General features: G+C 37.9%; 1 protein-coding gene across 1 annotated transcript; it reads left to right on the forward strand.

Moving 5' to 3' along the window:
• Positions 1–10,239: 10,239 nt before the first annotated feature.
• Positions 10,240–34,865, forward strand: Gm21638 (predicted gene, 21638). The gene is made up of 7 exons (XM_017318719.1): positions 10,240–10,357; positions 15,692–15,758; positions 16,429–16,463; positions 31,362–31,479; positions 32,234–32,333; positions 34,378–34,476; positions 34,836–34,865. Exons 1-7 carry the CDS (start codon positions 10,240–10,242, stop codon positions 34,863–34,865), a joined length of 567 nt encoding a protein of 188 aa, XP_017174208.1.
• The last annotated feature ends 37,224 nt before the right edge of the window (positions 34,866–72,089 follow it).

Below are 72,089 nucleotides of genomic sequence, written 5' to 3' on the forward strand. Positions count from 1 at the left end.
TATAGTTAACAAAACACCCATGGAAGGAGTTACAGAGACAAAATTTGGAGCTGTGACGAAAAGATGGAGCATCTAGTGATTGCCATATCCAGGGATACATCCCATAATTAGCTTCCAAACGCTGACACCATTGCATACACTAGCAAGATTTTGCTGAAAGGATCCAGATATAGCTGTCTCTTGTGAGACTATGCCGAGGCCTAGCAAACACAGAAGTGGATGCTCACAGTTACCTATTGGAATGGGTCAAACGGCCCCCAATGCAGGAGCTAGAGAAAGTACCCAAGGGGCTAAAGGGAACTGCAACCCTATAGGTGGAACAACAATATGAAATAATCAGTACCCCAGAGCTCTTGTCTCTAGCTGCATATGTATCAAAAGATGGCCTAGTGAGCCATCACAGGAAAGAGAGGCCCTTTGGACTTGCAAACTTTATATGCTCCAGTACAGGGGGACGCCAGGGCCAAAAAGGGGGAGTGGGTGGGTAGGGGAGTGGGGGGATGGTATGGGCAACTTTTGGGATAGCATTGGAAATGTAAACGAGGAAAATACCTAATTAATAAAAAGAGAAATAAAAAAGACTTTATGGTTAATGAGAGTAAATTTTTGTTAAGATTTGTTCACATAGCCTGTCTTCTACTTAGCTCTATTTCCATAGCCAATGGAATGAAATTCTGCCAGGCCTTGTCTATCATCAATATGAGTGGATGTGCAACTACAATAGCCAAAACTAGAAGTTATCATGGAAGATCTCTTTTCTGAAGAAAAATTGAGGAAGAGTGGATTGGGGTAGCAGGAGTGGAGGAGAAGTCAGGGAGCAGAGAAGAGAAGGAATACTAGGTTTGGGATGTTGATTGATTAACTAATTTAAAAAATCAGCTCCAGGACAGATTATTTTCTGGTGTTAGAGAAAACTCATCTCAACAATTATTATTAAGGAGAATTTTATTATCTGAGATCCTACAGTGAATTCGTATTGGTGTTTGTGTCTGTGTCTGTGTGTCTTGGTGTGTGAACCTACTATGTTGCTTAAAGTAGCTAGCAAAATATAATTTGTCTTTCATGAACTCACAAGCCAGGATTCACTTCTCTGACTACACGGCCATCTTAAAAAGTATCCTCCTGACCAAGCAGTTGTTATTTCAACATAAACCTGGGATTCAATCTACCCTGCTTCTAATTGGGACCAAATGTATAAGCCACATGTGTTTCTCTGCCAGACTACTAGTGGATGAGACCCTCGAGTATCAGATGCATACCATGTTGGAGAGGGTACAGAAGCTCCCATGCACTGACCTTATCAATAAATTAATGCTCAAACTTTTCTATAGAGAAAACTGCTATACTCATTTAAAATTAAGAAATCACAAATTGTACATCCCTTTAGGCACAGGAGTGGTATGCAATCATTTAAAAATTCCAGTGTGTGTAATAAAAGCCAAAATAATCAAAGTCACTTTACTGCTCTCTTTTACTTCCACAGAGATGGATAACTAGTATGGACAGTGAGATCTGTAAGTGGACTTCAAATGCTTACAACTTTCTTAGGTTTGTGCTGGCTTTCAGGTCTTCTTGTGTTCCCCAAGCTTCCTTGAAAATAGACAATGTCAAGGGAGAAACTGAGGTGACAACTACCATGCTTACACTGAAGGAAGACACAGTCTTATCATCTTGTTCATAAATTTACCTGAATCTTTGTTTTGGTATTCTATGACGGTCAACATTATAGCCACTGAAACTATGCCATGAATATTAATTCTTTCTGACTTCAAGGGCCATAATAGCATTTTACATCTCTTCTGAGAAAAGTGAAGAATTAAATCATAGTCCATGGTACCTGAAACCAGAGGATAGTGTCTAAGAAAACATTGCTATGGACACAGATGTCTAACAAAAACATAGGTATGGATACAAATGTCAAACAAATACTCATTTCTTTTATTACTAATACAAAAAAAAATGTGTGATAACACAGATAATGAAAGACAGTGGGAAACAACGTAGAATTCTATTGTATCTTTTTTTATGATATGAAACATAACTCTCCCAAATTTTCTAGATTTTAAACCTTCTTTACATTCTGTCTCTGCAATATGCTATTTTTCCTTAGCTTGGCCATTCTGTCTGAGTTTTCTGACTAAGTACATTCTGGTGTCTGAGAAGCCTTGATCATCTGTTAAACATTTTCTCACACAGGTTACATGTATAGGGATGGTCAGCAATGTGGGTCAGCTGGTGCTTAATGAGGTGACATTTTTGAAGGAATGGTCTCCCACATTCAATACAGTTAAACAGGATTCTCTCCTGTATAAAATCATTCATGTTCAACTAAATTTGTATTATGATTAAAGGTTTTCTGGCAACAGGAACACAGATGTAGTTTTATTTCTTAGTGAGTCAGATAATGTATTTTAAAATCTGAACGGTGTTTTTCTGTGTGTGAGGGTGCATGTGTGTGTGTGTTTGTGTGTGATATGTATTCAGAATCCAAAGAGACCAGAAGACTTAGAGACACAAGTAGGTTTTTATTCTTGTTTTTTTTTTTGTTCTTTTGTTTTGTTTTGTTTTGTTTTGTTTTCTAGACAAAGTTTGTTTGTTTACCCCTGGCTTTCCAAAAACCCACTCTGTAGACCAAGGTGGCCTCAAACTCAGAAATTCGCCTGCCTATGCCCCCACCCCCCAAATGCTGGGATTGAAGACCTGTTCCCACACTGCCTGACATTAGACAGTTTTTTTGTTAAACTATATTTGGTGCTATAAACAGAACGGGAAGTTTAACATGTACTGTTTAAGAATTGAGCCATCTCTTTCTTCACAATGCAAAGAATAACAAGAATGAATAAAATAGAAAAATATTGTATAATAGATATGAGGGCTTATCTATAATTGTTTAAGAGTTAAATAATAACAACAAAAAGTCAATCAGCTCAGTCTGGACATATGTATAGAAATTGCCAAGTAACTTTTAACAAAACACACAAGCAATTCAATGAAGGAAGGCTATAAATGTCAATAAATGATGGGGAGCCAATTGGACAATGTGATGAGTGTTCTTGGGTTTGAACTTTACTGCATCAAGAATTAACTAAAATCCAACTGACTGGGCAAGACATTAATGGATTTTTTTCTTAATAATTTGAGATGGCAAGATCCATTTTGAATCTGAATCTTTCAAGTGGGAAAAGTCACTTTAAACCTGGCACACACTTATATAAATGTTCTGCAACCTATATGAAAGACATGGAAGAAGAAAGTTTGTTTTCTTTGCCTGTTTGCCCTCATTGGGAAGCCCATTTATTCACTGTCAATACAAGCCATTTTCAGTATTCCATAATACACTGGAGACTACCTGAGACAATCCACCTCATTAACTGAATAACTATGAGGTTCTTAGAATATCAGTTGGTAGACAGCTATTGTTGGATCACACCCTGTAATTCACTTTAAAGTATATTTAAACTACATTTAAAGTATATTATATAACAAAATATTATAAATGATAAAATATATTACATATAAAATAAATTATATATAATATATACACCATAGTTTTATAAAATTATGCATATATATAATTTGTGCTGTATGTTTTGTTTCACCCGAGAGCAGTGACACATAATAGGTAAAAGAGTCAGCCTCACACTCAATCTCAACTTCATACTGTATGTAAAATAATTCACAAGGGCAGGTAAGAACAAAAAAAATTTAGGAAAATTGGAGTATATGTATGATTAAGAGAGTTAAGAGTGCTAGATTTCATGGAAGAAATATTCATTCTAAGAGAAATAATTGATCCTCACTAAAATTAAGAACTTTCACGCTGAGCTGGATGGTGGTGGTGTGTGTTTTAAACCCAGAACTTGGGACAGAAAGGCAGGTGAGTTTGTGGTAAACCTGCTGTACAGATTGATCTTGAGGACAGCCAGGGTTATGCAGAGAACTTGTATGTTAAAAAAACAAAGAAAACAAACAACCCCAAAACAAAAAATAACATAGAAAATATTTTATTTTTCTGTAGCAGTTCCTGATTCAACAGTGAGGAAGCAATCTAAATCAATTATAATCCAAAAGGCAATATCTCCCAGAGTATATTTTTCACTGTTACAGTCCAGGTTACACAATGTATACACAAAGGAAAGGAGTTATAGTTAACCAGTTAAACTAGTCAGGTGGTTAGCTTGTAGATGGCCAGCATTACAACACTGTAGAGTGTCTTCTTCCATGGGTTAGCATAGCCCATTCTACCTCAGATAAATAAATTTGTATATCGTCAAATATTAACATTCCTGAAGAAGAGAAAGGACTTGAATTTAATACTGAGTCAGAAGCAGTTGTTGTACCTGTCTGTGAATCATGGCAGGCTGCATACTGAGGAAATTATCAGTAACGAATTTAGGTGGAGAAACTGGGATAACCAGAGGTAGGCAAGTGGACCAGATAATTGGTTGTAAAATATCCAGTTTCCACTCTGATCCTGACAAGTCTAGTCGCCTGGAGATAAGTAAGGTTGAATGTACCAGAGAACACTAGTGGTCTTAGCAGCAGGAAAAATCTAAAATGAGACTGCCTGAATTCAAAAGGGAAATGTTAAAATAAAATAAAACAATAACAAAAAGCAATCTGACTTTCTCCAGCCCCTCTATGGTCCAGTAGCCTCCATGGCTTTTTAACACCAACAAACCACTCGTAAACACTACTGTTGGGCAGATTTGTGTGTTGCTATAAAGCTGCCTTGATCATTTGCTTTCTTGGGTGTTATCCTTCATGAAGTTATTTCTCTCTTTTCCTTCTCTGTAAAATATATAAGACTAAACTTAAAAGCATTTTCTGAAGTGATACATGAGTCCCAACCTCTCTATATAAGATCTGTTTACCATGAGTCAGCCAAAATAAACTCTGCCTGACATTCTTAGGTTGGATTCTGAAAGAGGTGGTTTCTGTTGTCACTGGGGTGTCACTTATTTCCCCATTCACTAGCAGCACCTAGAACATGGCACTAGGGTACAAAGGCCAGTGGAAGTCCTCCTCTCTCAACTCATGGATGTATTTTCATAAAAAAGATATTAATCCCAGCATCTATTCCACCTCTAGAGAACATGAATGCCAGCCTAGGCTCCTATACCTAACAAAACTCTCAATCACCATAGACGGAGAAAACAATATATACAACGACAAAGCCAATTTTACACATAATCTTTCCTTAAATCCAGCCCTACAAAGAATAATAGGTGGAATACAACAACACAAGGAGTGAAACTACACCATAGAAGAAACAAGAAAGTAATCTTACAACAAATCCACAAAAACATGCTTCCACCTCTAAGAATAAAACTAATAGAAAGTAACAATCACTTTACCTTAATATCTATTAATATGAAAATTAATATTACCATCATAACCTAATTGAATGAAATTCAAAATATGAGGAATTAGAAATTGTCCGTTTTTCATTATGTTGTTCCTAATTTGGTAAATAGGATTAATAAGTCCAATATTGTATAATCCATATAGTCTTTCTTCTTGTTTATACATAACACTGTATTGCTGTGTGCCACATAATGGTCTTGAAAACATGGTTCCCCTATCTCAGCCTCTGTATTAGTAGGATTGTTTATTTGATATTTTTACACTATACTATGGTTTTCAGAACAGCTTAAATTTTTCAAAACTCTTTATAAACCAAAATAAATGTAGACAATTAATTTGGGAGGTGGCTTATAAGAGAACAGCAAAGAGTGAGACTAAAGGCTTTGCTTGATATTTATTATTATTGTATAAATTCTGAAGAGGACTTTATAAGTTACTATTATTCTAAGGTGAATGCTTTTGAAAAAACATCACATCCAATAAAACTGAATTCTATCATCAACTAACTTCTGTGACACTCTCCAAGCAGAACAATTCTTCATTGAAACAGTTGATCAATGACTTCATGGATAGACCATCTTAATAAACACCCATTCCATAAGTGAATGTACCCTGTTACATGTGGCCTGAGAATGACAACAATCACTCAAATCAAATAGCTTTGAACATAGCAGGAAATTAGTATCCAAAAATCATGCCTACAGTTCATTCCTTGCCACAGCAGATATGTCAACTCTACCCTTAGTACTATGGAGGTAAAATACTTTGGTGATGTGAGGGACATTCAAGTACAGCCTTATTACAATGAAATCCAGTGTCCATAAATTGTTCTTCTTTTTTTCTTTTCTTTTTTTTTTTGTATCACAGTAAGCCAAGATTTTTTTTTAATTTTACAATTATTATATACTTTCTTTGTTTACATTCCAAAAGTCCCCTCCCGCCTCCCCACTTACCTCTCCTTGATCCCCAACATACCTACTCCCACCTACATTCCCTAGCAGTACCCTGAGCTGAGGCATATAACCTTCACAAAACCATAGGCCTCTCCCCCCACAAATGGCCTACCAGGCCATCTCCTGCTACACATTCAACTAGAGACATGAGCTCTGGAGGTACTGGTTAGTTAATATTGTTGTTCTTATTTAGGGTTTCAAACCATCTCAGTTCCTTGGGTACTTTCTCTAGCTCCTCCATTGGGAGTCCTGTGTTCCATCCAATAGATGATTGTGAGCATCCACTTCTGTATTTGCCAGTCACTGGACTATCCTCACACAAGACAACTTCAGGGTCCTGTTAGCATAATCTGTAAGTCAAGAATTTTAAGATCTCCTAAAAACACAACAAACAAACAAACAAACAAACAACAAACAAACCAAAAGACTATTTATGTTCACCAAAAAAACTAATAGTGATATATTATTTTAATATATCATACAGTTAATATATTTGGAGTTATTTAAAATTTATGAGAAAATAGTATTTTCAGTATTGCTGCAGACAAATATATAAATTGATTGTTGTTTCTATCAAACAACATTTTTAATATTCATTTTTATTGTTACAATATTTTATAAATATTAAGGAATATGATAAAAAATGGAAGGTTTGATAGGTTTTGAGTGGGCATCAGCTGGAGGAGTTGGGGTACAAAATAAAAAGAAGAATGTGATGTAAGTCTGTTTACTCAAAATATGTTTTTAGATGTTAACAAATTCAGATAAATTGAAATTATATATATTTTCTTATCATAATGCAATAAAAATTAAATCAAAATATATTTCTAGAACTGGTGGGATTGCTCAGCAGTTATGAGAACGGGCTATTATGTTACAGTTCCTGAGTTCAATTCCCAGCAACAACATGGTGGCTTACTGCCATATATAAAGTGATCTGATGACCCCTTCTTTCATGAAGGTGAACCCATAAAAAGAGGACTCATACATTTTAAAAATGATAGACTTAAACACATTAAAATGTTTCTATTATTATTATTATTATTATTATTATTATTATTATTATTATTATTAAAGTGTCTAACTACTTCCTTTCATTTCTTTCCACCAAACCAGCCTTGGAAATCTAATGCACAAGTAGGAAAACATGCAAGTTAATGGGCGGAATGCTCTTGGGTACATGAAATACACACTAGACTAGTTGAAAAAATGGAAAAACTAGCTGTTAAGGGCAACTTTTGGTTAGGCAGTGGTGGTTCATGCCTTCAATCACAGCACTTGGGAGGCAGAGGACAAGGATTTTTGAGTTCAAAATCAGCCTGGTGTAAGTTCCAGGACAGACAGTGCTACACTGAAAAACCCTGTCTTGAAATTTAATAATAATAATAATAATAATAATAATAATAATAATAATAATAATAATAATAATAATAAAAGCACCTATTCTATGCAGAGGACCAGGCACAAAGCACCCACATTGTGGCTCATAACATATGCACAATCACAGTTTCAGAGAAACAGTGCTCTCTTGCAGCGTCTGTAGGCAACAGAGGCATAAGTGAGAGAGAGGGGCTGCTCAGCCTAGCACATAAGTGAGAGAGGGGACCTGTGCAGCCAAGCATATAAGTGAGAGAGAGGCCCTGCCCAGCCTAGCACATAAGTGAAAAAGAGGGCCTGCAAGGACTAACATCTAAGTGAGAGAGAGGTCCTGGGAAGCCTAGCACATAAGAGAGAGAAGGGCCCTGGGCAGTCTAGCACATAAGAGAGAGAGAGGACATGTGAAGCCTAGCACCTAAGAGAGAGAGAGAGAGAGAGAGAGAGAGAGAGAGAGAGAGAGAGAGAGAGAGAGAGAGAGAGAGAGAGGACCTGCCCAGCCTAACTCCTAAGTGAGAGAGTGGGCCTGAGTGGCCAAGCACATAAGTGAGAGAGAGAGGGCCTGCACTGCATAGCACACTCTTCTATCAAGCTGAGGACTAGGAAAGTAGAGAAAGGAGAGTACCAGGGGTTGTAGGAAATCTGCATGTTCCCTTCTGAACTCTTAGGGCAGCATAGACTCTTCTGGTGTGCGTGTGTACATGCAGAAGTCCACATTATTAAATGTTTATGCACATAAATAAATAAAAAACCAAAAATGCTTACAAGAGCCTCTACAGCTGAAATTAAGTAGAGCCATTTGCTGTATTTCATATGTTACATATTTGTTCTGGATTTTCAAGTTTGTAAGCACTTGTCAACCAACAAACTGGAAATCATTTGTCTTAAAGCCAGTAGATTACTCCCACCTTCTAAAAACTCCCTTCAAAGTACTTGGTATTCCGTGAACGCATGCGCAGGGTGTATTCAGCCAATCAGCACAGTCCTTTGGTGAGACCTATTTGCTCCAGCTGGCATCACAAAGGATCCTCTGAGGCTTCTGTCTGGGAGTGGCCCCTGACAACGGTTTTTTTTTTTTTTTTTTTTTTTTTTTTTTTTTTTTTTTTTTGCCATTGAGGAGCTAAGCACAGAAGGGTGCGGTTTGGAAGGTGTTCTCCTCTTAGATGAGCTGTAAGTGATAGTCTGCCCTGATCAGGGTTGTTGGACAGTTAATCGAGGTGTGACAGGGTGGGGAATCTCAGGCCCAGGAGGCCACTATGTGAGGAAAAGCCTCCTGATCGCCATTTCCTGTGGAATCTGAGGGTGAATGGAAGGTGGAGGACCGTATTCATGGAAGAGGATCGAACAGGTCAGGGCCATAGAGAATTGGGAACCCTTGGAAGAGAAAAGCTTGGGGCCTGGGGATAGGATCAGAGAACCAGCTGCAGGACTGTGGGTCAGGGAACAGGGAGCCATTGGTGAGATGCCTTGGCGATTGTCCTGTGTGATATTCAGGATCCCTTAGAAACACACTGAGGATTCCTCCCTCCTCATTGTCTTCTCTATGGTGTGTTCCTTTGGTATAGACTGTATGAACATTGCAGACAGTAGAATGGCATAGGAAGATGAATGAAAAGAAGAAGAGGAGATAATTGTAAGAGATTCATAAGTCATTGGGGATGGATTCTGACCACAGATCTTTCTGTCTCAGTCTCCCATGTATTGGGATTAAAGACTTGCACCACCAAGTTCAGCTTTTTCTCTCAGTTTAGTTTCTGTAGGATGGGATCTATCTTTGTAGTTTCAGCTGGCCCGGCTTGGCCTGGCCTTGAACTTACAATCTTCAGATGTTTGAAATCCTCGGCTTCCCCAAATCCCTAATTTCTCCAATATAAGGACTTTCTGTGTGGGTGGTGGTGGTAGTTCATGTTTTTTTGTAGACTTAGTGGTGGATCTTTTTGATATGAATATACAGTTACCATGTTCTTTATCTTTCTGGATAGAACTGTGAGTTTACGTTAGACTGAGATAAACTGGTAAACAGAATTGCTGATGTTTTGTTTAAAAATATTCTGTGGGAGATAGGACCAAAATTCAGATACCTCAAAGGTTAAAGGATGTTGCTCATCGTTTTTTGGGAGGAGGGGAGGACTCATAGGTTGAAGGTTGGCCAGTTTTTGTCTCTTTTTAAACTGAGAAATTGCAGACTAATAATTTAGGTTCTAAAGGAGGTTTTTAAAGAAGTGAGTTAAAGAAGTTTTTAAAACAAGTTGTGAGGGAGAGGGACATGATAAATGGGATACACGGAGGAAATGGTACGGGTAAGTGTATATATATATGCATCACCATATTGAATATGTACACAGAACTCTCTGATAAAGGCAATTGATTAAAAATATACATGTTAAGTAAAAAAAGAAATGATCTTTCATTGAGCTAAAATTATTATTTGATTTTTTGTTATTTTTAATTTTTTAAATGATAATTTTTAATCAGGTAACTAAGTTCTTTTTTTCCTTTTTATTTTTATTGTTTTTTTTTAAACTAAGAAGACTACTGTGTTCTTATGAGAAGAATGGCTCTTAAGAAATTGAAGGTGATACCAAAGGAAGGTTACTTATTACTTTTGGACTTTGATGATGAGGACGATGACATAAAAGTTTCAGAGGAGGCTCTTTCGGAAGGTATCGCATTTCCAGTATTAATTGTGTCCTGCAGTTCATTAGACTTTACCTAGTCACCTGAAATGGAAGAAGTCTTTGTTAAGAGTTTACATATACTTCATTTCTAATTTTACCTATATCTCTCTATTCCTATATACAAGGTTTTGCAGCACATAAACCTACTCTTGGAACTATATCAGCATATGTTGAGAGAGAAGAACTTTCTTGATTTCGCCTCAAGAAAAGACATGAACATTGTTCGTATAATATGTTTGCCAAACATGAATTTATTTCATAAAACTTGCAAATAAATTATTTCCTTTCTTTTTCTATTATAACTTTTCCTTATTTACATTTCAAATATTATCCCCGTTTCTAGTTTCCACTCCAAAAAATCTCCTGTCCTCTCCCCTCTCCCCCATCTCCCCAACACATCATCTACCAATTCCTAACCCAGGTATTCCCCCATACTGGGGCATAGGATCTTTACAGGAACAAGTGTCTCTCCTCCCATTGATGCCTGACTAGTCCATCCTCTGCTACATAAGAAGCTGGAATCATATATCCCATTATTTGTTTTCATTGATTGGTGGTTTAATCCCATGGAAGTGTGGGGTACTTGTTAGTTCATGTTGTTTTTTCTTCTATGGGCCTGCAAACTCCTTAAGCTCCTTAGGTATTTTCTCCAGCTCCATAATTGGGGACCCTGTGCTAAGTCCAAAGGATGTCTGTGAACATCCACTTTTTTATTTGTCAGGCATTAGCAGATCCTCTCAGGAGACAACTATATCATTCTCCTGCACCCAATCCCTTGTTGGCATCTTCAGTAGATTTGGTGGTTGTATATGGGATGGATCCCCAAGTGAGGCAGTCTCTGTATTCTTTTATTCTCAGCTCCAATCTTTGTCTCTGTAACTCCCTCCATGATAATTTGGTTCCCCATTCTAAGAAGGAACGGCATATCCACACTTTGGTCTTCCTTCTTCAGTTTCATGGGTTTTGCACATTTTACCTTGGTTATTCTGAGCTTCAGGGATAATATCCACTCATAAATGTGTGAATATCATGTGTGTTTTTTGTGATTGGGTTAACTCTCTTAGGAAGATATCATCCAGATCCATCCATTTGTATAAAAATTTCATGAATTCAATGTTTTTAATAGCTGTGTAGTAATTCATTAAGTAAATGTGCCATATTTTCTATATACATTCCTCTAAAGAGAGTCATCTGGGTTCATTTCAGCTTCTTGTTATTATACAAAAGGCTGCTATGGACAAAGTGAAGCATGTTTCCTTATTACAAGTTTGAACTTCTGGGTATAACCTTATCAGTTTATGAGGTCCCATTTGTCCATTTTTAATCTTATAGCACAAGACATTGGTAGTATTTTTTTTCAAGAATATCCCCCCTTTGCCCATGTATTCCAGGCTATTCCCCACTTTCTCCTCTATAAGTTTCAGTGTCTCTGGTTTTATGTGCAGTCCCTTGATCGACTTAGACTTGAGCATTGCACAGGGGATGAGAATAGATCAATTTACATTCTCCTACATGCGAACTGCCAATTGAACCAACACCATTTGTTGAAAATGCTGTCTCCTTTCCACTAGATGGTTTTAGCTCCTTTGTCAAAGATCAAGTGACTAAAGGTTTATTTCTCTGACTTCAGTTCTATTTCATTTATCTACCTGTCTACCACTATACCTGTACCATGTAGTGTTTATCACAATTGCTTTGTAGTGCACTTTGAGGTCAGGCATGGTGATTCCACAAGAGGTTCTTTTATTGTTGGGAATAGTTTTTCCTATACCAGGTTTTTGTTTGTTGTTGTTGTTGTTGTTGTTGGTTTTTTGTTGTTGTTGTTGTTGTTGCTTGTTTGTTTTTTTCAAATTCCAGGAGAATTTGTAAATTGCCCTTTCTAACTCAGTAAAGAATTGAGTTGGAATTTTGATGGGGATTATATTGAATCTATAAACTACTTTTGGCAGAACAGCCATTTTTACTATATTAATCCTTCCAATCCATGAGCATGGGAGTTCTTTCCATGTTCTGAGATCTTGTTTCATTTCTTTCTTCAGAGACATGAAGTTTTTATCATATATATCTTTCACTTTCTAAGTTAGAGTCACACCAAGCTATTTTATATTATTTGTGAGTATTGTGAAGGGTGAGTTTTCCCAAATTTCTTTCTCATCCTCTTTTTCCTTTGAGTAGAGAAAGGCCACTGATATGTTTGAGTTAATTTTATATTCACCTACTGCACTGAAGTCATATATATGGTTACGATTTCTCTGGTGCATTTTTGGGTCACTGATACATGCTATCATATATTCTGGAAATAGTGATATTTTGACTTCTTCCTTTCCAATTTGTATTCATTTGTTTTCCTTTTGTTGTCTAATTGCTCTGGTTAGGACTTCAACTACTATATTCAATAGGTATGAAGAAAGTGGGCAGCCTTGTCTAGTCCCTGATTTTAATGAGATTGTTTCATTTAGTTTAATGTTTCCTACTCGTTTGCTGTCTATTGTATTTTTTTTTTATGTTTAGATATGGGCCTTGAATTCCTGACCTTTCCTGGACTTTTATTATGAATGGGTGTTGTGTTTTGTCAAATGCTTTCTCAGCATCTAATGAGGTGATCATGTTGGTTTTGTCTTTGAGTTTGTTTCTATAGTGGATTAAGTTGACAAATTTCCATATATTAAACCATCCCTGCATTACAGGGATGAAGTCTACTTGACCATGATGGATGATCGTTTTGATGTATTCTTTTATTTGGTTTGCAGTGATTTTATTGAGTATTTTTGCTTCGAAATTCATAAGGGAAAATGGTCTGAAGTTTCCTTTCTTCATTGTGTTTTTGTATGGTTTGAATATAATTGTAATCTGGCTTCATAGAACAAATTCAATAGTGTTCCTTCTCTTTTGATTTTGCATAATAGTTTGAAGAGTTTTGGTATTAGGTCTCCATGTGTAAGACCCCGAAGATGGACCTCCTCTCAAGTCCAGTAAAGTCCCGGGATGAGCTGGCCAGCACCCCAATGACTTGAGAGAAATCCACACCTGATGCAAACTGCAAGAGTTTTTATTATCAGCTAGCTAAGGACAAACTCCTTCCACTGTGCAGGGCAGGGGCGTATGACTCTGAGATGTGACAGAAGAAGGTTTTTATTAGCTAGCTGAGGAATTGGGATGAGTTGGGAGGAGAGTTTGGAGGAGTTGGGAAGAGATGGGAGGAGTGTTCTTCTCTGCCCAGATGTCCTTGTCAAAACTCCAATTTTTAATCTCTAGCTGTAAGGCTCAGAAACCAAAAGGATTTTTGGTGGCTGTAGAGAACATAGAGTCTCTTTCTGGCTGTATTTTTATAAATCAGGGAAAACAATCTTGGAGAATGTCCAGGTGCTTTACCTTCCAGGGAGAAACGCTCTAAGTTGTGGTCTCACATTTCCCACTCCTTCTAGTACATAGTTCTGATCTTATAAGTTAGAAAATTAAACCTCTGGCCCAGCTGCCAAACAAAGCCAACATGAGGTCACAGCTTTAGGATATGTAAGATTGAGAACCTCAGAAGCCCATTGAATGAGACAAAAGAGCCTCTTGCCATTGGGAGGAGGGAGGGAGGGAGGTTCCTGTGCAGTGCCCACTGTGTGTGAGCAGTGCCAGGCCAGTGGGCCATGGCAGGCTGGATGCCAGAACTGGGCACATGCTGGAGGTGTGGCAGCAGGGCTTGTGAGAATCATCAGGGAAAGTCCTTTTGATCTGAGTTCAAGTTTGCCAGAATGGTGGCACCAGACCAGGACAGGTACTCCTGTTTGAAATTTATGTGGCACCAAGATGGTTTCTGGTTCGTATGTTTTTTGTTTTTTTTTGTTTTTGTTTAAGTTTTTTATTGTGTTTCAACATTTCCAAGGCATCTTTTCTGACCAGTTGTAGGTCCTTCAAGTGAGCTAGTGGGAGTTCTGAAAAAGAAACATGAGGGTCAAACATTCCACCTGCTTCTGTTAAAGGGGGGGGGGTCCCCAGTTGAGGAGTTCGAATGGTGTAAGTTTAAATTTCCCTGTGGTGTTCCATACTCAGAACAAGGTGAAGGGAAAAAGAGCTGCATAATCTTTTCTGCAGGTCTCTAAAACCAATTTAGTCAAGGTTTCTTTTAATGCTCTATTCATGTGTGTTTTTGAGCTTTACTAAAGTTTCTTTTATGAGTGTGGATGACATTGCATTTGGCGTATAAATGTTCAGAATTGGGAATTCATTTTGGCAAATTTTAACATTGATGAATATGAAGTGTCCCTCCTCTTTTTTTTTTTTTTTGATAACTTTGGGTTGAAAGTCGAATTTATTTGATATTAGAATGGCTACTCCAACTTGTTTCTTTGTAACATTTCCTTGGATAATTGTTTTCCAGCCTTTTACTCTAAGGTAATATCTGTATTTGTCCCTGAGATTTGTTTCTAGTATGCTTGGTCTTGCTTACACATCCTGTCTGTTATTCTATGTCTTTTTATTGGTGAATTGTGTCCGCTGATATTATGAGATATTAAGGAAAAGTAGTTGTTGCTTCCTGTTATTTTTGTTGTTAGAGTTGGAATGTGATTCATGTAGCTTTCTTCTTTTAGGTTTGCTTCAAGATCAATTTCTTGGTTTTTCTAGAGTGTAATTTCCCTCCTTATATTGGAGTTTTCCCATTATTATCCACTTGATGGGCTGGATTTGTTCGAGCATATTGTGTAGATATCGTTTTTTTTCACAGAATACCTTGTTTTCTCAATCTATTGTAAAATTTTTTGATGCGTCTAGTAGCCTTGTCTGGCATTTCTTTTCCCTTAGGGTCTGTATGACATCTGCCCTGGATATTATGGCTTTCATAATCTCTGGGGATAAGTTAGGTATAGTTTTGATAGGATTTCCTTTATAAGTCACTTGACCATTTTCCCTTAGTGCTTTTAATATTCTTCTTTTTCTTTTCTTTTTTTTTTATTATGCATTTGGAGTTTTGATTTCTATATGATGGAAGAAATTTCTCTTGTGGTCCAAACTATTTGGAGTTTTGTAGGCTACTTGTATATTCATAGGCAACTCTTTCTTTAGGTTAGGGAAGTTTTCTTCTATAATTTTGTTGAATATATTCACTGTCCCTAAATTTGAAAAACTTACTTGTCATTGATACCTATTATCCTTAAGTTTTGTCATCTCCTTGTGTCCTGGATTTTCTCGGTGTAAATATTTCCTTTCTAAAATCTCTTCCAAAAATTTACATGGAGAGTTTTTCCAGATAAATTCAAATCGATAGTACTTTATTAATTATTACTTATATAGAATCCTTTCAAATGTTTCTGTTTTCTATTGTTAATACAGTAAAGAGCCCAGCATTTGATAAAAATGAGAATATATCGCCTCAAGCAGAAGCAGATGAAGATATGGGGTAACATTTTCAATATTTTTTGCCAGCTCAATAGATTACTTCATAAGTAGTGTTTGTATTACCTTCACTGGAGAAGTAGATTCAGGAAGATAGCAATACAAATCAGACACTGCTATATGTTGAGTTCAAGCCCAGCTTGAGGTCCTTCAGACCTTGTGATAACAAACACATAGCAACTAGTATAATATGACCACCTGCCTGAGATCTTCCAAGATATACACACAAAGAAAAGGAGAAAAATCATGAAAATAAGAGGGGGACCATCTGGCAAGAAGAAGGGTCTCAGCAAGAGTGGGAGAGTAATGAATAAACTACTGTGGGTGTAAATGTATGAATTGGTAAAAGTAAAGGATACAAGATCACTTTGATACTCCACCATGTAATATATACATATATATATATATATACATACACATATATATATATACATACATATACATATGTATATATATATACATACATATATATATATACATACATATACATATATATATATGTATATATATATGTATATATATATATATATATGACATTTGTTCTTAACCAAACATTATATATTTATTATAAATAATTAAAAGAAAGTTCTTTTTAAAGTTTTGTGTGGGTAAGAAAAATGCCTACCAGTCCACTATATTTCTTGCATTAATTTTTTATTTTCCTTTCTTCACAGAGATGAAGTAGACAGTATGTTGGATAAATCTGAAGGTATGTGTTTTTGGAGGTATTTGCCTGTTTTTTAAAGAGGTCAGAAGAGGGCATCAGATTTCTAGACTGTATAGCAAAAGGGGATAATTTTGGGTTCACAGTAATTGTAGTTTCCTTTAAAACACATATGAGATAACTTCTCAGCAAACATTCAGAATGCAAGATTAGCTGAAGATGTAGCTCAGTGGTAAATCACCATTTAAAAGTGATGAGTTTCATCTTCAGTGGCAAAAATAAACAAACAAAAACAAACAAAGAAACAAAACAAAACAATAACAATAAAAACCCCAAACAAACCAACAAATGCACCAAATTAACAAAAATCCTACCAAACAAGCAAAACACAGTTATAAGTCTTGCAAATGAAATTTTAGGTTGTCCAGTTTGCCAAATTAACTGCAAATTGTAAAATGAGCAAGAAACCCAGTTTGCTCTTGTAAGGAAACAAGCAAAACCAGCAATAAGCATTTTAGGAGCCTAAACTTAGGCATGCTTAGAGAAGAAAAAAAAAATATACAGTGGCTACCACAAGAGAACAAACCTCTCAGAGGGGCTAGAGAGATGGCTGTTTTGGTAACGTGCTTTATTTGAAAGTATATAAATTAAGGAGGGGGTCTTAAATCGGCTTTAAAAATGCAGGCTGCAACCCAGTGAAAAGTAGTTGGAGACAGCTTGCTGGCTAGCCAGGCTAGTGGCATTGGTGAGCTGCAGATTCAGAGAGAATCTGTCTCATGTTTTAAATTTGGGTAGTCAGAGGTGGTTCATGCCATAATCCCAGCAGTTGGTAACCAGGGTGAGGTCCAGGACTACAACCCTGCCTTGAAAAAAAAAAAAAAAAAAAAAAAAAAAAAAGGAAGTTGGAATGTGATTGAGAATGCAGCAAATGTCTATTTGTCGCCCTCTTATGCATACTTATACTGGAATGTATATGCATCAGTTTTTTACAATACTCTTTATCTGATTTACACAATCCATTAAAATGATGGTTTTTGTCTTTTTGTTTTTTCTCTATGAGCAAATTGTCAATATTAAGAAAGTGTTATAATTTTGTAATCTCCACTGTATAGTACAAATAAACATCTTTCAAGAAAAATGATCAGCACACCTTAAAAGACACAAAGTCAGGGATGGAAAGATGGCTTAGAAATTAAGAGCACTTGTTGTTCTTGGACAGAACCAAGTTTTAGTTCCTAGGACCCACACAATGGCTCAAAACCATTTTTAATTCTATATCCATGGGTTTTGGAATTCTCTTCTAGTTTCTATGTGCACCACACATGCATGTTTATAAACACAAACATGCAAAAACAAATTACTTAAATAAATAAAACAATTGAAAATTACAAACAACAGCACCTTCATCTGAAACAAAGTAGGAGAGTCTTGTTTGGGATCCGTTTTATTTTAGCTTTCAAGTTAGTATTGTAAACTTGGAAAATGGAAAGCCTCTGGGTAGTAGTGGCAGCTAAAATACTACCTCCTTTTTGCTCTTCAATGACAGACGACTGATTGAGCCTTTCTCACCCTTAGTACACATGTGCAAACACTGCCAATCAGCAAGGGCCTTGGCTGAGATTGTTTTCCCGCTATCCAAACCCTGTTACCCAGTATGCTTTGTGGTAGTCATCAAGCCGAGTTCTTGTGGAAGCAAGGTTCTTGAGGAAGCATGGTAGGGAGAAGTCTCAGTAGAGGTAGTCAATTGTCTGTTGAAAGATGATTAATACTGTTTGAGCTGGGGGCCTGTGTGGGGAAGAAGGTGGAGGGGTGGAGGTGTTACTTTAGGAGTAAGGAGAGGAGGTGACCCTCACTGGACTCAGGAAGGTACTGCTTCCAGGCTCACAATCAACTTTTCCCACTTAGTTCTCTGCTGAGAAAAACAGAGAACTTCGCTAAGGGCAGGGGTTTGAACAGAATTATCTTCTAACAGAAAGCAGGAAGGCCAGGGAATTGGAGACCCTGGAAGTCTTCTTGGGGCTTGGGGAGGTGAGGAGTGAGTAAATTGGAAGTCAGTTAGTGGAGCCAACAGACTAAAACCTTCTTTTAGCTGCTGCTGCCTGCCAGGAATTCATTAAAAACGAACTGAAAACCAGTCTTCATTTACCTCTACCTGTTGTTAAAATGGCAGATTCCCGAAATTTCTATGTATAGGCTCCAATTGCCTCAAAATACAGAGGCTCCTCTCAGCCTCAGAAGTGCTGGGACTTCAGACATAATTCAGGCCAGGTTGTTGTTATTTATTTGTTGTTTTGGTTTAGGACAGTAAGCTCTAACTCTATATCTCAGGATTGTCTGAAACCTCACCTGCAGCTTTGACTGGCCTTGAAACTGAAGTCCCCAGCCTTACAAATGTACCTGGGCCTGAGGAAATATGTGTTCTTTATTTTTTATATTTAAATTTTTGTTTGTTTGTTTGTTTGTTTGTTTTTTATTCCTTTTTTCCTTGTTGAAGATTGAAACCAGAGCTTCTTGCTGTAGCAGTAAAATATTTTTCCAGCCAGAAAAACTTTATATTTTAGATCTGCTTTAGATTTGTATTATGATGAAAAAAATTGAGGAGCTTGGCTATGATAAAAGCAACCATGATTTCATTTGGAGATTGAGATGCAAACACATTTACTCTAATTTATCAAAACCCTAGCAACAATGGGACCAAAATTTAGATCATCCTGTGATTGCATGTAAACCCACTTGAAGTCACAGTTAAAGCCATCATATTAGGTGTGTGTGTGTGTGTGTGTGTGTGTGTGTGTGTGTGTGTGTGTGTGTGTTTATTTACATTTCAAATATTAGTCATTTCCTGGTTTCACCCCAGAAATTCCCTTTACCATTCTACCCTCCCTCTGCTTCTATGAGCATGTTCCCCCACCCACCAACACCCATGTCCCTGCTCTGGTATTTGCCTACACTGGGACACCAAACTTCACATGACCAAGGACCTCTCCTCTCACTGATGTTTGACAAGGACATCCTCTGCTATGTATTTAGCTGGAGCCATGGTCCCCCTCTTTGTTTGCTGGCTTCGTCCCTGAGTGCTCTGGGGGGAGGGGGGCGGTCTGCTTGGTTCATATTATTGTTCTTCCTGTAAGATTACAAACCCCTTCAGCTCCTTCAGTCCTTCCTCTAACTCCTCCACTGTGGACCCCATAATCAGTCTGATTGTTGGCTGTGAGCATGAGCCTCTGTTTTTGCCAACCTCTGGCAGAGCCCCTAAGGACACAGCATTATTAGGCTCCTTTCAGCAATCATTTGTTGGTATCCACAATAGTGACAGGGTCTGGTGTTTATATACGGGATGGATCCACAGGTGGGGCAGATTCTGAATGGTAGTTCCTTCAGTCTCTGCCCTGCACTTTGTCTCCATATTTCCTCCCAGTAGTATTTTGTTCCCCATTCTGAGAAGGACGGAAACATGCACACTTTTTTCTTCCTTCTTAAGGTTTATGTGGTCTGTGAATTACATTTTGGGTATTCTGAACTTTTAGGATAATATCCACTTATCAGTGAGTGCATACCATATTTTTTCTTTTGGGATTGTGTTACCTCATACAGGATGATATACTTTAGACATATCCGTTTGCGTGTGAACTTCCTGAAGTCATTTTTTCTTTATGGTCACTATACATTTTTATCACTATTTCTCTATAATACAGCTTGAGGTCAGGGATGATTCCCCCTGAAGTTCTTTTATTGTTGTGAATAGTTTTACAATATCCTGGATTTTCGTTATTCCAAATGATTTTGCATATTGCTCTTTCTATCTTTATAAAGAATTAAGTTTGAATATTGATGGAGAGGGCATGGAATCAGAGCTTACTTATGGCAAGATAGACATTTTTACTAAATTATTTGGGACACCAATCTATGGCCATGGGAGATCTTTCCATCTTCTGAGAATTTCAATTCTATCTTCAGAGACATGAAGTTCTTGTCCTACAGAACTTTGACTTGCTTTTTTCGTGTCACACCAAGGTATTAAAATATGAGACTATTGTGAAGAGTGTTGCTTCCATAACTTCCTTTTCAGCCTGTTTATCCTTTGAGTAGAGGAAGGCTACTGATCTATTTGAGTTAATTGTATATCCAATCACTTTGCTAAAGTTGTTTCTCAGGCTTAAGGGTTCTTTAGAGGATTTTTTGGGGTCACTAAATATACTATCTTATTACCTATTAATAGTGATATTTTCATTTGTTCTTTTCCAATTTTTAACTTTTTGACCTCTTTTTGTTGTCTATTTAATCTGTCTAGAACTTCTAGTACTATAGTGAATAGGTAGGGAGAGAGTGGGAAGCCTTGTCATATATTAGTGGGATTGCATCGAGTTTCTCTCCATTTATTTTGATGTTGGATCCTGGTTTGCTACTATGTTTAGTTATGGGCCTTGCTTTCTGAATCTATCCAAGACTTCATCATGAAGGTGTGTTGATTTTTTTTAAATGATTCCTCAGCGTCTAATGAGATAATACTGTGTTTTTTTCCTTGAGATTCTTTACATATTGGATTACATTGATGGATTCCCATATATTGAACCATTCCTGTATCCCTGGGATGAAGCCGCTTGATCATGAAGGATGATCATTTTGATGTGTTCTTGGATTGTGTTTAACAGGATGTTATTGAGTATTTTTGCATCAATATTTATTTAGTTAAATTGGTCTAAAGTATCCTGTCTTCATTGGGTTTTTGTATGGTTTGGGTATAAGAGTAAATGTGGCTTCATAGAACAAATTAAGTAGTGTTCATTTTATTTTGTTTTTGCATAATAGATTGAAGATTGTTGGTATTGGTGTTTCATTGAAAGCCTGATAGAAATCTGTACTAAACCCATCAGATACGGGGCTTTTTTTTTTTTTTGAGGGGGGAGCTCTTAATGACTGCTTCTATTTCTTTGGGGATTATGGGAGAGTTTACAGGGTTTATCTCAACCTGATTGAAATTTAGTACCTGACATCTGTCTAGATAATTGTCCAATTCATCCAGATTTTCCACTTTTGCTAAGTTACAGGCTTATATAGTAGGATCTGATGATTTTTTTGGATTTACTAAGTATCTGTTGTTATGTCTCCCTTTTCATTACTGGTTTTGTTAATGTTGATATTTTCCCTGTGCCCTGTAATTAGTCTGGCTTATGTTTTATCTATCTTGTTGACTTTCTCAAAGGTCCAGCTCCTAGTTTGTTTGATTTTATGTTATAGTTCCTTTGTTTCCACTTGTTTGATTTCAGCCCTGAGTGTGATTAGTTCCTGCCTTCAACTCCTCTTGGGTGAATTTCCTTCCTGTTATTCAAGGGGTTTTAGGTGTGCTGTCAACCTACTACTGTATCTTCTCTCCAGTTTCTATTTAGAGGCATTCAGAGCTATGAGATTCCCTTTAACACTGCTTTAGTTGTGTTCCACAACTTTCAGTATGTAGTAACTTCATTTTTTTTTAAACTCTAAAAAGTCTTACATTTATTTTTTTTTTTATTTCTTCCCTACCTGATTTATCACTGACTGGATTTTTGTTCACCTTCTACGTGTACATGGGTTTTCAATTATTTATATTATTATTTCAGATCAGCCTTAGTCCTTGGTGATTAGATAGGATGTATGAGATTATTTGGATATTTTTATATCTGTTGAGGCATGTTTTGTGACTGATTATATTGTTAATTTTGGAGAAGGCGTCATGAGGTGCTGAGCAGAATGGACAATTTTTGTTCTAGAATAAAATGTTCTATAGATATCAACTAATGTATTTGTTTCATAACTTCTGTTAGTTTAACTGTGTCTTTTTTTAAATTTTTCTTTCCAGGATCTTTCCATTGATGAGGAGGGTTGTTGAAGTCTTCTGCTATTATTGTGTGTGGTGCAATGTGCATTTTGAGCTGTACTAAAGTTTCTTATATGAATATGGATGCCATTGCATTTGGACTATAAATGTTTAGAATTGAAAATTCATCTTGGTAAATTTTAACTTTGATGAATATGAAGTGTCACTCCTTGTCTTTTTTGATAACATTGGGTTGAAAGTCAAATTTATTTGATATTAGAATGGCTACTCCAAATTTGTTTCTTTGGAACATTTGCTTAGAAAATTGTTTTCCAGCCTTTTACTGTGAGGAAATGTCTGTCTTTGTCCCTGAGGTTTGTTTCTGGTATGCTGGGTCTTGCTTACACATCCAGTCTGTTTGTCTATTTCTTTCTAATTGGTGAATAGAATATGGTGATATTAAGAGATACTAAGACAAAGTCTTTGTTTCTTCCTGTTATTTTTGTTGGAATTTTGTTCATGTAGCTATCTTCTTTTAGGTTTACTTCAAGATTAATATCTTGCTTTTGCTAGCATGTGATTTCCCTCCTTATATTGGAGTTTTCCCTTTATTATCCCTTGAAGGGTTTGGTTTGTTCAAAGGTATTGTGTAAATATTGTTTTTTCACGGAATACCTTGTTTTCTCAATCTATGGTAAAATAGTTTTACTGCATATTATAGCTTTGGCTCTTATTTCTGCTCTCTTAGTGTCTGTATGATATCTACCGTGGATCTTATGGCTTTCATAGTCTCTGGGGAGAAGTTAGGTGTAATTCTGATAGGAATTCCTGTATATGTTACTTGACCATTTTACCTTACTGCTTTTAATATTCTTTCTTTGTTTTGTTCATTTGGTGCTTTGATTAATATATGATGGCAGGGATTTTTGTTTTTGTTGTTGTTTTTCTGGTCCAAACTATTTGGAGTTCTGCATGCTTCTTGTATGTTCATGGACATCTCTTTCATTAGGTTAGGAAAGGTTTCTTTTATAGTTTTGTTGAAGATATTCACTGGCCCTATAATTTGGAAATCTTACTTCTCATCTACACCTGTTATCCTTATGTTTTTTCTTCTCCTTGTGTCCTAGATTTCCTGGATGTACTTAATTTTACTTAATTTTTAAAATCTGTTTCAAAAACTCAAAATGGGCAGTTTTTCCAAAGAAATTCAAATTGATAGTACTTTATTAACTATTACTAATATTGCATACTTTCAAATGTTTACATTTTCTATTGTCAATACAGTAAATAATCCAGCAATTGGTAAAGATGAAAATATATCGCCTCAAGTAAAAGGAGATGAAGACATGGGGTAATATTTTCAATTCTTTTTCTTTTTTTCTCTTTTTTTTTTCTTTCTTTTTTTTTTTTTTGCCAGTTCAATAGAGTACTTCAAAAGTAGTGTTTGTGTTACCTTCACTGGAAAACTAGATTCAGGAAGATCAGCATTTCAATGTCAGATGCTGATATATGTTAAGTTCAAGCCCAGCTTGGGATCCTTTAGACTTTGTGATCACAAACACATAGGAACTCATACAATAGGACCACCTGCATGTGATCTTTGACACACTCAAAGAAAAGGAGAAACATCATAAAAATAAGTAGGGGACTATCTGGGGGAAAAAAGGGTCTTGGCAATTGTGGGAGAGTTATGAATAAACTCCTTGTGGGGTGTAAACGTATGAATTGTTAAAAGTAAATAATCCAAGTTCAAGTTGGTAGTCCACCTTATATTTTATATGCATATGACATTTGTTCCAAACCAAACATTATATATTTATTATAAAAAATTAAAGAAGGTTCTGTGTAAAGTTTTGTGTGTGGTAAAAAAAATGGCCTACCAGTCTACTATATTTCTTGCTTTAATTTTTTATTGTTCTGTCTTCACAGACATGAAGTAGGCAGTATGTTGGATAAATCTGGAGGTATGTGTTTTAGAAATATTTCCCTGTTTCTTGAAGAGGCCAAACGAGGGAAACAGATCTCTATAGAACCTATAGCATAGGGGGATAATTGTAGGCTTCACAGAAATTATAGTTTTCGTTAAAAAATACACACAGATAACTTCTCATCCAACATTCAAAACTAAAGATTAACTAAAGATGTAGCTCAGTGGTAAAGCACCATTAAAAGTTATAAATTTCATCTTCAGTGGTGAAAACAAAAACAAAAACAAAAAACCAGCAAAAAAAAACAAACCCAGCAATTTAAAAAAAAAAAAAAAAAAAAAAAAAAAAAAAAGCACCAGAGAAACAAAACACAGCAATAAGACTAGTAAATGAAATGTCAGTTCGTCCAGTGTGCCAAATTAGCTGCAAATTGTAAAGTGAGCAAGAAAACCAATTTGCTGTTGTAAGGAAACAAGCAAAACCACCACTAAGCATTTTTGGAGCCTAAACTTAGGCATGATTAGAGAAATAGAAAAAGAAACCAAACAAACAAAAAACAAACAAACAAAAAATTGCAGTGTCTATAGCAACAGAACAAACCTTGAAGAGTGGCTAGAGAGATGGCTGTTTTAGTAAAATGTTTTTCTTGAAAATAAAAGTGGGGGCCTAGAATCCACTTCTAAAATGCAGGCTGCCAACCAGTGCTGAGTAGGTGGAGACAGCTTGCTGGCTAGCCGAGGTAGTGGCATTGGTTAGCTGCATATTCAGAGAGAACCTATCTCAAGTTTTAAGTTGGGTCAGTCAGTGGTGGCACATGCCTTAATCCCAGACGTTGGGAGGCAGAGGCAGGGAGATTTTTGATTTTGATGCCACCCTGGTATACAGGGTGAGTTCCTGGTTAACCAGAGCTATACAGATAAACCCTGACTTGAAAAAAAAAAAACTGAAAATGAAAAAGAAATTTGGAATATAATTGAGAATAAAACAGATGTCTATATCTGGCCTCCTTATGCACCCATATACTGAAATGTATACACTCCATTTTTATCCTGAAACTATTTATGATTTACACAATCCATTAAAATTATGTTTTTTTGTTGCTGTTTTGTTTGTTTGTTTGTTTGTTTTTCTGTTTCTGGAAATAGACAACATTAACAAAGTCATTTTTTATACTCTCCATTATATAGTAAAATTAAACATCTATCGTGAGAAATGGTCCAGCACACCTTAAAACACACACAGGATAGGAATGGAAAGATGGCTTAGAAATTAAGAACACTTGTTGCTTTTGTACAGAACCAAGGTTTAGTTCCTAGAACCCACATAATTCTCAAAATCATTTTTAATTCTAGATCCAGGGATTTTGGCATCCTATTCTAGTTTCTAGGGGAACTAGTCATACATGTTATATAAATACAAACATGCAAAAACACTTTAGTTTAAAAAAAAAAACCAAAAAAAAAAGAAACAAAAAAACAAAACAAACAAACAAACCAAAAAACAATGTAGAGTTACATAGAACAGTCCCTTCATCTGAAACAAAGTAGGAGAGTCGTCTTTGGAGTTCATTTTATTTTAACTTTCAAGTTAGTATTGCAAACTTAGAAAATGGAAAGCCTCTGGGTAGTAGTGGAAGTTAAAATACTACCCGCTTTTTGAAGCTTTAATCACAGATGACTGAAAGAGCCTCTCTTACCCTTAGTACTCATGTGCAAACACAGCCAATCAGCAATGGGCTTGGCTGAGATTATTTTCCTGCTGTTCAAACCCTGTTACCCAGTATGGTGGCTACAAAGAGTTCTTGAGGAAGCAAAATTCTTGAGGAATCATGGTAGGATGAAGTCTCAGTGGAGGTAGTCAATTGTCTGTTGGTTAATCCTGGTTCAGCTAGGGGTCTGGGTGGGGATGAAGGTGGAGTTTTGGAGGTGTTTCTTCAGGAGTAATGAGATTAGGTGACCCTCACTGGACTCAGGAAGTTGCTACTTCCAGGTTCACAATCGACCTTTCCCACTTAGGCCTCTGCTGAGAAAAACTGAGAACTTCACTGTAAGTGCAAGAGTTTGAACAGACTAGCTCCTAGCAGAAATCAGGAAGGCCAAGGAAATGGAGACCCTGAAAGTATTCTTGGGGACTGGGGATGTGAGGTGTGAGTAAACTGGACTTCACTTAGTGTATGAAACAGACAAAACCCTCTTCTGTGCAACTGCTTCCCACCAGGAATTTATTAAAAAGAAACTGAAGACCAGTCTACATTTTAACGTGTTGTGAAAATGCCACATTGCCGAAATTTCTATATATAGGTTCCAAACTGCCTCAAATACTAGAGGCTTCTCTCAGCCTCAGAAGTGCTGGGAATTCAGACATAATTCAGACCAGGCTGTCTTTATTTATTTGTTGTTTTGGTTTAGGAAAGTAACCTCTAGCTCTATATCTCAGGATTGTCTGAAACCTCAATTGCAGCCTGGACTGGCCTTGTACCTGAAGTCCTCAGCCTCAGAAATGTAATGGGGCCTGAGGAATCATGCCTTCTTTATTTTTTATATCTAAATTTTGGGGGTTTTTATTTTTCATTCCTGAAGATTGAAACCAGAGCTTCTTGCTGTAGCAGTAAAATATTTGTCCAGCCAGGAAGAATTTTATATTTAAGATTTGTCTTAGATTTGTATTGTGATGAAAAAGGTTGAGGAGCTTGGTTGTGATAAGAGCAACTATGATTTTATTTGGAGATTGAGATGCAGACACATTTACTCTAATTTATCAAAAAACTAGCAGGAATGGGAAAAATTTAGATCATCCTGTGATTAGATGTAAACCCACCTGAAGACACAGTTAAAGCCATCTGTGTGTGTGTGTGTGTGTGTGTGTGTGTGTGTGTGTGTGTGTGTGTGTGTGAGTGTGTATGTATTTATTTACATTTCAAATATCAGCCATTTCCTGGTTTAATCCCAGGAAATCCCTATTCCATTTGACACTTGCTTTGTTTCTATGAGCCTGTTCCCTCACCCACATACTCCACCTCCCTACCCTGGCATTTGCCTACACTGGGGCATGGAGCTTTCACAGGACCAAGGACCTCTCCTCCCACTGATGTCTGACAATACCATCCTCTGCTCTATATGCCGCTAGAGTCATGGGTGCCCCTCTTTGTTTGGTGGCTTAGTCCCTGAGTGCTCTGGTCTGTCTGCTCGGTTCATATTGTTGTTCTTCCTGTAAGGTTGCAAACCCCTTCAGCTCCTTCAGTTCTTCCTCTAACTGCTCCCCTGGGGACCCCATGATCAGTCTGATTGTTGGCTGTGAGCATCAGCCTCTGTTCTTGCCAAGCCCTGGCAGAGCCTCTCAGGAGACAGTCATATTATGCTCCTATCAGCAAGCACTTGTTGGTATCCACAATAGAGACTGTGCCTGGTTTCTGTATATGGGATGGATCCAAAGGTTGGACAGAATCTGGATGGTCATTCCTTAAGTCTCTGCCCTGATCTCCACATTTCCTATCAGGAATATTATGTTCCCCATTCTAAGAAGGACTGAAACACCTACACTTTTGTCTTCCTTCTTCTTCAGCTTCATGTGGTCTGTGAATTACATTTTGGGTATTCTGAGCTTTTAGGGTAATATCCACTTATCAGTGAGTGCATACCATGTTTTTTTTTCCTTTGAGATCACACAGGATGATATATTTTAGATCTCTCCATTTCATGAAGGCATTGTCTCTGTACCATTACCATACATTTTTGTATCACTATTTCTGCATAATACAGCTTAAGGTCAGGGATGATTCCCCCTGAAGTTCTTTTATTGTTGAGAATAGTTTTGGGATATTCTGGAGTTTTGATATTCCGAATGGTTTTGCATATTGCTCTTTCTGTCTCTACGAAGAATTGAGTTTCAATTTTGATGGAGAGTGCATGGAATCTGTAGATTGCTTTTGGGAAGACAGCCATTTTTACTAACTTAATCTATGACCATGGGAGACCTTTCCATCTTCTGAGATTTTTCAGTTTCTTTCTTCAGAGACTTGAAGTTCTTGTCATAGAAATCTTTCACCTGCTTGGTTTGAGTCACATCAAGGAACTATAATTTGTGACTTTTGAAAGGTGTTGTTTCCATAATTGCCTTTCAGCCTGTTTATCTTTTGAGTAGAAGAAAGGTACTGTTTTGTTTGAGTTAATTGTATATCTAGCCACTTTGCTGAAGTTGTTTTTCAGGTTTATGGGTTCTCTGATGGAATTTTTGTGGTCACTTAAGTATACTATTTTATTATCTGCTAATAGTGATATTTTGATTTATTCCTTTCCAATTTTTATTCCTTTGACCAATTTTTGTTTTCTAGTTGCTCTGTCTAGAACTTGTAGTACTATAGTGAATTGGTAGGGAAAAAGTAAGAAGCCTTGTCTAGTCCTGTCTTGTCTTATTTTAGTGGAATTGCATCAAGTTTCTTTCCATTTAATTTGATGTTGGCTTCTGGTTTGCTTCTATATTTAGGTATGTGCTTAAAATTCTTAATCTATCCAAGACTATTATCATGAAGGTTTGTTGATTTTTTTTCAAATAATTTCTCTTCATCTAGTGAGAACTGTGTGTGAATTTGCTTCAATATATGTGTGCATGTTTGGATGTGTGTGTCTGTGTGTGTGTGACAGATACATATATATGTATCTGATGAATCCGATTGTTTCATAACTTCTCATTAGTTTCACAGTGTCTCTTTTTCATTTCTTTTTTTTCCAGGACCTCTGCGTTGCTCAGAGTGGGGTGTTGAAGTTTCTCACTATTATTATATGGGGTACAATATGTACTTTGAGTTCTAGTAAAATTTCTTTATGAATTTGGTTGCCCTTGTATTTGGAGCATAGATATTCAGAATTGTGAGTTCATCTTTGATGAATTATCCTTTGATAAGCATGAAGTAACATTACTTACCTTAAAAAACAAAAAAAAGTACTTTGTGAACCTCCTCTTTTCACAGTAGGCCCTCTTGACTACTGAGGCTTTTTTTGTAACAGCTTTGAAGGAATTTTAAAAGGAAAAAAAATAGATGTAAACAATTTCACAGTTCCATGTACTCATAGCTAAGTGATATGTATACAAAATTCTGTACATGAAACATATTTTCATTGATCCAGTGCTAATTTTATATTAAGTCAGTTTCTTTTCTAGGAGTCTTCTGTGCTTCCTTCTTTATATGGCACAGTGCAAAACTGAATTCTTTAATGTAACCCTTATAACTTATTTTTAAATTTTATGTTATGGTTATTGTTTTTTTTTTTTCTTTCACGTGTGTATGTGCACAACTAGTGTGTCTTGTACCTGAGGAAGCCAGATGAAGGCCTTGAATCCCCTGAAACTGAAGTTATAGGTAGTGAGCCACCTTGTGGGTTTTGGTACTCCAATCTCAGAAAGCTGGAAGGGAACCAGTGCTCTTAACTGCTGAATCATCTCTCCAATCCCTTCATTGTTTTTTTTTTTCTTTTTATGAAATGAATTATGTAACTGTAAGTGGAAGACAACTTACTAAACAATGAGAGAATGATACTCAGATTCTAAAGTATCTGTTTTAAATTATATGTAACTGAATGCTAAGTGAGCTTTCTCAGAAGACAGTAACTTGTCTTTGAGATATGGTGTCATTATGTAGTTCAGGCTGGCCTGCATTTTCCTATTTAACCTATGCAGTCTTTACACTGGAAATCTCCTGCTTAAGCTTCCAATACTAGGATCATACACACACAAAAAAAAACATCTTTACATGGCTTACTAAACAATGCTCCTAATACCTATTTTTGGACTTATTTATGTGTATTAGTGTTTTGCTTACAGTTATATATGTGCACCACATGTGTACCTGTTGTTCAGATATCAGTTGATTATTTCAGATACCTGGAACTGGAGTCAGATAGTTGTGAGCCACCATATGAGTGCTAGACACCAAACCTATGTCCTTTGCAAAGAACAGAAAGTACTCTTAACTGCTGAGCCATATCTCTACCCCCATGAAACAATATTATATTTTTAAAAAATAATATTTTGCTTCTTTCAAGTTACCCATTTTACCAAATTATTTTTTTTTCAACTGAAGGATTTGCTCTATTTAGAGGAGGCAGAATAATCATTTAATAATCTGATTTTGTCTAGTACTATGTATGGTGAGAATATTAAACATGTACACCGAAATATAGCTTCATCCTAGTTACTGAAAGCTAACTGTGCATGCTAGAAAGGTACTAAACATTTTCTGAAGCATTACAATTTTCATGAACTGCAGCAGTTACTGATCAAAAGTTCCTACCATAATTTTCTTCAAGTGTTTTTTTAAAGGATATGTTCTGAAATATAATTACCAATTCACTTTAGAAATAATTTTATTTTGATTAAAAAAAAACTTGGAGATCATTGTTTTAAACATAGATTTTAACATTTTTATCTATTTTTATTTATATAGGTATTTTGCCTATAAGTATGTCTGTGAGTCATATACATATGTACCTGGTGCATGCAGAATTTAGAACAGGGCATCACATCCCCTGGAACTGGAGTTGGAGATATTTGTGCACATTATGTAGGTGCTAGGAATCAAACGCAGGTTTGATTCTGACAGGGTCTCATTTGTAGCTCTGACTGTCCTGGAACTCAGTATGTTGACCAGGTTAACCTGGAACACACAAATATCTCTCTGCCTTTTCCTCCAGAATACTAGGATTAACATGGGAACCAATATGACCGGTTGCCCTCTTATTTTAATTGAATATTTTAAACAATGGGTCTAACAGTTCTACAGTCAAGTTTGTTCTTTCAGTTGCATCATCTTTTTTAGATTTGGAAAAGAATTAGCCTTTATTAAAAGTGTTTCCCTATGAAGAATTAAGTATACTTTTGATCCTTTTTTTTTGTGCATTTGTTCTTTTGAAAACTGTTCTTGAAGCTCAAAATTATTTTCCTTACAGAAATTAAAATTCAGATAAGATTAGATATTTCTTATCCAAAATACATGGACTGTTTTTTTCTATGTTGTGGAACATTTCTGTAGACTTTACAGGTTGAACATCCTTCATCTGAACATACCAAACCCTAAGTATTCTAAAGTATGAAGCATGTTTGTGATATCTATCATTTAATTTTAAGTTTCCATAGCATTATTGAATGAAATTTATCTATATCTATTTTTACTTGAATACATGGAATCATCTAATTTTTCTTCAAAATGACTCTTTATTTTTAATATAGATGACATTTATAAGACGCTTCACATAAAGAGAAAATGGATGGAAACTTATGTCAAAGAATCTTTCAAATGCAGCAACCAGAAATTAGAAAGATTTTGCAAAACGAACGAACGAGAGAGGTAGAGTTGTTATATTTGTAGGGTCAAATGTGTATCATTTTAAAAATTATATGTGGCTGCAGTTTAAAAAAAATTATATCATGTCTGATTCTTTAGTAAAAATGTGTGGCTTTGATTTTGTCTAAACAGTTAACCCTATAACAACATGCCTTCAAGCAAACTAAATCTAATTCATAGAAATCTATGAAAATTTTATTTTCTGCTTTAAGTCAATGTTAATGAGATTTAAATTTTAATTTACATTCATTGTGGAAATACAGAAGTCTTGCACATAGTCTTAGGAATGTAATTTATGGATTATTATGTTTAACAATATTCAAAAGGAACAACTACAATTACATATGCAGACAATTTGTATATTTTATTTGACATGTTTTGCACTGTCTTTACTAAGGCAATGTATGAAAAATAAATTAGAACTTATATTTGGTAGAAAATAATGAAAAAAAACCACATTGAAATATAATTAAATTTTGTACATGTATATATATATATATATATGTGTGTGTGTGTGTGTGTGTGTGTGTTACGTGTGTGTTGTGTGTGTTTATATTTCTTTAATTTTGAAAAGCTAAAACGTAAATGAAAACCTCTCTGATAATATGTTAGGGGAAAAATCTATAATGATTTCCCATTAGATATTTTATACTGCTATTTTTCTTTTTATAGTATGAAATGTTCAATTGAATTTGTTCTGAGTGTTCTTTTTCATATTGGTATGAAATGTGCCTGCTTTTGTTACTGTGCTTTACAGGAAGAACATCAACAACAAATTTTGTGAGCAGTATATAACTACATTTCAGAAGTCTGATATGGATGTACAGAAATTCAATGAAGAAAAAGAAAAATCAGTGGTTGGTACCATAAAAAAAACTTAATATTTAACCTAGTATTACTAAGTAGGAATGGAACAACTAGCCTTGAGTTGAGCATATGAAACTAAATTAAGTTCCATTATCTATCTATCCTTGCTTCTGTTCTAGTCTTACTGAGATATAAACTATTGATTGCATACTATATCAATGAAAACGACTAGGCATTTTATGGTATACCAGATCATAAGTTTTCAAGAGGCAGACATTTGCAGAAAGATCAAGAGATGATTACCAGTGACTACAAAAAAAAAAAATAAATAAAACAAAAAAAAAAAACAAAAAAAACCACAATATATCAGAGTTCAAAGAAGAGAGAAAGCTTATTTATTGGTTTCACCTGGACTCTGTTGTTTATATTAAAAAACCAACTCAATTTGGTAAATCAGTTCTTACAGTCCTAAATTTAGTAAAGATTTAGTAATAACAGAGGATGGAAACAAACAATCTCAACAGCCCTGGAAGAATTTTCCTGTGGAAGAATATCAGCAAACAATTTTAGATCACGTCTCCATTACTCTACCTGTAGAGTCATCACCTGGTTTCCAAGTAAGATCTGAGACAACGATAATCATATTAACCATTTTATTTTATTTACTGGTTAATAGTTTGGAAAGTATTCAATTTGAAAGGAACAGCAAATTCATTCTTGCCTCAGAAGGCATTGAGGAACCTGCCATTATGAGTCAGTTCTGGAAAGAGATAGGAACTAAAGATAAATAATATATACTCCAATTGAAGACAGTTTTTAAACATTGGACTCTGGATGACATTTCAAGGGAAAGTGATCATCCCTGTAAATAAGGAGTCTAAAGACAGAACAGCAGGGTACTTCAAGATTTGTAATTCTGCATATGGCAGCTGGTGAGAGGGAGCCAGTAAAGGAAGAGAACCACTGGTAGAAAGAAAACTACCATGAGTGAAGGAAAGTTTTAAAGAAGAAAAGATCCCTAAATGTGTCATATGCTGCATGTGGGCCCAATAAGATTGATTTACAGGGCTGGAAGATGGTTTAATTGGTAATCTTTCTCCCGTGTAGGCATGGAGACCCCAGCTTATATTCCCTGCATTGGGATGAATGCCCACACCACCACCAACAACAACAAAATAAACAACAACAAACTAGCAACACTAAAAACAAACCACCACCACAACAACAAAAAAAAGTTGGTGTGGTTGTGAGCATTTTAAAACAACCAATCTCAGATTTAGTTCAGAGAAAAGAAGATCTCCAGATCTTTGTAGCCACCAGGTGTAGCATAAATGATGAGCTCTAGGTTTAGTGAGATTCTGTCTCTGAAACAGTACTGTGAAATCAAAGATGACACCCAATATTAACCCTTTGTCTCCAAATGTATGCAGGTGCACTTTTTTTAAAGATAAGCATTGCAAATTAGAGGTAATTTTACTTAATTATGATGATTTGAGTGCAAATGTGAGGTAAAAAATTGATCACAGTGAATAAAGGGCAAAACAGGATTGTAGTAGCCCAAGGTGAAAAGGTGTAAAGGGCTTGTCTTAATTTTTTTTTAAATGCAAATTATCATGGTTGTGCGCAACCCTAAAGAATACAATGAGAACTTTATGTTACTACTTCTATGTGTTGCTTGAGATTGGAATCTACAGAAAACCAATCTAAGCTTCCAAGACTAGGATTTTACCGAGTTCATGTATACATGGTGCATGCCTATAAACATAAGAACTTGGGAGGCTAAGGCCAGTCTGTGCATTATGAAAAACTCTTTCACATTAAAAAAAAATTCCTACCCCACAATTGGTAGCATAATGTTATTTCATATTATTGTAAATATATATATATATTTAGTCAAAATAGTTGTTAAAATTTTAAATCAGTTGGAAAACTATTCCTTTTAACTTTCATATAGAATTATTTTTGCTCACATAAATGTTTTAGTATTAGATATGCATTTAGTGTTTTATTGTTAGACTAACATGCATGTTGCATGGCAGTAACAACAAAAATAAACAGAATTGTTATACTAAGGTTTTCCTTTTACATTTGTAGAATAGTTGTCAAAAAGAACAACAAGCATTGAAACTGTCCAAATGTAGTCAGAACCAGACCCTGGAAGCAGTTAAAGAAATGCATGAGAAGTCCATGGAGGTATGTTGCACATGGTCCATAAAATGACCTTAGGAATCTAAATATGTTTTAATAATCATAAAGTTTTAACTACTTATTATTTTGAATTATTTCTTACTGAAATGACTGCTATTATCCATAAAATCCTAATGGCTTTGTATGAATTATTAAAGTTATGAAATGATAAAATGGGAATTTGACCTCAGATGTACCTCATACTTTAATAACACTATAATTATCCTGCTTTATTAAACATAACCCTAACACTAACCCTAATCCTAATCCTGACCTTAACCTTTACCCTATACATCATCTGCACAGAATCTTTCATATTTGTATCCTTGGGAATTTATTTAATAAGAGGTACTTTTCTGTTTTAGGTTTTGATGAACTTGGGGACCAAGTACTAAGATATGCTTTTTGGTGTAGATGGTGAACTGAGAAAAAAAAATGTCTATGTTTGAAAGAGCCATCATGGAGAATAATCTGAAGTTCTCTTCTACTTTCCCATCTTCAGAAAAATGAAGCATGAAAAATTTTCACTTGCTGGTATATATATAAAACAAATAAAAAAATCTCTAACTTTTTTGTTTCCTATGAAACAGAGTTTTAAAGTTTCTTTAATCCTTGTTATTCTGATGATTCTGAGAAGGAAGTTAATCCCAGTGATGTGATTACAAAGTTAACTAGCAGTTATACCTTTAGAGTTAAAATAGAACTTCTTTATTTTTAAATATCTTTAATCATTTTCTTGTTTAAGTATAAGTGCATCTTTATATTAACTTCCAAAGGAAATCTAAATGAATATGTGAATGGTATATAGTCCCGTGGACTGAAATTCCACACACTAATATAGTTGAATTATTTAAAATTTATTCTTATACTTTTTTTAAAGTCGAGATTTTATTCTTCTCCTAGTTCCCCCTCTTACTGTTCCACACCCCATATCTCCTGCCTATATGCCCCCATGCTCCCAGGGCCCCAAGCCCACAATCCCCATCTCCAAGAGTATGACACCACCATCCTGTCCCCTCTCCACCAGACCTCCCTGCTCCCTGGGGCCTGAAGTCCCTTGAGGATTAGATGGACCTCATCTGACTGAGTCCAGACCTGGCAGTCCTTTTCTGTATATGTGTTGGTGGCTTTATATCATCTGGTGTATGAAGCCTGGTTGCTGGCTCAGTGTCTGAGACATCCTGGGAGGTCCAGGTTATTTGAGATTGTTGGTCCTCCTACCGGGTAGACCTCTTCCTCAGCTTCTTCCAGCTTTTCCCCAATTCATCCACAGGGGTTCCCAGCTTCTGTCTATTTGTTGCATATAAATTTGAGCATCTGACTCTTTCACCTGCTGGTTTGGTCTTTCAGAGAGCAGTCATGATAAGCCCATTTTTTGTGAGCACAGAATAGCATCAGTAATAGTGTCAGGCCTTGATGCCTCTCCTTGAGCTTTATCACAATTTGGTCTTGTCACTGAATCTCCTTTTCTTTAGGCTTTTCTCCATGTTTTTTCCTTGCAGTTCTTTCAGACAGGAACAATTCTGGGTTAGAGCTTTTTACTGTGGGATGGTAACTCAATCTTTCCACTTGATGTCCTGTCCCTCCACTGGAGGAGGACTCTACAAGTTCCCTCTCCCCACTGTAGGGCATTTCTTCTAAGGTCCCTCCCTTTGAGTCCTTAGGGTCTCTCACCTCCCAGGTCTCTGATATAACCGAGGGTTTTCTCACCTCCTACCTCAAAAAGTTGCCTGTTTCCATTCTTTTTGCTTTTCCTCAGCACTTCAGTTATGTTCCCCACACACATAATACCTGATCATGTTCACCTTCTTGTCCCATTTCCCACCCAGGCTCTTTCCTCCCCATCACTGTAGTGATTTTTTTAACCTTCTTAACATTTAAAATTGTTTTCATTCATACAGATAATTGAAATTTATTTATTTTTTGATTCATTATCTAATTAGTTTCCAAAGGTAAGAGATACAAATAAAGAAGGTACATTGGGTTGATTTTATTTCACTTCATTTCATTTTTGAAATAGGCACATAGTATGTTGTGTATTGTCCAAGAAGTTCTAGAATGTTTAGGTTCCAGGTGATCTCAGCATTCCATGTAGGTATTATTACAGGTATGTGACAACATACCTGGCTTATATTGTTCTTAAGAAAGTAGTCCCACAAAAATTTCCTATAAACACTTTAAAATTAACATTGCTCTCAGAGATGAAAATATTTCCTGTTAACTTACAAAATTCATAGAAAGTATATTTCTTTCTTGAAAGAAACTAAACTGCTAACTTCAAGGCAGGATAAAAGGACTGATTAGCCCCCTCTCTCTGTTCTAGGCCCAACCTCTCTGTTCCCATTGTTCTTGTTTCTATAGCTCTGTCTCTCTCTTTGTTTTCAGCTACCCCTCTATCTGTTCTTTACCCCACATTTTTTCTGACCTAATGGTTTTGTTTCTGCCTCTATGCCTCTATACCTCCCCCATTTCCTCACTCCTCTACCCTCTCCCAATCATTCCCTTTATACCAGGTCTGTTCCGTGGTGTAATTTCTGAAGTTCACAACATGCATGGGTCCAGCAAATGTATTCCCTTGCCATGTAATATTTCATAACACTAACACATTAAAAGCAACTGACAAAATCTATAAATATTAGTTTGAGACATTGATTTTTGTATTCCCAAAAAGGAATCAAAACAACATTTCATTTGGCTTGGCCTTCAGATAAATTCAGATAACCTAACCTTACCTAATCACTAAGAATGCTAAATTATGCACTTGTTTTTCTCCTTGCAACAATGTATGTCCATCAGTGCCCTTTGACACAAATAAATCCACAAACTTGCTCCATTGACAAGAGCATTGCTCATTTAATCCTGTGATAACAAAAGCAGGTGCAGCAGGAGCAGCATCTGCCCTAGGTCCTCTCAGGAGCTCTTTCTTTTATTCACTCTCAAGAATCACTAGAATTTCAAACAAAAACTATCTGCAGCTGGGGACAGACATGAGATTAAAACAAAACAAAATAAAAAAAAACTACACATATAACATTGCTGGGTTTTTATAGGAAGCAAAATTCTCATACATTTTTTCCTATAAGGAGGATGGAGGATCCTACAACTCAGAAGCAAATAAAACTTCCAAGTTTTAGGAAGCTCAGAAAGTGCTAGGTTTACTGAGGCCCTCCCAAAGGCAAGAAAAGAGGAACACAATTGCTGGGGTGATGTTTCGCCTACCTCTTCCTGGTAAAGAGAATTCAACACAGTTGAATTCTTTTCAACAGCTTAAGAGCAGGAATGCCTCAATGCTACAGGAACCCCAGGAACCCAGGGAGGACTGCTTAAATACACCCCAGCACTGGGGAGGGCTATGCGTCCTGCTAGGGTTGGTCAGTCTGCAGACATGTTAATTTGCATGCACCCACTCAGGAGGGGTTGGTGCCAGATTTGGTCTAGCACCTGCTCAGTGGTGTTGTTTACTGCGATGGTGTACTGGAGACCAGCACCATCTTTTAGGTGCTGGCTGCCTACAGCATGAACAGATTTTTTTTTTAACTACTTGCTTGGACTGATCTTCCCCTGCTTTGTGGGCCCAGCCTGCTAATTCTGTTATCTACTGTATTTGTCTGACTCATTTGGGATAAGGATTTACTTGGACCCAGCTTCATTTGTCACATCCACTTTTCAAGTATAAAAAAAATCACATACTCCATCTACCAACATGGGAGACATTATTTTTTGATATGCAGTTTTCCCCAACAGTGGAATGACAAGACGACCAGAGCCATCCCTTAGGACAGGGACAAATGATCCAAAAGTTACTATTCTCTAACCTAGGACAACCAGTGTCAATAATTTTATATGTCTCTGCAAACCTAGATTATGGCTGATCAACTTCATTGAGTCAGTGGTAGCACTCAGAGTGGGCATACAGGCTAAATGATAACTATATATGTGAACATCCTTCAACTCTGGCCAGATGTACCACTAAAGCCCATTTTTACATTTCCTACTGGAAGCACATCTTATGAACAACCTGGCACTACAAGTGCAAAAATGGTGCTCCTTCAAAAGGAGCCTTCTGCATCAGACTGTCAACTAGGGACCTGGAAACATTCTAATTTCAATATCACTAACTTAAGAAACCCCTGACAGAATACTGGCTGGCAGATTGGAAAGGGCACGATCACAGGGTCTGTGTTAAATGTCAAGAGAGTTTCTATCATGCATTAAGTGACATCCAGATCTTCCATTCTTTTCATGAGGAAATAAAAATTAGCCCATTTCTCATTGCTCCCATAGCAAGAAATCTGTTTTTGGTCCTGTTGCCACAGACCCTCTGGGTCCCTCTTTCTGCATGGAAAGAGTCACTAGTCCGAGATGGGCAAAGAGTCTGCGAATGACAGAAAGATGAACACGTGAGATTGTGTACTATCTGAATGTCATTTGTCAAATTGAGCATCAAACTTTTTATACACAAGAAAATAGGGAAGTTAGGTGACACATTGGCAAAGTACAAATGAGGTTACTGGGTGCTTAATGGCTCTTACACAAAACAGAGGAATGTAAACACAAAGACAGGCAGGAACTGGTCAATAAAACAACTGAGACAAAGTCAGCCCTATCTAAGGTCACCTAAAGTCTTAGAAGCCAGGTGTGAGGTCTTACACTCCTAGGGCAATGGCTTTCACACCCAAGTCATATTTCTAATTAGGGAGTTTGGCTCTAGCTAACCATCTCATTACCCTAAAACCACAGCCAGATCTACTGCCTAAACCATTGTAAATTCCTGTATGTGGGAGTGATTTGGCTTTTATTCTAAGTGATAGTTTAATACCAAAGGCAATTCTGAATGTCACTGAATAGGCAACATTGAATTCCAAACCCATGGTCAGCTCAAGGACTTTCTAGGACATTGGAACACTGGCAAAGGCTTAGCTATGTCAGAAATCAATCTTAAAAGGCACTTATAATAAGATATTACTAAAAGAGAGCACATGGATCTGTACACCAGACTAACAAGGGGATAGGGTATGAATATGTGGGTTATGAGAATGCCAAAGCTCCAGGAGTTGAGTTCATTTTGAAACTCTTTGACTCATGAGTGCTTCCAGGGCTCTTGGACTGCCAAGCAGACTTCACTACAGTGTGCATGTGCGGCATCCTGGTAGACACTAGAGTCCAGTAGCTAAGGGTGTATTTTGGCCATGCGTGTGAAAAAACTAACATGGAAGAACTATGGCCTGGATAGATAAAAAAAAAAAAAAAAAAGAACTGGATTCCTGTAATCCTTTGTATGAGACAAGGTTCCCCGGTCCTGCTACAAATCTTGACTCACTAAAACTTCAATTATTGGGACTAGGAGTGGTAATAGCACATGTGTTTAAACCTAAGCACTCCAGAGTCAGAATCCTCTGTGATTTTGAGGCTAGCCTGGTTTACACAGTGTGTTCCAGATTACTCTGACCTACATAATGAGATCCTGGACAAAACCAAAACCAAAATTGAACTAATACTTAAGTTGTTGGGGAAAACTGACTTACCTAATGGAAGGGTGATTTAAACTTCAGCTGGAAGCCCCACATGCCTGGGCCAAACATTCTTTAGCAGTCACTTGGGAAATTCAATGGTGTGGATTCCCAAACCACTTTGAACAAAACATCTATTCCTTGTCTAGTTTCTCTAATCTCTGACAGGACCGAAAAAAAATGTCAATGCAGGTATCAGGTACCATGCCCTTTGTGGGCTATACTGGATATGTTGGGTACACAGCCTCGATTATACTTTTTCTCACCTAATCAGGATTGTGTGTTTTGGGGACTAGCTGTACAATTTTCTTCCTGTTCCAACTTACCAGAGGGGACCATTTAGAAATCTAAAGTACTAGCCAGGTGGTGGTGGCACTCGACTTTAATCCCAGCACTTTGGAGGCAGAGGCAGGCAGATTTTTGAGTTCGAGGCCAGGCTGCTGTGCAAAGTGTGTTTCAGGACAGCTGGGGGTATACACAGAAACCCTGTCATGAAAATAAAAAAAAAAATCTAAAGTACTGGTAGTCGCAAAGTAAATGGTGTGCCCTTGAAATTGGCAACTAAAAATAAAATGAATGGCAATCTGAGTGTAAAATTGATTAACATGATCCAGCTACCTGGACAGAGTCCTGAGGCTACCAAACTCCCATGTATATGTGAAACCATATTAGCAGTATAAGACACAGTTTAAATAATTATTAGTATAATATTATTTTGTGACATAAAATTATTAACTGTACAATACAAGAAACATTGAATTTATTACTACTATAACTCCAAAAGCCCTTAATATACATTTGTATAATAGTATCCTCAGAGGATTGAAACCTTCCACCCTACAGGAAGCTCCTTAAGCAGAGAGATAAACAACTCAAAAGAAATCCAGGAAGCTCTTTAAGCAGGAAGGCAAACACCTTCAAAGAGCTTCAAGGAGTCCCTCAAACTGACAAAAGTCAGTAGGCTTCTCCCTGCCAGAGAAAGGAATAAAAGCTGAGAGTCCCTCTCATATGCAGAAAGATGAGGTACAAAAGAGAAATATGAGGCCAAGGCTTAGAGCATTTCTCCCTGGAAGGTAAAACCCTGGACAATCCCCAACCTTGTTTTCCCTAATCTCTAAAATACATTCAGAAAGAAGCTCTTTGTTCTCTATAGCCAGCAAAAAGCCTTTTTGTTTCTGTGCCTTACAGCCAGAGATGTGATAATTGTAGGAAGACCTATAGGGATATGGAGATAGAGAGGATATGCAGACTACTCCCCACCCATAGCCAAGTTTACTCCCAACTCCTCCCAACTCTCCCCATCTCCTCCGAACTCTCCTCCCAACTCCTCCCAATTCTTCATCTAGCTGTTAAAACCCCCTGTTCTTACTGCTCAGGGTCAAACTCCCCTGCCCTGCAAGGCAGAAGGAGTTTGTCCTCTGCCACAGGCCCTCTGGTCTCTTGTGCCTGCGTAAGAAAGGGTCTCTAGAGTAGATGGGCAGAGATAAGATGTAGTGACAGACAGTCGAACACGGAGAATGGTGTTGGATCTGAATGTATTGTACTGGTTGAGCTTTAGACTTATATAACAACGAATTATCAGAGGATACAAATTACAAAAAGACAAGATACACTGAAATTCACCAGTTACAGCAGAAAGGAATTTACAGGGACTAATTAAATGTTTATATTAGGGATAACAAGCCCTGTCTAGGATCAGCCTAATGTCAGGCAAGAATTTCACACTTTAAGGTTAAAAGCATCAGGGGGTTGTTAACTCTTGACAGGCCTTAAGAGTAATGTGCTATCACAGAGCTCTAAATTCTTAGGTCTAATAAAATTTATCTTGTCTGGAGAGTTTCTCCTTATCAGGGTAGTATATCAACTTATACTTGACATGGAATGAAGCCTGTAGTAAAAGATTTCTATCTCAGTGAGACTTTTAGTCTCTATCTGTAAACAGCTGAGTAAAATGGCAAGTGCTTAATTGTTTACTGAATGGGTTAAGTTCCTTGCTGCTATCTGGAATCTAAGAACACTGGGAAAAGGCTTTAGCTATGTTAGAATACAATCTTAAAAGGCATTTACTATAAGGTGATGCTTAATAGAGTGCACGTGAATCTATACACTAGATTAATGTGGTGGAAATTTGAATATAATGGGTTAGGGAAAGAGATGCCATAACTCTGGGAGGAAAATTTCCCTGGACTCTTATCCTCGTGAAACAGCTTCCAGGCTTTTTGCCTGACAAACCGATCCAAACTGGAGAGTTGGCTTTCGCCAGAATATCCAGCAGGAGAGTCCTAGAAATTCATTTCTCATGAGCAGCTTTTTGGCATTTCTGCCTCACAAGCTGACTCCACCAGAGTATCCTGACAGTCCTCAGCTAGATTTAGTAAAAACTCTTGAATTTGGCATCAGGGGGGGTTTTCTCTTGAGTCTTTGGGGTGCTGGCCAGCTCATCCTAGGACTTGAGTGGAGGCCCAGCTTTTGGTGGTCTTACATGTGGGTGCTCATTTGCTGAGATTTGTGGCCTACCCCAGTTCTCAGAAATCCCCGCTGAGAGGTAAGATCCTGCCTTTGTCTATGTCTTTGTCTATGTCTTTGTCTGCAGGCTTTTTTTGAATTTTGTATTCTTAGTTTACAGTAGCCTGTGCACATGAGAGCAACAAATTCCCTGTCTGGGATGGAGGGGAGTGTTACTGACAGACGTGTCAGGAGTAACTGCCTGCCAACCTGGAAGACATCCCAGAAGGTCTGAGGGAGCTCCAGGGATGCCTGGGTATTTCCCATCGGGGAGCCAATTGAGACTGTGCTCACTCACCCGTCTGTTTCTGTTACTAGGTGCTAATTGAGTGGTGCTCACTCAACCATCTGTTTCTGTTACTGTGTGCCAATTGAAAGGTGCTCACTCAGCAATCCATTTCTGTTACTGGGTGCCAAGTGAGAGTGTGCTCACTCAGTCATCTGTTTCTGTTACTGGGTGCAAAGTTAAGAGTGTGCTTACTCGGCTGTCTGATTGGGTACTGGTTGCAGTTATCGTAAATTATTGTGTGTATATCTTGTTTGTCTCCCTGAATGTGACTCTGACAATGAGACAGACTCTTAGCACTCCCCTCGTATGAGTCTTGTGATTTGGACTGAAATTAAGACTAGGATTCACAACCCGTCTGTAGATGTCAGAAAGAGATTTTGAAGAACTTTCTGCTCTAGGGAATGGCACGCTTTTGGTGTTGGTTTAACACCAGAGGACACTCTTGATTTGATTGTGATTTCTGCCCTTAAAAATGTTGTTTAGGCAGAGGGGACCAGGGTCTCAACCAAATCAAGTGCCATAGAATCTCATCTAAAAAAATTTAGCCAAGGATCCCCCCCATCCTTGTTGAAACCTTGAGTTCAGTGGAAAAAGCCAGACTCCTGAGACCTAACTCTCTGCCACTCAGAGAAAAAAAAAAAACTGAGATAAAAATAGTGGAGTCTGAACTGCAACCCTGGCTCCCACAAAGATATATCCAGAGTTAGAAGAACCTCCACAATGGCATAACACCCTACCACGATATCCCCAACTCGTCCCCTCCCAGACCTCTCAATATGTCTGAGGTGCCGCTGGAGATGTGGGGGTGGGACCAGCAGCTGGAACCTGAGGCTGTTGAGCTCGGAACCTAGAGGAAACAGACTGCACAGTGCTGCCTTTATATACTTACGGCCCTCCTCCATCAGAACCCAGACAACTGCAGTCCCTTTAGTACTGGCCATTTTCCTCTATTGATCCTATAATTTGAAGGCATATCATGCCCCCTTTTCTGGAAATCCCTCTAGCCATACTCATCTAATGTAATCTCTCATGTTCTCTCATCAGCCCACTAGGGATAACTGTCAACAGAATTTGAGCATTCTTTTCACCACAGAGGAGAAAAAAAAAGATACTGCTGGAGGCAAGAAAGAACATGCTAGGGGTCAATGAATGGCTGTCACATCTTCTGAATGAAATAGATGCAGGCTTGCCTCTGACAAGTCCTGACTGGGACCCTGAAAGTCCTCACAGTAGGGGGCAGTTGACAGTTTTCCTCTGGGCTCTAGTAACAGGGCTGAAAGGAGCTGGCAGGTGCCCCACTAATTTGGCCAAGGTAAGAGGGATCCTACAAGAGGAAAAGTAGCACCCAGCAGTGTTTTTTTTTGAGCACCTCTTAGAACCATACAGGCCTTACACTCACTTTGACCCTACATCAGAGGGCCAGCAGGCAGCGATGACCATGGCTTTCATTGGCCAGTCTGCTTCTGACATTAAAAGGTTACAGTGTCTATAGAGTCTGCAAATATTATCTTTGAAAGATCTGGTTAAGGAGACAGAGAATGTGTACTATAAGAGAGAGACTGGAGAAGAAAAAAGAGAAAGAGTAAAGAGAGAGTCTGAAAAAAGATAAATTATACGAGATAGAAGGCTGTAAGAAATTTAACTAGGGTTTAGACATAATTCCAGGTGATAAGGAATATTATAGAAAGGGAGGAGGATGTAGGCATACAGTGTACCTGGGTAACACAGCACCAAGAAGATGTCAAAACTCCAGAGGACCTTCGCAACCACCTCTAGATAAGGACCAATAAAAAAAAATGGACACTGGGCAAAAGACTGCCCCCCCCCAAAAAAAATAGATATAAGTCCTCCCAAGGTCCTTAACCCAGATGACAATGCCTAGGGCAGATGGGCCTCAGGCCCCCCTCCCCGAGCCTAGGGTAATCCTAACTGTGGAGGCGACCACAACATATTTCCTTGTTGATACCAGAGCAGAATTTTTAGTCCTGAAAGAGCCACTGGGGAAATTGAAGAACAAGAAAACTGTAGTAATAGTGGCTACTTGTCAGAATCCATACTCTTGGACCACTGATAATAAAGTTGATTTAAGAAGAAGCCAAGTAACTCATTACTTTCTCATCATTCCTGAATGCTCCACCCCATTGTTGGGGAGAGACTTACTATCAAAATAAAAGCCCACATAAGTTTCTTTTCAGAAGGAACTTCAGTCTCTTGGATTCCACCATCTCTATAATTTTAGCTTGAAAATCAGAAAACTAATATAGATAAAGTGAGCCTCAAACCTGTTAGAGAAAAGTTCTAGAAGGGAACTGGTTAGAGAGATATCCTCAAGCCTGGCCAGAGACTGCAGGTATAAAAATGACAAAAAGGGTGCCCCCATCGTTGTGATGCTCAAAGCTGGTGCGACTCCTATTGGGGTATGATAATACCCCATGAACAAAGAGGCCTTCAAGGGCATCAGACCTCACCTCAAAAGGCTCTTAGAACTGGTTGTTTTATTCCCTTGTCAGTCTTCCGGGAATACTCTGTTGCTAACAGTTAAAATTCAGGCTTCGCCCCGGGAAAGCAGCTAAGAGGTGACCCGCTAGGGGCATACTGGGCAATAAATTTTACTGACGTTAATCCAGCCAAGTACAGTAATAAATATTTATTAGTTTTTTTTTAGAACCTTTTTCAGGGTGAATGGAAGCCTTCCACACTAAGAAGGAGACCACCAATGTCATGGTAAAGAAGATATTAGAGGAAATTTTCCCAATATTTGACATCCCTAAGGTAATTTCATCAGACAACATCCCCTCCTTCGTTGCTCAGATAAGACAATTGCTTATAGACCCCAGATTTCAGGACAGGTAGAGCAGATAAAGAGAACATTAAAGTAAACCTTAACTAGATTGGCTTTAGAGACCAGCAGAAAAGATTGGACAACACTCCTAACCTTCGCCTTGTTCCCAGGGAAATTTATACTTACACCCTTTGAACTCCTCCATGGGAGACCTAATGAAGCAGGGAGAATGTTTGACCTGGTGTTCCTTTTTCCCAACCCCTGCCAGCTCACTTGAAGGCCCTATAACTGATCAAAAATGATTCCTGGGAATTGCTGAAAAAAAATCAAACAAAGACACACATACACACAGACACACACACACAAACAAACAAACAAACAATACATAGGTACCAGGAACCACAATGGGACCACATCAATTTCAAATAGAGCATCCTATCCTGGCCTGACACCACCTTTCTAACAACCATAAACCCAGACGAAAAGGACCCTAACTGGTGCTTGTGACAAGCTCTGCTGCTGCTCCTCCAGCCTGTGTCTGGCTCCTCCTATTGGCCCACCGAGGCCCACTGACCCAGCCCTGCTTGCACTAACTGGCCTTGGCTCAGGAACTGAACCTCCTCCCTCCATCCCACCTCTGGTGAGAAACTCTTTAGTCTCATTAAAGCGCTTCTGGGGCTCTCAATGTAACAAATTCTGAAGATGTGACCTCATGTTGGCTTTATTTGACAGCTGGGCCAGAGGTTTAATTTTCCTAGTTCTAATATTAGAACTATTTACTAGAAGGAGTAGGGTATGTGAGACCCTGTCTTATAGCATTTATCCCTGGAAGGAAGAGCCCCTGGACATTTCCCAACCTTTTTTTTTCCCTTGATCTCTAAATAAACATCAGAAAGAAGCTCTTTGTATTCTATTGCCAGCAAAAGGCTTTTTTGTTTCTGTGCCTTACAGCCAGAGATGTGATAATTGTAGGAAGACCTACAAAGATATGGATATAGAGAGGAGGTGCAGACTACTCCCCCACTATACCCCCACCTATAGCCAACTCTCCTTCCAACTTCTTCCAATTCCTCAGCTAGCTGTTAAAGTCCTGTAATGTTACTGCTCAGGGTCAAACTCCCCTGCCCTGCATGGCAGAAGGAGTTCCTCCTCAGCTACCTGATAATAAAACCTCTTGCAGTTTGCATTAGGTGTGGTTTTCTCTTGAGTCTTTGGGGTGCTGGGCAGCTCATCCTGGGACTTGAGTGGAGGCCCAGCTTTGGGGGTCTTACAGAGTCTTGGTGAAGTTGAGACTAGTTGTCTGAAAGAAGCAGAAACAAGAGGGAGCTGGAGCTACCTTGCCTGGAAGAGGTTTAGATCCACTGAGCTACATTGAAAGGATTCTCCCCAACCTGTTGAGCTGTCTGCTCTATTCTCCAGGTTCCCGTTTTTGTGGACCATAGTGGGGTGGGCTTTGGTGGTACAGCTGTCCCTGAGTCATTTCTGCTCCTGTAAGTAACCCCTCACACTTATTCCTGTAAGGAATCCCAGTAAAACTCATTCATCAACCAATTTGGAATTCAGCAACATTTATAGCATAACCAGTTCTAATTCCACCACAGTTAATGCAATAGCCAACATTTGGCCTTAATTATTACAGATTGATTATTTTTGCTTGTTTATTGTGTATAAGAATAACTCAGTGAAATTCTACCTTTCTCCCATATGGATTCAGTCCTTGAAATCCAGATGCCAGGGAGCAAAAAAAGAAATTTGACTTGCTGAGCCTTCTTGCCAGCTCTGATTTTGCCAACTTTAATGCTTATAGCAGAAACATGGCCTAAAGTCAAAATATTTGTATTTATTTATTCAAATTCATTTGTTTATTTAATATATTCGTGTGTGCCTATTCTCATGCCACAGTACACAGGGTTTTTGGGCATTGCAGTTTTTAGTGTCTTTTTTGGGGTTCTATTTTTTTTAAGGTTATTTTAGAGTTTTAGGTTTTTTTTTTTCATTAGTTTGTTTTATATTTTGTTTCTTTGTTTCATTTGTTTTTTTAGTAAGACTTCTTGAGTTCTCTTTAGAATTTTAGATTTTTTCTTTAGGGTTTGTAAAGTTTTAATTATGTCTTTTAGGATTTTTTTTAAGGTTCTTTCATATAAAAAATAATTTTAGGGTTTCCTTAGTGTTTCAGGCAACTTTTTAAAGACATGTTGTTGTTGTTGTTGTTGTTGTTTGTTTTGTTCTTCTGTTTTGTTTTTTGTTTTTTTTTTTTGTTTTTTTTTTGCTTTTACAATTTTTAAGGTCTTTTTAGGGTTCTTGAGATTTTGGGGAATTTTAGGGCATTTTAAAGTGTTTTTAGAATTTTTAATGGTCTTTTTAGAGTTCCTGTTTTTTTTTTTGTTTGTTTGTTTTGTTTTGTTTTGTTTTGTATTTTTGTTTTATTTTTTGTTTTGTTTGTTTGTTTAAGTATTTTCGGGTCTCCTTTCTGTGATGTCCAATGGCTTTAATCCCAGCATATGGCAGGCAGAGGCAGGCAGATTTCTGATTTCAAGGCCAGCCTTGTCTAAAAAGTGATTTCCAGGACAGGCAGAATTACACAGAGAAACACTGTCTTGAAAAACCGTAAAAAGTATATAGATAGATAGATAGGTAGGTAGGTAGATAGGTAGATAGATAGATAGATAGATAGATAGATAGATAGATAGATAGATAGATAGATAGATAGATAGATAGATAGACAGATAGATACATATAGATAGATAAGATAAGATACATAGATAAGATAGGTAGGTAGGTAGGTAGTTAGGTAGGTAGGTAGGTAGATGATAGGTAGAAAGGTAGATAGGTAGATAGATAAATATAAAGTATTTTAGGTTATTTTAAAAGCTTTTTAGGTCTCTTTTAGTGTTTGGTTAAAGATTCTAAAGTGTTTTAGGGTTTTCTTTTTTAAGATTTTAGGAGTCTTTTAGGGAGTTTTAAGTATTTTAGAGTTTTTAGGATGGGGGGCTTGAATGACAGGGATTTTATGTAGGGTTTTAGTTTTTTATGATTTAAAAATATTTCTGGATTTTTTGGGATTTTAGGGTTTTCTTGAGGTCTATATTTGGAGAGGGATGGATGTTTCTTGATTTCCTTTGAATTTTAAAGTATTTTAGGGTATTAGGGTCTTTTAGGGCTTTTAAAGGATTTTAGGATTTTTTTTTAATTTCTATTTTTTTAAGGCTTTTGTTTTGTTTGTTTGTAATTGTTTATTTTATTTTATTTTTTAGAAATTTGGTATATTTTGTTAGGGCTTTAGGGTCATATATATATATATATATATATATATATATATATATATATATATGTATATATATATTTTCTTTTTTGGTTTTCTTGATTTTTTTAAACTTTCAGTGTTTTTTGGGTCTTTTGCAATTTTTATATTTGCCTCTCACCATTTGTTTATCTCAGATTTTTACTGGCCTTATTGTTTCTGACTGGATCCTGTTCCTCCAACGAGCTGATTATGAACTGGTTGTGGTGGAGCTTCCGGGAATCAAAGTTGTCGATGGTTGTGGGACTGGATCTGGAGCAGTGGCTCTGGCCCAGGCCGAGTTTTCGGCCAGAAGGAAAATGTATCTCTACCAGGGCAAGACAGATATGGTTTGCTTTCACTGGGCCCCTTGAGGTCCCAGGTAGGCACAGTATTGTGGCAAGTGGTATCTCATCTGTGAGCTTGGCTATGACAGACCTCCTAGTAGTCAAGATATCTCTGTATGTGGGAGGAGTTCTGGAGCACCAGCTCTGCTGCAGGGAAGAGTTGTGGCATCATGATAAAGTCTTATCCCTCTGGAATGATAAGACAAAAAAAGCTTTCCTTCTACTAGTTGCCTTGGTAATAGTGGTTGATCACAGCAATAATACAGCAATTGCTAACTCCCCTTTATGTTCATTATGATAAGTAATATATTAGGTTTTCTATCTTTCTGCAAGAGAATACTATCACTCAACCTCACACATGCACGAAATTATATAAAAATGGCCTCAAACCCGTATGAGAGCAAAACTATGTTAATTACCTTATTCCAAATCTGTGTTAACTCACCTAACAAAACACTCTCCTTCCATCCATTTTCCTCCAAATGCCTTGATTTCAGCTACTGCTACAAACACACCAGTAGTGACCCACCTGACAGGCCGAAAAGCCTAGACATGGTCCCGAGGCGAAAACTTCACGGAAACTTAGTCTCCTGTATTCATGGTAACCTGTATAATGAATGTTCCAATGTCCTTGCTTTAGTCGGTAAATGGATCTGTGTGCTTTCCCTTAATATTGCTTTTTTGTAAGTGCCTCTAAGGATTGATTTTGACATATTGCTAAGTTAGATACCTCACCTAGGAATTCCTGTCCTAGGCATTCCTTGAGCAAACTATGGTCTTTGAATTCACCAAGGATGCTGCCTATTCAGTGACATTCAGATTTACCTCTAGTACTGTAAGAGAGATAATGAAAGAAATCAGGCATTACTATCTGTTCCACAGAGTTAGAATTCTCAGGGCAAACTACTACCATATGCAAGAATTTACTATTATCTAGGAATAAGAAAGGTTGTGTTATAAGAAGAAACCAGAATATATAATTAGAACTATAGATATTTGAGCTTCAAACATACACAGGAATTTGCAATGACCTAGGGGCCCGAGGTATTATATGATAGACTAGAAGAGGAACTATTGCAAGGGCACAAAACCATTGCCTATGACTTCTAAGATTAAGCAAACCTTAGGGAAGGCTACTTTTGATCCCAGTTTTTAACATTGAATTTTATCCCAATTGGTCCCTGACAGTCCTTTGTAGGCATTCCTCTATTTTGTGTAAAAGTCACTTATAAGACTATTGCTCCCTTTGAGACAAATTACATTCAGATCCACACTCCTTTGTGTCCTGTCTGTTTCTCAGCCTCTCTTCTTGTTAAATCCTTGCCCACCTTTACTCAGAATCCAAGATATGCCCATGGAGCAAGGACCCAAGTGAGGTTTGTCTGTGGCAAGCTACCTTTCAGTTGACTAAAATTATATCATATATATATACACTCCAGCTCTATTCAGGTACCCCAGGAGAAGGCATTAGATCTCATTATGGATGGTTGTGAGCCACCTAGTAGTTACTGGGATTTGAAATCTGGACCTTCAGAAAAGCAGTCAGAGCGCTCAACCACTGAGCCATCTCACCAGCCCTATATACCACATTTCATCTATTAAGTTCATAATGGAAAAGAAACGGTTCCATTTCCTAGCTATTGTGAATATTGCAATAAACATGCATTGAACATATATCAGATGTAGGACGTGGGATCTTTAAGTATTTGTCTTGGTGTGTGACAGCTAGACTATCTCATAAGTCTAGTTTTGAAAACCAGTGTACTAATTTACACAGTGCTGCCCATGTTTACATACCACCATGGATACATATGGGAGAGGAAGTAGTCAATTGATCCCCATTTGTAGAAAATGCAATCCTGTCCTTAATAGTTTCAACAGAAAACTTATATACAAACAGTTTCAGCAAATTGGAGTGATACAAAGTCACATTAAAAAATCAACATATTTATATATGCCATCAATGAACTTGCTGAGAAAGAAATAAAGGAAGTAAAAGCCAATTCCTAATAACATTTTTTTAAAAATAATAGGAGCTGGGAAATAGTTAAGGGGATATTGTGCTTGCCACACAAATGTGAGGAAAAGAGTTCAGATAACCCAGTACCCAGTGGTGAGTGAGTGTGTCTGCTCACCTATACTCTGAGCAGAGGAAGACTGGAAATCCTGGGTCAAGCTGCCTTGCTAGACAACCCAAACCCTGCTCAGTAAACAGAGTGAAAGTCATCAAATTACACAGCTTTAACATGTGGTCTGTACATGCACATGCACACACATGAACATATACACTTACATATATGTACAGCTTCATACATGAAAAAACATTATATATACATGCCATTAAGATCCACCTCCATTCTCCCTCATCCACTCTACACACACACAAACACTCACACACACACACACACACACAGAGAGAGAGAGAGAGAAAGAGAGAGAGAGAGAGACAGAGACAGAGACAGAGACAGAGACAGAGACAGAGAGACAGAGAAAGATAGACAGAGTCACAGAAAAACAGAAAGACAGAGACTGAGAGAAAGAGAGAAGGGATGAGGAGGAGTCATAAGAAGATAAATTATAAGAAAACATTAAGACAGGACAAACAAGAGTGTCTTACTGTTCCCACAAAACTCTGCTAGGAGAAATAGCATAAAAGCACAATGGTGTCATCAATACAGCTCCAGTCATGAAAAAGAAAGTACACCAAGGCCCTATTAAATATCCAAACCAACATTTTGTTTGACTGACTTCCAGTGTCAAGCTTTTAACATGCCAAATGTCAAAAGATATTAATTTAGTTTACAAAAAGACTTGGTCTTATGTCTTTCCTGGTCATTCAGTTGTTTGTTCATGTAAGAGAATAAACTTAAGAAAAGGAATAGATTTTAAAAGCTTTATTAAAGAATATTAATTACTGTGTTAAATGCTACAAACCTATTCAGTTATTTTCATTATTACATTTACAATGAATAAAAGTCATTTTATTTGAACAACATTATAATGCTGTTATTAATAATGATATGTTTAAAAACATATCCAATATTTAGAAAAATTCACAGAAAACTTTTCAAAACATAAGTCAAGTAATCACCTTCATAGATTTAATTTCAAAGTGAAAAATTGAACTTTCTTTTCAATATCACCATGCTTAAATCAAGCATTTCTCCATTTATAAACCACTACTCATTTTGCCTTTATAGATTATCTGAAAGAAACATAGTAACAGTAACTTAAATCCAGAAAGCTATTTTGTTCTGACATTAAGATTGCACAGCTAATTCTCAAAAGGTGTATATTATCTGAATCGATACATATAATTTCCTACCCATTTTACCATGCAGCAAGTTCTTCATGCCTAGCAGGATTGTTCTGTTACTTAAATTCAATGTTTTCAGAGATAGCAAAAGACCAACTAGAAATTCAGATAAGAATAGTTAATACAGAATTAGCCAGGAATACAAGTTACCCCAGATTGTAGGAGAAGAGTGGATATTCTGACAGCAAATAGCTTTTAAATATAAACTCCTGAGATAAGTTGGAGATAAAAAAAAAGAGAGGGGGTGGTAAAGCATTCAAGAATTCCAAGAAGAAAGAACTTATGGCATAGCACTGAGGCAATGGCACAAGGAAATAACTGGTTGATAGAAAGTGTCCCTGAGTTTCTGAATGATGCAAGCCTTTATTGCTGCACAGCCAAAGGGAAACAGAAATCCTTCACAAAAATCAAAGAGAGGAGCCAAATAAACACCTTTCATCCAGCAAGATCAAAAACTGCTCTTAGAAAACTGGCAAAGTGTACAAAACAGGCAAAACAAGTTTCTGTGTCAGTAAAGTAGGATCTTCACTTATAGCCTCAATTTTACACTTTCTCAGTGTACCAATTTCTATAAAACATGACTTTCAAAGAATCAGCTTGACTAAGTGTTTAATAAACAATCCTGTGCAACTATATTCCAGCTGCATCATTGGACATAAACTGAATTTTCCATGTGTTGCCACTGATGTGAGCCATTATCCTGTTGTGCTTCAGGAGATTTATATGACCTTCAACAAGCAATCCAAATATGAAAATGAATAAGAACCCAACTTGCTAACTGTGACAGACAAAACAATTATTTAAGGCCACTAGTGCTACATTCAGGAGTCCAACTTTGTCTGTGTTCTGAATCTAGTCAAAAACAGTTAAAATATTGGAAATAAAACTTGCATCTGTACTATAAATAGATTACTGTTTTGCCCTTATTCTCTGAACAATAACATGTTAATTGCACAGTAATATTTCAGTAAGTATTAGTCATTCAGAGATGTCTTTCAGCATCCAGTTAGACTCACAGTTGTCACAAATTTATCTAGGAGAGTTCGTTTTTAAAATACAGAATAATATCTGTGATATCAATTCCATGCATTCTTTGCTCTATTCAAATACTATCACCAGTTCTTTCCCTAGCAAGTATGCCAGTGTTTGTCTATCCCCATAGCCTCTGAGGAGGAATTGTATGGATAAAACTTACCCATTCATTTATGAGATGGAAACTGACGTCACTGAAAATCTCACTGACTACCACAGGTTATAGGGATCTATCCTGGTGTAAAATGGACTTGAGATCACAGCCTCCTAAGAACATGTCCATTATTTCATATCATGCTCTGACTTCAACAATTCCTTGTCATGACCCCTTAGAGTGGGCACCAGACCAGGTAGCACTCTGAACCCTAAAGAAGAGAGTCCTCGGGGTCCTTCCTCATTCAGAAACTTTGGACGATTGCCGTGCTAACTGAAGCAGAACTGCAAAGTGAGGCAGCCTAGGATTGGCCAGTGCAAGAACAAGGACAACCAATCTACAGGTTCCAGATTGGCCTGTGCAGGCAAGAGGGTAGCCATTATCTAGGCTCGGGACAGGCCCGAGAAGGCATGAGGACAGCCATTCTCAAAATTTGCTTGATTCCTGAGGCCACTGTTACTTATATTCTGTGCGATTTGCCTTACGATATGTCCAAAATTTTCAGGAGAGAGCATCACTCTTAAAGGATGCTGCTTCATTGTTTCTTTCTGCAAGTCACCATTGGCAAGTCCATTCCTTGCCCCTTTAAGGGTCAGTCGCCCATTTCATGTTTCTTGAACAATTTTCTTAATGATTAAATGGCAAGACATGTGGAGAGATGGCAGCGAGCCTCAGCACAGACTTGACCCTATGACCACAGACCACAGGTTTCCCTGCTTCTAGAGCCTGGTACTGCCTTCAGTGTCGCCCAAAGAAAGGTGATACCCTACCCCAATCGGGGAATAGCCTGGGGCCCACTTCACTGACCCCCAGCTGTATTTAACACCTTAAGCCAACAGGGGAAGCATTTGACCAGCAGAGACCCGAAGGACTTTGTGCCTCCAGGGCTCCTTATACAGAAACGGCACAAGTTCAGGTGCCTAAAGCCCTATGAAGACCACAGATTCAAAAAAATCTGATGCTCATGTTGCAGACGAGCTACAGAAACCCAAAGCTCTTATAAAGCGTTTAGCCATTTACACGACCCTGGGCCCTCTGAAGGAGCTAAAAGAGAACAAAAAAAAAAAAAAAAAAAAAAGATCAGTTACACTTTCTCTGATGTTTCCTGAGTTCATGAGTAACCCACTGAGCAGGGTACCAGACAATCTGTTTTACCACCTTCCACCAGAAAATGAGTGGCCTCATCTGCTGTGTCCATGCATAGATAGGTGAAAAGTAGCCAGCCTATGTCCACTGGGTTTGAAGAACCTAGGGATTTTGACCAGTCGGGTGCCAGAGTGCCTGCAGCATCTTCCAAACACAGGGCTGGAGATACCAGTCACAAATTCAAAGAAGATAACACAGTGCCTGGGCCATCGTCTGCTGGACAACATGGACAGGTAATTTCCCCACACATTCAAGGTTCCCTACACCCTTCCCAATCTAACCAAGGAGATCTGGGATCTTCAAATTCTCAGGGCAGGTCCTTATGCACCAAAAAGTTTTGAGAACTAACGCAAAGTTTCCAAGACTCTATGGGACATTGCACATCTGCCCAGGCATCCCATAGACTTCCCACGTGTGCTTAAAAGAAATTCATAAATGCCTCCTCTTCCAGAAGGAGTTCAAAAGTTTGTTCCCTACCCTACATAACTGTATTCTTTCCAATTCTCCTCCAAAGCATTTTGGAGAAGAACTCTCTTGTCAAGCAACAGGCCCCATCAGACAAAGAGGGCTCCAAACCTTCTTCGCCTAACGGTAATGTCAGTGATGTCTTATTAGTCCCTAATGCATCAAGTCCCACCTCCTCTTCCCAGGAGAATTCAACATGTTTGACAGATGCCAAGGCGGGGCAGAGAGCTAAGTCCTCTCAAAATGACAGCCAAAGATGTTCCCTTTCTCCCCCAAAGTGCCATATGCAATCTGCTTTTAGTAAAATGAGTTTGAGAGCGGACCCTGCTGAACAAGGGGGTTTCAAAACTTCCCCATTAAACCAAGAGGGATTTCAAAGTCATTTATCATTATAAAATGGGCTCATGTCATCTCTTACAGTAAAAGGGAATTAAATGCACAACTTCCTAAGTGAGCCTCACACAGCTCATACCTGCCCAAGCAGAGAGAAAAAAATTCCACAAGGAGCTCAAGTACTTTGCCATTCATGGAATTGCACTTGAGTGTTCCACACATACTCAAGATGTGGTAGAATCACTTAAGTCCTCCAAAGGGACTCTACTTTACTTCTGCACAAAGTGAACTAGAACCATAGGCAACTTCCCCAGGGGTTATGATAAATTCTCATTCTGTCAGGGGGCCAAGAAGATTATCCCCCTCTATGGAACAGATTCAAAGACAATTCTTAAGTTTTCTCTACCACAGAAAGGAAGATTATATCATTCTCCTGCTATGAAATGTGACACAAACATTGTCATTCTAGTAGAAGACTGAAAGATGCTCTGTCCAAACAATGGGTCTTCAGAAAGTCCTGATCTGATCAAGAATTATTCAGATATCTCTTATCAGCCAAAAGAGCCCTCTTGATTTGTCAGCAGGCCCCAAACACCTGAGAGATTATTCCAAAACACTTCCAGTGAGATAAACAATTTCAATATTTGTCGTAGAATACACAACTAAGAGGATATCACCCTCTCAGCTGCCACTGGGCACACTAGAGGCTGTGAAGAATTCCCCATATATGTCCAAGTTTCTAGGATTTCCAAAACCTGTACAGGAGTCTCTGCATACTACTCTATCACATAAAGGGACTGTAGGACAGGATAAATCTACAGAAGAGAGTTCTAGCCACAGTCCCATCTTTAGAAATGGCTCATGGATATGATACATCTTCAAAAGATGTTCTAGGACAGATTCCATCTGTAAAGAAGGGTCTGGATCCAATCCTATGTGAACATGGTGCTATCGGATGTGATTTGCATGCACAAGAGTCTGGAGCATCCTGTACAGCCCAAAGAAGGGAATTCCATGTATTCTACCTGTGCACAAGAATTCATATGATCTCCCCAAACTTCACAGGAGACTATGAGAACTTCTCTATCTCTCAAGAGGATCAGCCCTCTTCTCCAAATACACATTCTTATCCACCTGCACAAGGGCTGTTGGTCCTTCTCCATGCCTGCATAAGTCTCCATAATATATTCCAAATGCCTGAAAAAGCTCTGGATTTTACTTCATCTTCCAAAGGGCCCTTGGAACCTGTTTGCCCATCAAGTATTCTATGACACCTGAAATATCTACACAGAAGTTGTTATCCAATTCTCTAGCTGAAGAAACTTTTCTTGGAACTTCCACTGTTACACAAGGAGGTCTAAAAATTTCACTAAATGCCCATGAGGCTCTTAGACCTTTTACACATGTCCATGAAGCTCTAAGAGAGGCCACATCTACGCAGGTATCTCTAGGGCCTTCTCCTAATTCTGAAGCTATTGTCAAGACTTGTACATATACACAAGGAAATTTAGACCTTCACCATCTGTGCAAAAGGTCATATGTCTATCATATCTGAACAGGGTGCTTTACAATTATTTCCATCTACCCTAGAGTGTTTATTTTCCTTGTCTTGTCTGGTTGAAAGCAGTAGACATTTGCCCTCTACCAAAGTGATCCACAGGCATCCAGTTTCTAGGAATTAAAAAAAAAACAAAAACAAAAACAAAAAACAAACAAACAAAGAAACAAAAAAACCAGGTTAATTGTTGATCCTTCTGAAATAGGACACTTCAGAAATTCTGTTAAAAGGTAATACTTGCAACATGTCCTGCTGAGAAAAAAACAAAAAAAAAAAAAAAACATCAAAAGCTACAACTATTCCTCAGGTGAGTCCCACAACATCTCTATCCAAAATACCTTGAAATGTTCAACAAATGACCAAGGGACTGTGGAAACTTTCTTGTCTACCCAAGAGCATGTTGCCCACTTACATACCTTATAAACAGACTCTGCATTCTTCAATATCTACACTAGGGTATTTCCATTTGCAAAGAAATGTTGAAATGTCATCACTGGCACAAGGAACACTAGAGTCTTTATATCATCCCACAAGGAAAGGTACAAAATACAAATCAGAATAAGACATTCTGTGACAGTCTATATCACCACGGGGGACTGTAGAACCATCACAAAGTAATACAAGGGCTTTAGGATCTACTCAACATGCTCATGGGAAGGCTCAAATATTTCCATCTACTCAAGGAACTGAGAAACATTCTTTGTCTCTTAGAGGGGCTATGGGACTACCCAAATCTGAAACTAGGCCCTAAAAAATTCACCATCTGAACCAGGACCTGAGAAAATTTTCAGTTTTTTTTTTTTTTTTTTTTGGGAAGTCTTCTACACGTTCTCTATTTTTGTAAGATACCCTGTGACATCTACCATTTGATACAGAGGTTCTTACATCTTCTCCATCTAACCAGGGGACTAAGAAAACATTGTTATCTTCCAAAGGGAATGTGAAACCTTCATCAACTGCAACACATGCTCAGAAACCTCCATGCACAATGACGGGAACTTTAACAAATGTCAGATGTAACCAAGGGCCTCTAGAAGATTCTTTTCCTGTCCAGGTGAAGGAGGGATTTTTACTTCTATCTCAGGAATTCTAAGAGCGTTCAGCACCTTTCCAAAAGAAGCTATGGTACTTGTCACACATGGTAGAATCTCTAGATACCTTGCCATCTTTCCATGGGACTACAAATCCTCTGCCTTCTACAGAGGTTATGTGACCTCCCAAATCTGAACCTAGGAAGTCAGAAACATCTCCATCTGAAAAAAATTCTTCATCCACCAGGAAAACTAAAAAAAAAAAAAGAAAAAAAAAAGAAAGAAAAACAAACAAACAAAAACAAAAACAAAACAAAACAAACAAACAACAAAAAAAAACATTGTTATCTTCCCAAGTGACTGTGAAACCTTTGTCTTCTGTACCATGTGCTCAGAAATTTCCACTAATTACATCAGGTACTCCAACAACTTTGAGATGTAAACAAGCAGTTCCAGAATATTCTATATCTGTCCAGGAAACTTTGGATTTTTTGCTGACGATTCCCGGGGTTTCTAGAACATTCAGCATCTTTCCAACAGAAGCAAGGGAAATAGTCAACATGGTAGAATCTCAGGATACCTCACCAATATTCCAAAGTACTACAGTCCCTTTGCCACATCCCTCAAGTCATACAGGATATTCACAACCTGACCAATGATCTCAGGAGAATTCTTTAGAAGTCCCAAGGGATCTAGCACCTTTGAAGTCTACCAAATTTTCATATCTGTTGAGGCATGTCTAGGCCTTTCACTATATGCTCAACAGTCTATCCAGCAGTCATCATCTTCCCAAAAGATTCTGGGAACATCAGAGTGTGCCAAGTGTATTCATTAACATTTTTCTTTCGTCTCAGGTTCTTTGGGAATGTATTCATGTGTCCTATGGATGACAGGAACATTGCTACAAGTCCCAAAGCCTATTGGACATTCCTCACCAATACAAGCATGTCAATCCCCTCCACCATCTATGAAAAGAAACTGTGAAAACCTGTATTCACAAGCAACTCTTGTAGCATAAATCTCTCCATTGTTCTTACCATCTACTCAGGTGAATGGACAAGCTTACCTCAATCAAGAATCTACTTTGGGACAGCCCATAGCTGCCCAGGGAGTTCAACAACTTTTGTTGTCCAGCCCAGGTTATAAAGAAAGTGACAAGCAGGAAATAGGAATTTTTCCATCTTACCAAGTACTTCTGGGAATTTCCTTACCTGCAGAGGGAATGGTAGGATCATGACCATCTGTACAAAGGGTTCTGGGAACTTCCCTATCTGTCCAAGAGTCTCTGTTCACACCCAAACAAGAACCTGTAGGTACTCTGCATCTCTAACAAAGTCTTTCAAATATCAATCTACACACTAGAGGGCTCTCAAATTTTTTCCATGTGCTCAACATACAATGTTCATCATGTTCCACACACTAATGAACCTCTCCTTTCTAGCCAGAAAAATCAGAAGAAATTTTTATATTTGCCAGGTTATCCAGAACACTACCTATCTGCACCAGATGGTCAGGGGCATATAATACCTACTCGAGTAGCTGTAATACTTTTGCTTACTTCTCAAGGGCACAAGAAAAACTTAACAATTGCAATGGAAACTTTGCATTTTCAAAGTTCTTTGTCATCCATTCAAAGGAATCCATTACCTTTGTCAGATTCCATAGGTATATTGGAATTAAGACAATGTAAACACACAGAGACTTTTTTGGACCCTTTGCCTCAAGTGAAGGATGCCAGATCTTCTAAATCTGCTTTCCCTACTGTAGGAAATTAGTCACCATCACCTCGAGAACCTGTGAGACATTCATCTTTTCCTAAAGGAGGTATAGAAATGCTCTCAACTGGTCTAGGGAATCTAGTACCTTTGCAATCAATCCAGGGGCCTTTGACACTTTATATCTCAGCCCAGACAATGACACATAACTCAGGATCTGCCAATGGGGTTGTACTGCATTCAGCTTCTTCCCCAGCAGTTTCAGAAAGAAATGAATATTCTCCATTTACCCAAGGGACTTCAGAAAGTTCCAAAAGATCTGGATTGCATCTGGATCTTACTACATCACTACTGGTAACACAATCATCTTCAAGATTTGAACAAGGAATTGTGGAAACTTGCTTATCTGAACAAGGGACTAAATTTAAAGAAACATCTATAGGGTTGTATGCTTATGCTCAGGATACTATGGGGCATTCTTTATCTGCACAAGCCACAGTATGAAAGTCCATGTCTGCAAAGCAGACTTGGAAACTTTGGCTACCACTACAGGACCTTTGGGGTCTACACAAGTGACTCTTGTAGTCTCAGAGTCATTGTCATCTGATCAGAGGCCTCTGGGAATTTATTTAACTTCAACGGGAACTCTAGGCTCTTCGTCTTCCATAGAGGCTTTTGGAATATCCCTTTCTGAGCAAGGGTCTCTAAAACAGTCCACATCAAAATTAGGGTCTGTAGAAACTGTGACATCTTCTCCAAAGACTGTGCATCATCCAACATATTGCCAGGAAGCTATGAGATTTTCTCCTCTTTCTAACATTTTGGACAAAAATCCCCAGCTTTTTCAAGGTTCATTGGTCTGTTCCTACCTCGCCAGAAATCTCAAAAATCCATTTCATCATTCATCACGAGATGTAACATACTCATCATCTGTACTAGGTACTCAGGATCACCCTCTTTCTAGTCCAGAGTTTCAAGGATATTTTCTGACCTCTCTAAAGTCTAAGGAATGTCCCACAGCTGCAAAGAGAACTTTGACTATGCAAATTTCTTTGTCATCCATCCAAAGGTATGTAGAACCTTTGGCAGAATCCACAAGGATATTGGGAATGGGACAATGTAAAGACACAGAGACTACTGTGGGCCCATTGCCTCAAGTAATGAAGGATATAGAAACTTCTCCATCTGCTTTGCCTATTCTATGAACTTTGCCACCATCACCTCAAGAATCTGGTAGACATTCATCTTTTCCTAAAGGTGGTGCAGAAATATTTCCATCTGGTCCAGAAATTCTAGGACATTTGCAATCAGCCCTGGGGCCTCTGGCACTTTCCATCTCAGCCCAGGCAATGACACATCACTCAAGGCCTACTGACAGGGCTCTACTGCATTCAGCTCCTTGCCCAGCTATATCAGAAACAAATGAATATGCTCCATCTTTCCGAGAGACTTCAGACACTTACAGATGTGCTGGACTGCATCTGAATCTTACTACATAGCTACAGATGACACCATCATCATTGAGATCTGAGTAAGGAACTGTGGGATTCTTGTCTATCAGAAGAAAGGTGTCTGAAAGTGACTAAATCTAAAGAAAGTACTATAGGGTATTCCACATCTGCTCAGGCCACAGAGGGGCATTCTTTATCTGCACAAGCCATAGTAGGGAAGTACATATCTGAACAGTTGCAATTGGAAATTTGCCTGTGCAAAGTTCTTTGTCTGGGCACACTGTGCAGACTGTGAGAACTTTGCCTCCTACTCCAGGACCTTTGGGGTCTACCAAATATACTCAGGTGCTACCAGAATCTGTGTCATCTGATCAGAGGCCTCTGTGAGTTTCTTTAGCTTCACAGGGAACTCTAAGTTCTTCATCTTCCCAAGAGGCCTTTGGACATTTCTGTTCTACCCAAATGTCTCTAAAACTGTCCACATCTAAACAAGGGACTGCACAAAATGTTTTATCTGCTCAAAATAGTTTGAATGCTCCAACTTCTTTGCAAACAGATATGGGATTTTTTCCAACTTACTAACATTTTGCATAAAGATTCCCAGCTTTCCCAAAAAACACTGGAATTTCCCTACCTAGTCAGAAATGTCAAGTTTCCATTTGTCCTTCACCATCATATGGAGGACATTTCACACCTCTACTAGGTGTTCAGGAGCATATTGTACCTATGTGGTTTTAGAAGCTTTTCCATCTTTTCAAAAGCCCAAGAAAATTTTCAGGACAGAAGAGGGAACTTTGCACATACAAAGTTATTTTTTCTTCAACCATATAAATCTGGAAAATTCAACAGGTTTCACATGGATATTGACACACACACACACACACACACAAAAAGACTCACAGAGTAGTTTAGGGCATTTGCCTGGAGTGATAGAGGATATAGAACCTTCTCATTCAACTTCAGTGACTCTATGAACTTTGCCACCATCACCTCCAAAAACTTTTAGACATTCATATTCTACCCAAGGATGTGCAGAGACTTTCCCATTTGGCTAAGGGTATCTAGCACCTCTGAAATTTACCCAGGGGCCTCTGAAACTTTCTATCTCATCATAGGCAGTGATGAATACATACCAATGATATGAATGTTCTTCTAATTCTCTAGGTCTTTCCTCCTCAGAACAAGGGACTCCAGCATCTTCAGATTCTCCTCTTGGAGGTGTGAGTCCCTGCCTCTCTGCACAGGAGACCTTATGTCTCTCCACATGTCCACAAAGGTCTACCCAAGATTCTACATGTTCCAAAGGCTTTTAAATCCTTCTTTACATAAACAAGGTATAGGAACTCAGTCCACATCTACATACTATACAGTAGAAGACTCACCAACTTCCCAGCTGTGTCAGGGATATACTGACCCTGCTCCAAATAAAGCAAGGACTTTTAGATCTATCCAAGGACCTCTGAGTATTTCAGGAACTGCATAAGGCTCTATAGAACCTTTGCCATCTCCCCAGGGGACTCTAGGATATTCATCATTTGCATCAGGTGGACAATCATTTTCAACAGCTACCCCAGGACATGTGATATGCAGTGACTCACCAGTGTAACTTGCAATTTCTGTCCATCTTAGTTCCTCACTTTTTTCCTTAAGCATTTTGAATCCATTCATTTACACATAATCACTCTAAACCTACAGAGGGGTCTTAAACTTCATGCTACAGACCAAATTATTATTTGATTACTCCACAAATGGTCCAACAAACAGATCCATATGCTTCAGATGCTTCAGGATCTACTCATTTTTCCAAAGGAGTCATGGTAATTTCTTTATCTGGACAGGGAACACTATGACCTGTATCATCTGCCCTAGAATCTTTGACAATGCCCTCATCTGCTCAAGTGAATCAGAACCTTCTTTATCTATTCTAGAAGTTGTAGGCCCATGCCTATCTTCTACAGGAAAATCTGGAAGCTTGTCATGTACAAAAAGCAAGCCAGGAATAGCGAATGTTTCACCAGGAGCTTTGGAAATTTCACTATCTACCATAGTGAGTCTAGGGTTTCCTTTATCTGTCCAATTGGATTTGAGTGATACAACCTGGATTTTTTTCCTCAGAGACTTTCTCTGTATGCCCATGGTATAGTAGGACTATCAACACCTGCACAATGACCTTCAGACACTTCCTTTTTATCACAAGAGACCCAAAAACCGTGTTTGGAAAAAGAGGCTTTAGGTTATTCACCATCTGATCCTAAAGATCTTGGACTTTTTGCCGAGGACAAATTATAAACATGGCCATGTATGCAAAACCATTCAGATATAACACCTGTCACCAAAGAGATCATAGCATCTTTGTCATCCATGCAAGATACTCTCAGATAGATGGGTGGATGGATGGATGGATGGATGGATAGATGGATGGATGGGTGGATGGATGGATGGATGGATGGATGGATGGATAGATGATAGATAGATAGATAGATAGATAGATAGATGGATAGATAGATGAGATAGAAGAGATAGATGAGATAGATAAGATAGGCTGAGAGGTAGAGAGGTAGATAGGTAGATAGATAAAATATACTATATATAAAGCACTTTAGGTTATTTTAGAAAGCTTTTTAGGGCTTTTTTAGGGTTTGTTTAAAGATGCTAAGGTTTTTGAGGGTTTCCTATTTTTAAGGTTTTAGGTATCTTTATGGTGTTATACGTATTTTAGAGTTTTTACAATTTTAGGGGGAATTGAATGACTTAGGGACTTTATGTAGGGTTTTAGTTTTTTATGATTTTTAAAATAATTTTGGATTTTGGGGGGTTTTAGGGTTTTTTGGGGTTTATTTTTTGGGGGGTTGGATGTTTCTTGAATTCATATGGATTTTAAGGTATTTTGGGTTATTAGGATTTTTTAGGGCTTTTAAATAATTTTAGGATTTTTTTTAAACCTTCTATCTGTTTTGTTTTGTTGCTGTTGTTTGTTTCTTTTTGGCTTATGGGTTTGTTAAAGGTTTTAGTTTTTTTTGGGGGGGGGCTCTTTTTAGAGTTCTAGAAATGTGTTTGTTTGTCTTTTTTTTTAATTTTGGGATATTTTGTTAGTGTTTTATATTCTTAGTTTTAGAATTTAAATGTATATAGTTTTCTTTTTTTAGGGTTTTGTTGATTTTTTAAAGCTTTCAGTGTTTTTTGGGTCTTTTCCAATTTTTCACTTGCCTCTTGATATCTGTTTATCTCAGATTTTAACTTGGCTTATTGTTTCTGACTGGATCCTGTTCCTTGTATGAGCTTGTGTACTGGTTGGGATTCAGCTACCAGGAATCAGGCTGTCTAGGGTTGTGGGATGGGATCTGGAAAAGTGTCTCTGGCACAGGCCAAGAAGTGGGCCAAAAAGAAGATGTGTCTGTAGCAGGGCAAGACAAATAGGTTTTGCCTGCACAGGGACCCTGGAGGTCCCAGGTAGTCCAGGTATTGCTGCAAGGGGTATCTCATCTGTGAGCTTGGCTATGACAGATCTGGTAGTCAAGGTATCTTTGTATGTGGGAGGAGTTCTGGAGCCCCAGCTCTGCCTCAGGGCTGAGTTGTGGCATCATGACGAAATCTTATCTCTCTGGAATGATAAGACAAAAAAAGCTTTCCTTCTACTAGTTGTCTTGGTAATAATGGTTTATCACGGCAATAATACAGCAATTGCTATACACCATTTTATATTTTTTATGATATGTATTCTACTTTGTTTTCTATCCTTCTCCTAGATAATAATATCACTCAACCACACACATGCATGAAAATATATAAAAATGATCTCAAACCCGTATGAGAGCAAACCTATGTTAATACCCTCATTCCAAATCTATGTTAACTCACCTAACAAAACACTCTCCTTCCATCCATTTTCCTCCATGCCTTGATTTCAGCAACTGCTACAAACACACGAGTAGTGACCCACCTGACAGGCCAAAAAGCCTAGACATGGTCCTGAGGCGAAAAATTCATGGAAATTTAGTCTCCTGTATTCATGGCAACATGTATAATGAATGCTCCAGTATCCTTGCTTTAGTCGGTAAATGGATCTGTGTGCTTTCTCTTAATATTGATTTATTGTAAGTGCCTCTAAGGATTGGTTTTGACATATTGCTAAGTTAGATTCCACACATATAAATTCCTCTCCTAGGCAGTCCTTGAGCAAACCATGGTCTTTGAATTCAGTAAGGATGCTGGCTATTTGGGTACATTCAGATTAACCTCTAGTATTGTAAGAGAGACAGTGAAAGAAATCAGGCATTACTAACTGCTACATAGAGTTAGAAATCTCAGGACAAACTACCATATGCAAGAATTTACCATTATCTCGAAATAAGGAATGTTATGTTATAAGGATCAAGCAGAATAGATACTTAGAACTATAGATAGTTGAGTTTCAACCATGCACAGGAATTTACAATGGCCTAGGGTGGAGGGGTACTATATCATAGACTAGAAGAGGAACCATTGCAAGGGCATGAGACTCTTGCCTATTGCTTCTAAGATTAAGCAAACCTTGGAGGGGGGCTGCTTGTAATCACAGTTGTTAACATTGAATTCTATCCCAATTGGTCCCTCCCAGTCCTTTGTAGGCATTCCTCTATTTTGTGTAAAAGTCACTTATAAGACTAGTGCTCGCTTTGAGACAAATTACATTCAGATCAACCCTCTGTTTGGTCGTGTCAGTTTCTCAGCCCCTCTTCTTGGCTAATCCTTGCCTACCGGTACCCAGAACCCAAGTTATGCCAATGGATCGAGGACCTAAGTGAGGTTTGTCTGTGGCAAGCTACTTTTCCTTTTACTAAAATTACATCATATATATATATATATATATATATATGTGTGTGTGTGTGTGTGTGTGTGTGTGTGTGTGTGTGTGTGTGTTTATGTGTATGTGTATGTGTTTGTGTATATGTATATACATACACATATACATCAATACATATACATATATATACATTATACACATATACACACATACATATACACATATATATATATGTGTGTGTTTGTGTGTGTGTACATATGATATATATGTACAGCTTCATACATGAAAAAACATTATACATACATGCCATTGAGATCCACCCCCATTCTGTCTCAGCCATTCTACACACACACAAACACTCACACACACACACACACACACAGAGGGAGAGAGAGAGAGAGAGAGAGAGAGAGAGAGAGAGAGAGAGAGAGAGAGAGAGAGAGAGAGAGAGAGAGAGAGAGGGACATGGAGACGTAGACAGAGATGGAGACAGAGACAGACAGAATAAATTTGGAAATCACCCAGACAACAGTGGATTTTTCTATTACACATTGCAATAAGTTAAACCAATAAAAGCATATTTGTGAAAATGCTCTAAGGAATCTTATTGCTTTGTACTCTGACAAAGAAAATGAACAGAATTTAAAAGCTTTATTAAAGAATATTAATTACTGTGTCAAATGCTACAAACCTACTATTCAGTTATTTTCGTTATTAAATTTACAATGAATAAAAGTCATTTTGTTTGAACAACTTTATACTGCTGATATTAATAATGATATTTTTAAAAATTCACAGAAATCTTTTCCAAACACAAGTTAAGTTATCATCTTCAGAGATTTAATTTCAAAGTGAAAAATTGTAATTTCTTTTCAATATTATCATGCTTAATGCAGACATTTCTTCATTTATAAACCACTACTCATTTTGCCTTTATCGATTATCTGAGTGAAACATAGCAACTGTAACTTAAATTAAGAAAGCTATTTTGTTCGGACATTAGAAATGTGAAGCTAATTCTCAAAAGGTATATATTATCTGAATTGATACTTATAATTTCCTACCCATTTTACCATGCAGCAAGTTCTTCATGCCTAGCAGGATTATTCTGGTACTTAAATTTAATGTTTTCAAAGATGTAAAAAGACCAACTGGAAATTCAGAAAAGCACAGTGAATACAGAATTATCCAGAATACAAGTTACCCCCTATTGTAGGAAATGAGTGGATATTCTGACAGTAAATGGCTTTTAAATATAAACTACTGAGATAAATTAGAGTTAAACAAAGAAAAGGGGTGCTAAAGCATTCAGGAATTCCAAGAAGAAAGAACTTATGGCATAGCATTGAGGCAATGACACAAGGAAATAATTAGATATTAGAAAGTGCCCCTGTGTTTCTGAATGATGCAAGACTTTATTGCTGTGTAGCCAAAGGGAAACCGAAATCCTTCAGAAAAATCAAAGAGAGGAGCCAAATAAACACCTTTCATCCAGCAAGATCAAAAACTGCTCTTAGAAAACTGGTAAGGTATGCAACAGGCAAACAAAGTTTCTGTGTCAGTAAAGAAGGATCTTCACTTATAGCCTCAATTTTACACTTTCTTAGTGTATCAATTTCTATAAAACATGACCTCTCAAAGAATCAGTTTAACTAAGGGTTTAATAAATCATTCTGTGCAACTATATACCGGCTGCATCATTGGACTCAAACTGAATGGTCCATGTGTTGCCACTGATGTGAGCCATTTGCCTGTTGTCCTTCAGGAGAATTATATGACCTTCAACAAGCAATCCAAATATGAAAAAGTAATAGGAACCCAACTCACTAACTGTGACAGACAAAGCAATTGTTTAAGGCCACAAGTGCTATTTTCAGGATTCCAACTTTGTCTGTGTTCTGAATCTAGTCAAACACAGATATAAGTATTTGAAATAAAACTTTCATTTGTACTATAAAGAGATTACTAAAGTTCTGCCCTTATTCTCTGAACAATAGCATATTAATTGCACAATAATGATATTGCAGTAAGTATTATTTAGTAATTTAGAGATGTCTTTCAGCATCCAGTTATCACAGATTTATCTAGGAGAGGTAGATTTAAAATTTGAAATAATATCTGTGATATCTATTCCATGCATTCTATGTTATATTCAAATATTAACACCTGTTCTTTCCCTAGCAAATATGCCAGTGTTTGTTAAGCCCCATAGCCTGTGAGGAGCAAGGGTATGGATAAGCCTTTCCCATTCAGTTATGAGACAGAAACAAACATCACTGCAACACTCACTGATGACCTTAGGTTAGAGGGATCTATCCTGGAGTAAGATGGACTTCAGAGCATAGTCTCCTAAGAACACCATGTCCTTAATTTCCAACCATGCTTTGCCTTCAACAATTCCTTGTCATGAACCCTTAGAGTGGGCACCAAACCAGGTAGCACTCTGAACCCTAAAGATGAGGGTCCTCTGGGTCCCTCCTCATTCAGAAATTTTGGATGATTGCCCTGCTAATATGAGGTAGCTCAGGACTGGCCAGTGCAAACAGGAGGACAGCCAAACTGCACACTCCAGATTGGCCTGTGCAGGCAAGAGAACAGCAATCATCTAGGCTCGGGAATGGCCTGAGAAGGCTTGAGGACAGCCTTTCTCAAACTTTACTTGATTTCTGAGGCCACTGTAACTTATATTCTTTGTGATGTGCCTTCTTATATGTCCACAATTCTCAGGAGGGATGCTGCATAAGCGTTTCTTGTTACAAGTCACTTTTGCCAAGTACATTCACTGTCCCTTTAAGGGGCAGTCATCTATTTAATGTTTCTTGAACAATTTCCTTAATGATCAAATAGCAAGACATGTGGAGAAATAGCAGTGAGCCTCAGCCCAGACTTGACACTATGACCATATACCACAGGTTTCACATCCTCCAGTGCCTGGAACACCCTTAAGTGTAGTCCAAAGAATAGTGATACCCTACCGCAACTGATTTCACAGCCTCCATAGCCTTGGACTCCCTTCACTGTCCCCCAACTGGATTTTACACCTTAAACTAACAGGGGAAGCAGTTGGCCAGCAGAGACTCGAGGGATTTTGTGACTCCAGGGCTCCATATACAGAATCGGCACAAGTTCAGGTGCCCAAAACCCTATGAAGACGAGAGATTCAAAAAAAAAAAAAAAAAAAAAAAAAAAAAAAAAAAAAAAAAAACCTGATCTCATGTTACGGAAAAGTTACAGAAACCCAAAGCTCTTATAAAGCATTCATCCAATAACAGGACCCTGGACCCTCTGAAGGATCTAAAAGAGAACATAAAATGGACATTTACACTTCCTCTGAGTTTTCCTGAGTTCACGAGTAATCCTCTAACCAGGGATACCAGACAATCTGTTTTACAGCCTTCCACTAGAAAATGAGTGAGTGGCCTCATCTGCTGTGCCCATGCATAGACAGGTGAAAAGAAGCCAGCCTATGTCCACTGGGTGAAGAACCTATGGATTTTTACTAGTTGGATGCCTGAATGCCTGTAATATCTTCCAAACACGGTAATGGAGATGCCATTAAAAAGTTCAAAGAAGATCACACAGTGCCTGGGGCATCTTCTGCCTACTCTTCTGCTGGCCAACATGGACAGGAATTTTCTCCAAACATTCAAGGTTCCTTACACCCTTCCCGATCTAGCCAAGGATATCTGGGATCTCCTAATTCTCCCCAAAATGCTCAGGGTCTTTCCTTATCCAGCCAAGAGGTAATGGAACTATCCAAATTTTTCCAATACTCTATGGGACATTGAACATCTGCACAGGCATCTCAAAGACTACTCACTTGTGCTGACAGTAAAATCATAATGCCTGCTCTTCCAGAAGGCTTTCCAAAAGGTTATCCATTACACTACATGACTCTCTTCTTTCCAATTTTCTTCCAAAGCATTTTGGAGAAGATCCCTCTGGTCAAGAGGACCTACAACAGGAGTGTAAGTCACATAAAGGGGGCTCTAAACCTTTTCCCCCAAGGGTAATGTCAGTGATTTGTCCCAAAAGTATCATGTCCCACATCCTTTCCCTAGCAGAGTTGAAAATGTTTGCCAGCTGCCAAAACAGGGCAGAGAGCAAAGTCTTCTCAGAAAGACATCCAAAGATGTTTCTCTTTCCCCCCAAAGTGTCCTATGCAATCTGTTCCTACTAGAGTTATTTTGAGACCTGACCCTCCTGACCAAGGGAATTTCAGTCATTCTCCATGAAACCAAGAGGCCTTTCAAAGTCCTCTACCAATAAGAAATGTGCTCACATCATCTATTTCAGTCCAAAGGGAAATACATGCAATCACAATGTCCCAAGTGAGCCTCACACCTCTAATAAATGCTCAAGGAAAGAGAAAAATGTCCACACCTACACCAGGAGCTCAAGGATATTTGCCATTCCAAGAATAGGATCTTGTGAGTTCCATACATACTCAAGACGTGGTAGAAATTCCTGAGTCTTCCAAAAGGCCTTTCGCTTCTGCACATACAGGAAGTGAACTAGAACCATCAGCATCTTCCACAGGCAGTCTGAGACCTTCTCAATCTTTCAAAGGGCAACTTAGAGTGGACACCATACCAGTTAACACTCTGAACTCTAAAGAAGAGGGTCCTCAGCATCCCTCCAAATTCAGAAAATTTGAGCTGCCCCAAACTTTATAGGAGACTATTAGATCTTCCCTATCACCTCAGGAGGATCAGCCTTCTTCCCCAACTAAACAAGATACTATAGATTCTTACCCCCCTACACAAAAGCCTGTTGGTCCTTCTTCATGCCAGCATAAGTCTCTAGAAATTTTCAAATGCCAAAAATCCTCTGGGTTCTAATTCATATTCAAAAGGCCCCATGGAAGCTGTTTTGCCCATCAAGCTGTCTATGACACCTGAAAATTCTATACAGAAGTTGTTATCCACTTTTCCATCTGAAGAAAAGTTTCTTGGAACTTCCACTAGTACACAAGGAGGTCAAGAAATTCGACTACCTGCCCATGGGGATTTTATACCTTATACACCTATCCATGATGCTCTAAGGAGATGCCACTTTCATTAGTAGACAGGGAGGTAGTGAAATTTCACTACCTGCCTATGAGGCTCTTAGATCTTTTACACTTGTCCATGATGCTCTAGAAGAAACCATATCTACACAGGTATCTCTAGGGCCTTCCCCTCATTTTAAAGCCAAGGTTAAGACTTGCACACTTACAAAAGACATATTAAGACCTTCCCCATCTGTGCAGAAGGTCATAGGATTTGTGATATTTGAACAAGGTGCTTTACAATTATCTCCATCTACCCAAGAGTGTTTCTTTTCCATGCCTTCTCTGGTAGGAAGTAGTAGACATTTTCCCTCTACCAAAATAATACAGTCATCCAGTTTATAGAAGAAGAAAAAAAAAACAGGTTAAGATTTGATCTTTCTAACAAAGGAGACTACAGAACATTTTCTAAAAAAAAAAAAAAAGGGGGGGGGGGAGACTTGAAACATCCCCTGATGCCAAAGAAACATCAAAAGCTACAATTTCTCCTCAGGTGAGTCTCACATCTTCAGTCTACCAAAGGGCATGTTGGACAATCCATATTTCCCCAAAAAGGCTCAAGATTATCTAACCAAAAGGCTCTTATGTGTTTACTATCTGGCCCAGTAAATTTCTTCATCTTTCTCAAATGATGCAGAACATTTTGACCATGCTTAAGGTAATTTGTCCTTTTGCAAATCAGACTTCAGGACTACACAATCTCCTTTGTGAAATCAAGGGCCTGAGGGAAAGTCCACATCTAAAAAAATCATCTAGAACTTGTCTTTAGCCCAAACACACCAGAAAATTTTCATATCTTCTAAAGATCTAAAAACGCTTCTGACTAAAACATTATTGTTGTAGGATATTTACCATCTGCTCTAGGATATGTG

This window comes from Mus musculus, chromosome Y, assembly GCF_000001635.26.
Source record: "Mus musculus strain C57BL/6J chromosome Y, GRCm38.p6 C57BL/6J".
Lineage (NCBI taxonomy): Eukaryota > Metazoa > Chordata > Mammalia > Rodentia > Muridae > Mus > Mus musculus.

Coding starts and splice junctions, on each gene's coding strand:
- Gm21638 (XM_017318719.1), top strand. CDS start 10,240: ATGAGAAGAATGGCTCTTAAGAAATTGAAGGTGATACCAAAGGAAGGT. Junction 31,480..32,233: donor AAAACGAACGAACGAGAGAG/GTAGAGTTGTTA, acceptor TGTGCTTTACAG/GAAGAACATCAACAACAAAT. Junction 32,334..34,377: donor AAGAAAAAGAAAAATCAGTG/GTTGGTACCATA, acceptor TTACATTTGTAG/AATAGTTGTCAAAAAGAACA.